Source organism: Zingiber officinale, chromosome 2A (genome assembly GCF_018446385.1).
Source record: "Zingiber officinale cultivar Zhangliang chromosome 2A, Zo_v1.1, whole genome shotgun sequence".
Classification (NCBI taxonomy): Eukaryota; Viridiplantae; Streptophyta; class Magnoliopsida; order Zingiberales; family Zingiberaceae; genus Zingiber; species Zingiber officinale.
Genome location: NC_055988.1, coordinates 92,257,664 through 92,328,579, shown reverse-complemented (window position 1 = coordinate 92,328,579; position 70,916 = coordinate 92,257,664). Strand labels below are relative to the sequence as shown.

General features: G+C 38.9%; 2 protein-coding genes across 4 annotated transcripts; one reads left to right on the top strand and one right to left on the bottom strand.

Moving 5' to 3' along the window:
* The first annotated feature begins 44,728 nt into the window (after window positions 1-44,728).
* On the top strand, window positions 44,729-46,933 carry LOC122041533 (ethylene-responsive transcription factor 1-like). Of its 3 annotated transcripts, none has more exons than XM_042601244.1 (3): window positions 44,729-45,102; window positions 45,806-46,645; window positions 46,731-46,933. In XM_042601244.1, exons 1-2 carry the CDS (start codon window positions 44,838-44,840, stop codon window positions 46,630-46,632), a joined length of 1,092 nt encoding a protein of 363 aa, XP_042457178.1. In that variant the 5' UTR covers window positions 44,729-44,837; the 3' UTR covers window positions 46,633-46,645; window positions 46,731-46,933. The 3 variants fall into 3 exon arrangements, with proteins under 3 accessions (XP_042457178.1, XP_042457177.1, XP_042457175.1); XM_042601243.1 differs by having other exon boundaries at window positions 45,806-46,652; XM_042601241.1 differs by having other exon boundaries at window positions 45,806-46,933.
* A 577-nt stretch (window positions 46,934-47,510) lies between these two features.
* Window positions 47,511-48,764, bottom strand: LOC122039798 (E3 ubiquitin-protein ligase RNF144A-like). Its single transcript, XM_042599240.1, has 3 exons — window positions 48,084-48,764; window positions 47,794-47,985; window positions 47,511-47,702 (listed from the first exon to the last, which is right to left on the bottom strand). The coding sequence occupies exons 1-3, from the start codon at window positions 48,653-48,655 to the stop codon at window positions 47,624-47,626; spliced, it is 843 nt and encodes a 280-aa protein (XP_042455174.1). The 5' UTR covers window positions 48,656-48,764; the 3' UTR covers window positions 47,511-47,623.
* Window positions 48,765-70,916: the final 22,152 nt, after the last annotated feature.

Genomic DNA, 70,916 nt, shown 5'->3' with positions numbered 1-70,916 from the left:
GTTTCCCTAACTTAAACGGGTTGCCAAACATCAAAAAAGGGGAGATTGTTGGAGCCATCTGGGTACCCTAGGTTTTGATGTTTGGGCAAAGGTTTAAGTTAGGTTTATTGTTGTATTTGATATGCATTGTGAGTGTGCAGGATATAGGTACAACAAGGAAAGTCCAAGGGTGAGTCTTGGCGGTATAAGTCCAAGCATGTAGTCTTGGCAACGTAAGTCCAAGTGTGATCTTGGCAAAGGAGGAAAGTCCAAGGATGAGTCTTGGCGGTGTAAGTCCAAGCATGTAGTCTTGGCAACGTAAGTCCAAGTGTGACTTGGCAATGGATGAAGTCTCGGAGGCGTGACCTCTTGGCAAAGGAAGACCCGACAACAATGACAAGGCCAATGGAAGCTCCAGAAGACAAGACGTGAAGGATGGGGAGGCATCCGAGGGACGCAAGGCTGATGGAGGAGGCTAGAAGGCTAGGTCTAGGTTGGTCGGGCGAGAACGAGTGCTGAGTGAATGTACTCGGGGTAAAATCCCAAAATTAGGGTTTACTGTAGTAGTACTGTAGCGTTATTGTAGCAGTCGACTGGTGGTTTCATCAGTCGACTGGTGCAGTCAACTGGGGGAGTCGACTGGTAGCGAACAGAGGGTTGGTATCAAGCCGTTGGGCTGCAACGGTCGAATTTCCACGAAGGGCAGTCGACTGCATGTTTTGGCAGTCGACTGGTAGGCGGGGTTTTTTAACTCGTGGCCTATATAACCAAGCATTGGAAGCTTGGTTGAAGTTGACGAAATTAGTGGTGGTTAACCCTAATTAGAGTCTCCAAGTGCCCAAGTGATCTAGCGTGCTTGTACGAGGTTGTGGCGAGGTTTCTCCACCCACAAGGAGCTACGCGAGCTAGCCGGAAGTTCTCCGGGGAGTCATCCACCGACGGATCGGGATCGTCCACCTTACGGATAGTCGTGGAGTAGGAGCTTTATCTCCGAACCATGTTAAATCAACGTGTTAGGTTTGCTTTCTATTGTTAGTGTTTATCTTGTATTTCCGCTGTGCACACTAACCATTGTAGGAAGCAACGATTTGGGTGAGACGCTATTCACCCCCCCTGTAGCGGACGTCAAGGTCCCAACAAAACCTCCCCCTCAAGTCTAGTCGAAGGAGGTTGCAAGTCCGACTAACTGGACCAGTAGAGTCTTTGGAGACTTCCATAGTTTCACCGTTCGGCTTCATATCGCTAGGCTAGGTCTGTAATTACCGCTCGGACCATGCTTTTCAAAGAAGATTGTGTCTTGATCGTTCGACTATGTGATAATCCCTTATCTGTGCCCGGTCGAGACGATGAGTGACAACACTTGGCGAATTTTCTCCTTTCTTTACACCTCCTTGGCTGAACGTCCTAATGTCATCCAGATTTCTTGAAGACCATGCAAATCTCTGATCATTATGGCCGAACACGCAGTCATACCTTTTAATTAAGTCTCATTAATGCCTTCCGCTATCTGAACGTCATGTGACCCACTTTATGCTGTCGCACGTTTGACGTGATAGGCGGATATCCACCAGCGATGTAATAGGTATCATTTCAAATTCAACGGCTAGATATTCTCCTAGTTTTTTCATAACACTGGATTGGATGGCTCAGGTCGATCGGTCGCGAGGCTTATAAACCCCTCGTACATCGCCGTCTTCTTCCTTTCTCACGCTTTCATCTTCAAGCTCTCTCAGTGACGCTCCGCTTCTTCTTCTTCTCCGGCGATCTTTCCTATAAGGTCCTTCACTTTTTTCATTTGAATCTGTTCGTTGTTCTTCCTCGACCCTTTTTCGATGACCAATTCCTTGTAACCCCCCGTCCTCATCCCTGGGCTCTAGTATACTTCCACCGAGTCTAGGTTCGATGGGGATGACGTTGAGAGCTAAACATATGCTTATCAATTTCCTTCTGGCTACCAAATTGGTATTCCTTCTGCCTTTGATCGGCCACATGAACTAACGTCAGGTTTTTTATGTTTCTTTAGGGATTAGTTCACCGTCGGTCTATGATTCCTTGTTCATCCATTATTCTCCGCTATTTGTAAATATTTTTATATTTCTCTTAATCAATTGGTGTTAAACTCCTTTCGGCTGCTATGCGGGGTCATAGTTTTGTTCTGCCTGCACGACATTCCTTTAACTTCTCGACTCTTCCATTACTTTTATTATCCAAGATTGTTCAAGCCGGGGAGCTTTCTGTTCTAAGCCCGAGTGAGCTTGGTCTTCTTTGATAACATGTTGTCCTCCAATAAGTATTGGAGGGACCACTACTTCTTCGTTCGCTTTCCCGAGCTGCCAGATTTCTCGACCGGTTGGCAGCTAGAAGTGACAAACCCACCACCACTCAAGAAGTACAAAAGTCGATCGGACTATCTCTAGGCAGCTTCAAGCTTGGCCGGTCAAAAGTACCATATTTATAAGTTACTGTTGGAGGGTGTCCTTTACGTATTCAGCTTGAGTTCGATCCACACGAAGCTTTCGTCCATCCTAGGTATGCTCTTTCTTTTCCCAATCTTTGAATCTAACTGATTTTTCTCCTCTTTTGTAGCTCGAATCATGTTGCGAGCACATTTGAATGGAAAGTGCAAGCTTGCAGATGTAGAGATCAACGCTACGGTCGTGGCCAAGCTGGAGAGTCGTGACCTGTTGTTAGTCCGCTCCCACGAGGATATGCTCGACGGCCAGGCGGGAATGCAAGTGCTAGGGAGCGAAGGGGGATCAAGCCAAATTACTGCTAGTGGAGTGGCAACTACAGCGGACCTTTCGCTCAAACGACCGTCGATGATTTCGATCACGGTGGCTTCGGAGTCAGCTACGTCCGGCGAACCTCTGAGACATCATAAGAGACATCGCGCGAAAGCGTCCTCCCGTTCTACCACTTCTGCATTGCAGACTCCAGCACGAGGCGGTTCATGACCACCTTTCGAGTGAGGAGAGACATCTATGTCCACTCACCCCCACCCCCACCACCCCGCCCCCCCGGCGAACAAGTAGAGGTAGTGCTCCACACCTTCCTTTCATTTGACTAGACACCGTTCTTGTCCAAGCTACCTCAAGGGACCATTTGTGCATCGTCGGTCGCCTTCATGCCACCTCCATCCTTATCGACAACCCAAGTGTCTCGCATTCGACCAGTTTCGACATCTCGGTCTTTGGCCAAGGTGAATTCAGACACCTCTGGCCTGAGTAGCCAGAGGCAAATAACTGCGATTATCCATTTACCGATTGACGAGTATCGTGATGTGGATGACCCAGTGTCCCGTACCCCTGAGCACCAGATAAGGATCCAAGGACTGTTCGCACAAATATAGGTCGATGCCAGGGCCCGTGCGGAGGTCATCTCTCCGGGGGAGCTCGCTAACAATCACACCCAGATGTGCACTGGGGTATGTATGCTGCTTTTCCATTTACTCTTTATCCGTTCGACATTTATAATTTTCCTGTTGCTGTAATTCTGGGTAGAGAGTCTGACCATGTGCCACAGGCTCGCCTATTTGGAGCACAAAGTCTAGCAGATGCAAGCTCCGAGCTGCCAATTAGTTGCTTCATAGGCGCACTTGGAGCAGATGAGCATCGAAGTAGCCCAATTAAAGGTCGACGTACATATGAGCTCCAAGCTGCTGGAGGCAGAAAAGGGCAAGAGTGTCGAGCAAGTAATGAAGCTAGCAAGGCTCAACAAGCAGGCCACATCCTTCGAAGCAAAGATCCATTCGACCAACACTAGGAAGCTCTGAGCCATCGAGGATTTAGAGATCAAGAACAAAGAAGCTCATGTCCTGGTTCAGAGCTTGAAGGAGACGGAGACCACCCTAAATGCCGAGTGGGAGGGTCGGTCAGCCGAGCGATCCGCAGTGAGGGCCCATCTCGACGCAAAGGATGAGGAGCTAGCCACTCTGATGGTGGACATAGAAGCATCTCGATCGGCCTTGGAAGTTTACCAAAGCGTGGAGTCTAGCCAGTTGGAGATGCAGAAGCAAGCTTACCTCTGCTTGGACTCCTTCAATGGCCGACTCATCAATTGGGCACTTCGCCTCTTCAACCTGACCATTGATGAGACGATCGACCAGCTGAAGGACAACGACCATATCCTTACCACTCTGAGCAACCAGGTCATCAGTCGGGATAAGCTGACCGAGTCATTGCCCGATGATGTGTTGGATTACTGATAACCATGATTTTGTTACATTATTTTGATTCATAATGCATGTTTTTAATGATATTGTTCATAGATGAAACCTATGTTTACATCATATTTCATGCATTAGATTTATTTTGGACTTAATTGCAAATTAGCTTATAATCATGATATTTGATGCTAATAGTTGATATATTCTTTGTAGGTATCAAAAGGATGATGATCCGATCAAATCAGATCAGAATTGTGATCAAATTTAGGGCTAAACGAGGCGATCAAGCTTTAAAAGCATTATGGACCGTTCATCCAAGATCGGAGCCGATCTAAGCCATCAGTTGAAGATTCGGCCCATCCAACCTAATAAAGAGCAGATCTTAGCCGTTGATGAAGATCCAAAACTTTTGATCCAGATTTGAAGTCATCAGCTGTTAGATGAAATCAGAGCATTCTCAATCGTTGATCAGATTTGAGGTTGATTTAAAAGGCTACAGTGTTCTGGGAGCTCGATTTTCTTCCTCGCGATTCTTTTTCCACTGTTCATCCTTCATCCCCAATGCTCCTTCCACAAGCCAGATCCGTGAGCAAGCTTTCTTGAGCGTCGGCGATCTCTGATCTTCCGACATTCGTTGTCCGAGGTCAGAGAGTGGCAGAGGGCATTCCCTAGTCCGTAGTTGGATCTCTATTCCCATCTGCAATCAAGATCAGTGGGCGTTCCCCATCTGTGATTTCCATCAACCAATAGAGCTCGAAGGGCGTTCCCAGAAGCTTCCGATTTCATTTCGACTTCCATTTAATTCGTTGCACCTGAATTGATCTGATTAATCGATTGAGTTCAGCGATTTCCAGAATTTAGCATTTGATCTTTGTGCGATGAGAGTGTCAGCCAGTCCGTGAGCTCGAAGGGCGTTCCCAGAAGCTGTGATTGAAAGCTGCACTAGCTGGGAGCTTGGTTCTTCGCCGGTGATTGCCCGAAGGGTGTTTCTAGAGGCAATTCTATTTCACAACAGAGATGAGAGGTTTGGTTTCGGAATTTGGGTTGTGGAATGCAATTTATTCTTGTTTTTCTTTTCATTTTTTATACATTTGCTCAGATCTTCAGATCTAATAGGTTAGATTGCAATTTAATTTCCATTTGAATTCTCTATTTCGATTTCTTCAAACTAGTGTTAAGTTTCAATTCAAAAATTTAGAAAACCCCTTTGTTTGATTCATTGGATTTGCACTGAATCTGTTGTTGCTATGATTGAGTTTAATTGTTGAATACTTAACTTGAGGTATTGCTTGTTTACCTCTGTTCATTGTTATTGTTAATGAGCTTTTAAGTTTAATTGTTGAATTAGAGTGTAATTGTGAATTGGATGACATTTCGATACCTGCAAGTTTGTTTGAACTTTTGAGTTTCCTTGTTATTGTGATTGGGAATTGAAAATGTAGCAATTGAATTATTTGATTTAATGATGCATTAGAATCCGAATTCAATTGTTGTTAACTTGATGAGGTGGAGTTTAATCATGTTTAGATGAGAATGAACCTTCTTTGATCTTATTTTTGATTGTAGAAGAATTCAATTTGCAATGTGAATCAAATGGAAAAGCACTAATTGACCTTGTTGATGTAATAATTCAATTTAAATCAATTCTAGAATTCACACACATTCATTAGTTATTCTCAGAAAAATACAACTTGGGACTCGTTACTACATCACTTATCTTAAGTTTAGTTGAGTTTCCAATCTTTATTAACTTGGAGCGCCTTGTGACATGCAAAAATGCCAACTACTAAATTTTGGCGTCGTTGCCGTGGAGCATAACTAATAGTATGTGTTTATTTTGGATTGCGCATTGATTGGTTTATTTTATTAGCATCTTTCTTGATTTGATTGCTTATCTTTTGTATTTACATATTGGCTTATTTCTGAATTGTCAAGTTCTTTAATTTTCATATATTCACGTGTTTGAAACTTTATGCTCTTGAGTCTTCTAATTTTGATTGTTAGTGTTGTAGTGTAAGAACAGGAGATTTTTTTTTGCATGGATCCAAATTGTCAAAATTTTGGAGGTGGAATGGAGAATCAGTATTTTCAGCCTGAGCATCAGTTTTACTGAACCATGGATCAACAAAATAGGTATGAGTCATTTATAATGCTTATAATGCTAATTGGGTGGATCATTCACATTTCAGGTATGGAAATGCACAAGGACAATTTATTGAGTCATATCCAACCTACCAGAATTCATATGAGTTTCAAGAGGTTTCAACATCTTCTTTGCCACATCCTTTTCAACAGAATGATCATCAATTTGGAATGTCAACATGGAAATTCAATGAGGTTATGCAACAAATGAGAGAGCATCAAGAGCAACAATTCTCAAGGATACAGAATATACAGATTCAATTAGATCAAATTGCATCATCTATCAACCAGTTACAAACACAAAACTCCAGTGGGGAGATGGAAAGTAGAGATTCTGTCAGGTCTGACCCTACTTCCATTACTTCACAAGATTTCTCTAGTTTTATTTGTGATGATGATGTAGTTGTTTAGATTTCGGATTCTACTAATATTGTTGCTTTAGATGTTGTGAATGATGCAGGAACTGAAGAATTACTTGATGAAGACAAAAGTGTAGGGGATTGATTACTGGAAACAATACCCCAAGGATCACCTAAATTTGATGATGATGATGATGAGAGTGTAGGGACTTGTGCTATGGAGGTAAGGACCCAAGAATCACTACCCGTGATTGAATTTTCACCTGAGCCATTACTTGATGAAGCGGAGGTAACAATCACAATTATAGAACCTTTAGGTACCTTTCAACACAATAAGGTTAGTATTTCATGTGATTTATCAGAAAATTTTATAGAGGTACCAGTAATTGAATTTGTAGAATGTGATGCCCATTTCTCTTTTCATGAAAGTGTTCGGAAGGTATTGTCTATCTTTGCTTTTGCAGGGCACAATAGATGTTTGAAGTGGGTACTTAAACTGAACCATCTCCGACCTCCAGAAAGAAGTTTCATGGGAAAAATGATTAATAAAAAGAATTTGAGTGCAACCAAAAGTACTCCACTACCGACGTGGATTCTTTTACTAAATCTTCTTTAACCACCCAAAATTAAGGGGAGTTTGTTCCTTATTTTTATTTTTGCTTTATACATTCCTTTAGTTTAATACTTTGCATTTGCATTTTACTTCCATAATTTGCATTCTGTTCAGTTGACATAGCATATCATTTTGAATAAATTCTCCATAGAATTGTTCTAGTAATATTTTTAAGATGGTAAAAGTTTCTTAAATTTGACCATCAAATTTTAGGTCATTTGACATGATTGGATGCTTTACTTGCATGATATTGGTTAGTGTGGTGGTGGATTCTATTTTGATCAATTGAGTTTGATTGTATAAAAATTACCTTGAGAGGGCCACTTTAAGTCTATACTCTATTATATTTTTGTGTGATATGTACTCATAGCAATTAAACTCTAGAACTTGTTTTGCTTCTTTTCAAAGTCATAATAGCATATGTATGCATGGAAATGAAGGATTTTGTCATTCTTGTTCCATCATAATTTCCAAATTCTTTCCCCACAATTTTCTTGAAACATTGTCATCTAGCATTTTAACCATTGATCATCTTTGCTTGTCATATTTCTATTAAGAGTTTTGGTTGAATTCTTGATGAGTTAGATTTTGCAAGATGGATAAAGGATAAGTGTGGGGGAGGATTGGCATATGTTTGAGGATGCTGCTGGGAATTGAATGGAGTCATGAAGCCAATGGCAAGAACTTTGTTCAAGAACAGTGGAGTAGACATAAATGTAGAGGGCTTATAAGACAATCCGAAAAACTGTGATGATTGGAGCTGTACTGGAATTCAATTGTGTGCCAATTTGCTTGGATCTGATTTCTACTATGAAGCTTAGTTTACATTTTAAAAGAATTCAAGAAATAAAAATTTGAATCTAGGTTATGTTTGCTGGAAATTCAGAGAAGATCAGGAAAGAAATAAACCCAGAAACATAACAGGGTGCGAGCCACTTACCGTTTTGCGGAAAATTTCCAAGTGTGCCTCCATGGACTATCGATCAGCGACATTATATTCATCGATCATCTTTATTTGTAGTAGGCTTAGCTTTAGAGTGGTCAATCAGCCGTTTTTCATTATAGCCTCGGGTTTAAAGTCACCACTCGACTATTGATGAAGACTGAGATTTAATGTCGCCACTCGGGTTTAAGGTGGCTCCATGGAGACACAAGCTTAAGGTCGTCGCTTGATTGTCGATGAAGACCAGGGTTTAATGTCACCGCTCGACGGTTGAAATGCGTAGACATGAGTTTAAGGTCGCCGCTCGACCATTGATAAAGATGAGAGTTTAAGGTCACCGCTCGACCGTCGATGAAGACGAGAGTTTAAAGTCACCGCTCGACCGTCGATGAAGATGAGGGTTTATGGTCACCATTCGACCGTCGATGAAGATAAGGGTTTAAGGCAAGATGAGGGTTTAAGGTCGCCGCTCGACTGTTGATATAGACGAGGATTTAAGGTCGCCGCTCATCCATTGACATAGACGAGGGTTTAAGGTCGCCGCACGACTGTTGACATAGACGAGGGTTTAAGGTCGCCGCTCGACTGTTGGTGAATACTAGGGTTTATAGTCGTCGCTCGACTTTTAACTTGGCCAATTAACTCAAGAGTCTGGAATACTTGTGATTTTATTCATATTTATCCTGCATCCAGAAGCCATACATGCACTTATATAGGTACAACTATATTTATTCACGTACCTTTCACACGACCCTATAAGGTTGGAGATGGTTCATGTGTTGGAGTGTATACTGAAAGCCTAAGCTTTTGTAAACATTTATGTTAAATAAAGAATCACATTTGGTCAATATATCTACATTTGTTTGTAGTTGTTCAATTAATTTATATTATACATAACATAGTATGTGGTGTCACATATAGAAGATGATGTTATCAGCACCTTATAAATTATAAACAGTAGCTCACGACCAAAATGGAAAGGAACAAACCATTGGAAGGTCGTAGTGTAATTAGGAATTAGTTTATCTTGACTATATAATTACACTAGTACACTTAGAGTGTATTGAGTAGGACCATTTGAGGTTGTTTCTTTTATACTGACTTTATAAAGGAACAAATATCTCAGTTATTATGGAAGTGTGTGCTCTTAATCCTAATATAATAACAAACACATATATTTGATATTTATTTCTTTAATTTATCAATGAGTGAGATTTAGTTTGATGAATCAATAAACCCGATAAGTTGGGAAATGATTTCACTTATAGTGTGTGTTGTTGATTATAGAAGGAAACTGTGTCCTAGAGATACTAGGTTGATAATGTCCCCAAGAGGAGCTCATAAGGATTGTCATGTTAAACTCTGCAGGTGGACTTAGTCCGACATGACGATAAGGTTGAGTGGTACTACTCTTGGACTAAGATATTAATTAAATGAGTTGTCAATAACTCACTTAATTAGTGGGCATTCGATATCTTAAACACAGGGAGACTAACACACTCATAATAAGAAGGAGCCCAAAAATGTAATTTGGGATTGGTGCGGTAGTTCAATAATAGTTCTCTAGTGGAATGAATTATTATTGATAAAATTAAGTTGTGTGTTCGGGGCGAACACGGGATGCTTAATTTTATCGGGAGACCAAAACCAATTCCTCCTCTCGGTCCCTATCGTAGCCTCTTATTTATAGAGTACTATACCCACCTATACCCACCTAAAGGGGGCCGGCCAAGCTAGCTTGGAATCAAGCTAGGGCCGGCCTAAGCATGGTTTAGGGTGGCCGACCCTAGCTTGAACCCAAGCTAGAGGGGGCCGGCCATAATTAAATTAAAAAGGAATTTTAATTTTAATTTTTATTATGTGGAAGATATAATTTATTAAAGAGAATTAAAATTAAAATATCTCTCTTAAAAGGATCTACAAAAGATTAAAGAAAGAGATTAGATCTCTTTCCTTATTTGTAGATTGGAAGGATATTTTATTTTCTCTTTAAAAATTATTCACATATTGAAAAATTAAAATTATAGAAATTTCTTTTTATCAACCATGAAGGGATTTTTGAAGAGAAATTTTATTTTTAAAATTTCCGAAAACAAATTAGGAAGTTTTAATTTGTTGATTGAAACTTGTCTAATTTGCATCTCTTGATGTGGCCGGCCATTATAAGATTAATTGGGAAATTTTATTTTATTTTTCTCAATTAAATCATGTCAAGGAAATTAAGGAAATTTTATTGTATTTAAATTTCCTAATTTACCAAGACTAAGGAATATAAAAGAGGGGGTTGGGGTGCCTTCATTAGACACAACCTCTATTATTTTTCTCCCTCTCTTATTCCTTGGTGTGGCCGGCCAACCTCTCTTCCCCTCTTCTTCTTTGTGGTGGCCGAACCTTTCTCTTGGCTTGGAGCTCTTGTGGTGGCCGGATACTACTTGGAGAAGAAGAAGAAGAAGGAGAGAAAGTTTGCATCCCTTGGAGCTTGGTTGGTGTTTTTTTTTCTTCATCCTTGGTAAAGCTTCCTTGTTGTGGCCGAACCTAGCTAGGAGGAGAAGAAGGTGGTTGGTGGTTTCTCATCTCGGAAGATCGTTGCCCACACAACGTCCGAGGTTAGAAGAGGAATACGGTAGAAGATCAAGAGGTCTTTCTAGAAGGTATAACTAGTAATTTTTCCTTTCCGCATCATACTAGTTATTTATGGAAATAATACCAAATACAAGAGGCTTACGATTCTAGTATTTCGAATATATTTTTTGATGTTGTGTTCTTTTGTTTTATTTTTCCTTGTGATTTGATTGTTCTTTTTGGTTAACCTAAAGTTATTTTAGGAAATTAAATATTAGCTTTCCATAAAAGGTTTTGTCTAGTCGGTGGTGGTTGCTCCCATATCCAAGAAGGCCGTGTGCCTCACCACGTCAGTACTGGGAACCAATTATGGAAATTAATATTTAATGGAATTAATAACTTAAGGTGATTTGGGTCGAACGTGTTAAGTTCCGCAGGAGACCCAAGTCAAAACCTAAAAGAACGAATAGATTAAGTTTTGGATCAAACGTGTTAAGTTCCGCAGGTGATCCAAAATTTAATTTAAAAGAACACATGGTAGCTAGGAAAAGGTTCAGACCTTTGTACAAAATTTTTGTACAGTGAAACCTCTACGTTTTCCGAGTAGCAACCAACAATTGGTATCAGAGCTAGGGTTTTGCGTCTGTGTATTTGGTATTAGTTTAATTATGCACATGTCATACATAATTTAGGCAGGATAATAGTAGGATGTGCTAACTTTGTGGATGCAGGATCCAACTATTATGACTTATAGTTTTATGTGTGTGATTGGACCCTTGGACATGTCAAGGGCATTTATATGTGTGTGCATGATTGTATTATAAAATACAGCAGGAGCTGTATTTAGTTTTATTAGGATTTTATTTTTGATCTAGATACATGTACATTCCTTTTATGGAATATAGGATCAAAATTGTAAAATTCTATTTATGTCGTGGATCGAATCTTGCAAAGCGTGGAACCTACTGAGGACCAGAGGCGCAGCGGAACAAGGAGCAAGATGGATGCGACAGCTAGACCCGGTGGCGGTGGCCAAATATGGCAACAGCTTGGGATGACAACACACGGAGGACAACCATAGATAAAAGCCATAATAGTTGAAAATTAGATTTTTCTATTTATTGCTTTTATATTATGCTGTGTGTGTATGTTAGTATACATGTTTAGTAGGCTAGCATAGTTAAAATTCCTCATTTATAAATAACTAAGTGGGAGAGGGATTTTTAAGTAAAACCCATGGTCTCCATTACTGGTTTGTAAGTGATGCAAACAAGCTTGCGCGTTGGCTCTGAGTGCCTTCCTCCATATCGGATGAGCTTGTTTGTGGATCACTAGAACAAACTTCCATTTGGGATGACTATAGGAAGTTAATTAAGAGCGTGTGATCTTCCCCATCGGAAGGGGCACAATCTTATTAATGGACTTAGTGTCAAGTAATGGTATACACTTAGGCACAACTAGTAGTATCCTCCCTATCGGTGTCACTGCTATTATTTGTGTGACCAAAGGATACCAACTATTAATTTTATTTGTCAAAAAGTTAGGTTGACAAGATAATAAAATTAATGGGTTAAAACCCTCCTTTTACAAATGTTGAATTTGTATACGTCCACACTATCGTGGCATACAAAATTCACGGTGGTTTGAGGTGTTGGTTAATTTAAAATAGTATTGTTTGAAGAATCAATATTATTCTAAATTTAGAGTTCTGACCAAAAGTTATTTGTGATTCTTAGGATGACTTTCAACCCACTGTCCATCATACTTCAACAAAATAGACTTACTGGACCTAATTACATAGATTGGAAAAGGAACCTGGGCATTGTCCTTACTGCTGAAAGCTATAAATTTGTACTGACTGAGCCTTGTCCTGAAGCACCTACTGGTGAATCTACCCAAGAGGAGATCGAATATCATAGGAAATAGGTAAAAGCAGATGAGATGGCGCGGTGTTACATTTTGGCTTCAATGTCAAATGTATTGCAATATCAGCATCAAGATTTACAAACAGCTTATGATATTATGAACAATCTCAAGGAACTCTTTGGTCATCAGGATCGGGCTTCTAGACAAGAAGCCATGAGAAAGATAATGACAGCCACCATGCAAGAGGGTACTCCTGTAAGGGATCATATCCTAAAGATGATGGCTTATCTGAACGAGATACAGATCCTTGGAGGAGAAATTGATGGGGAAACCCAGATCGATATGATCCTCCAAACACTACCTAGAAGTTTTGAGCAATTCCGCCTGAATTACAATATGAACAAAAGGGTATATTCATTGACGGAACTACTGACGGAACTTCAGGCAGCAGAAGGATTGTTTCGTCACAATTCTCATATTCACTATGCTAAAAATGGTTCTACTTCTAAACCGAAAGGAAAGAAGAAGAAGAAACAAATTGGTTCAGCAAAGAAAGTGAATAAATCTCAGAGTACGGGACCTAAAGTTGGAATGAAGAAGCCGAAGGGCAAGTGCTTCATCTGCAAGCAGTCAGAGCATTGGAAGGCGGATTGTCCTCGTAGGAATCAAAACAACAAAGGTATATCTCATACTCTAGTTGTTGAAACATGTTTAGCGGTGTTATCTACCAGCACCTGGTGTGTAGATACAGGAGCCACTGATCATGTCTGCAATTCCTTGCATGGGTTCCAGGAAACCCGACGACTAACTGAAGGAGAGATTACCGTCTATATGGGCAATGCTACTAAGGTGGTGGCTGTTGCAATGGGAGACGTCTACTTATCTTTTAGTAGAAATAAAAATTTGGTTTTAAGAAATTGTCTTCATGTACCCAGTTTTAGAAAGAATTTAATTTCAGTTTCTAAAATATTTTTAGATGGATATTCAGTTTCCTTTAGTAACGATGTAGTTATTAAGAGAAATAAAGTAATTATCTGTTCTGGTACATTAGTTGACAATTTGTATACTTTAAATCCAATTTCTCCCACAAAGCAAAACATGGAAATTTATAACTCATCTTCTAACTCAAATAAGAGAAAAGAACCTTCGGAAATGAACCAAGCATATCTTTGGCATCTAAGGCTTGATCATATTAACTTAAGTAGGATTCAGAGGCTTATAGCCGATGGACTTTTGGGTTCATTAGAGTTGGAAAATTTTCCAACTTGTGAATCTTGCTTGGAAGGTAAAATGACCAAGAGACCTTTCAAGGCCAAGGGGTATAGAGCCAAAGAAGTATTAGAATTGGTTCACTCTGATTTGTGTGGTCCTATGTCTGTCCAGACAAGAGGAGGTTTTGAATATTTTATCTCTTTCATAGACGATTATTCAAGATATGGATACATTTACCTAATGCGTCGCAAGTCCGAGTACTTTGATAAGTTCAAAGAGTACAAGGCTGATGTGGCGAAACGACTAGGTAAAAGTATCAAGACACTACGATCTGATCGTGGTGGCGAATACCTCTTAGGAGAGTTTAGGAATTACTTATCAGAGGCCGGGATTCAATCCCAACTGTCTGCACCTGGTACACCCCAACAGAATGGTGTGGCAGAACGAAGGAATATGACTCTTATGGAGATGGTTAGATCGATGATGAGTTATTCAGAATTACCAAATTCGTTTTGGGGATATGCTCTGGAAACAGCAGTATACGTTCTGAACTTAATATCTTCTAAATCAGTTTCTTCTACTCCTACAGAATTGTGGAATGGGCGAAAACCCAGTCTAAGACATATTCAGATTTGGGGTAGTCCAGCACATGTGCTGAAACCAGATGCTGATAAGTTAGAATCTCGTACAGAAGTTCGCGTGTTTGTGGGACATCCCAAAGGAACGAAATGAGGTTTATTTTATAGTCCTAAAGACCAGAAGGTCATTGTTAGCACCAATGCCCAGTTTTTAGAAGAAGACTATATAATGGATCACAAGCCCAGTAGTAAAGTTGTTTTAGAAGAACTAAGAGAGGACACGTCTACTTTAGTACTAACAGTACAAGATGAAGTATCACAAGAGACTGCAACACGTGTCACACATGATACACAACCACAGACAGTACCTCGTCGTAGTGGGAGGGTTGTAAGGCAGCCTGAGAGATTCATGTTTTTGGGAGAGTCTTCGGACTTGATCCCGGGTAAACATGAACCAGATCCCCGGACATATGACGAAGCACTCCAAGATATAGATGCAGCATCTTGGCAAAAGGCGATGAATTCTGAAATAGAGTCTATGTACTCTAATAAGGTCTGGGAGCTTGTAGAACCACCTGATGGTGTAAAAGCCGTTGGATGCAAGTGAATCTACAAAAGGAAAAGAGGGACAGACGGGAAGGTAGAAACCTTCAAAGCTAGGTTTGTTGCGAAAGGGTACACTCAGAAAGAGGGAATCGATTATGAGGAAACCTTTTCACCGGTAGCCATGCTTAAGTCTATCCGGATACTCTTATCCATTGCTGCTCATATGGATTATGAGATTTGACAAATGGATGTCAAGACAGCTTTCCTTAATGGAAGTCTTGAAGAGAACATCCATATGAAGCAACCAAAAGGGTTCATTGAAAAAGGCAAAGAGCATCTAGTGTGCAAGCTCAATCGGTCCATTTATGGACTAAAGCAAGCTTCAAGATCTTGAAATATCCGGTTTAATGAAGTAATCCAGTCATATGGATTTATTCAAAGTCCGGATGAGTCTTGTGTATATAAGAAGTATAATGGAAACGTGGTGGTATTTCTTGTACTATACGTAGATGATATTTTGTTAATTGGCAACAATGTCAAGGTATTATCAGACGTAAGGGTATGGTTGTCCAAACAATTTGATATGAAGGACTTAGGAGAGTGTGCACACATTCTTGGGATCAAAGTAATAAGGGATCGCAAGAAAAGAATGTTGTGTCTGTCCCAAGCTTCATATATAGATACAATCCTTGCTCGTTTTAGCATGCAGGATTCCAAGAAAGGTTTCTTACCTTTTAGGCATGGAATAGCTCTATCTAAAGAGATGTCTCCTAAGACATCAAAGGAGATAGAAGACATGAAAGTGGTTCCTTATGCCTCGGCTATAGGAAGCCTTATGTATGTAATGCTATGCATGAGACCTGATATTTGTTTTGCCGTGGGCATGGTCAGCAGATATCAGAGTAACCCTGGACAAGGACATTGGACTATTGTAAAGCATATATTAAAATACCTGAGAAGGACTAGAGATTATATGCTAGTTTACCAAGTAGACGATTTGCTCCCTGTGGGTTACACGGATTCAGATTTCCAATCAGATAGGGACAACAGTAAGTCTACATCAGGCTATGTGTTTACTTTAGGAGGTGGAGCCATTTCATGGAGGAGTGTTAAGCAGAAATGCGTTTCGGACTCAACCATGGAAGCTGAGTATGTAGCAGCCTCTGAGGCAGCTAAAGAAGCAGTATGGCTCAGGAACTTTCTAATGGACTTAGATATGATTCCTGGTTTGTCCAAAATCATCACAATTTATTGTGATAATAGCGGTGCAGTTGCAAACTCGAAGGAACCACGAGCTCATAAGGCAAGTAAACATATAGAGCGCAAGTACCACCTGATACGAGATATCGTAAAGCGAGGAGAAGTTGTCATCGCCAAGATTGCATCAGCGGATAACCTGGCAGATCCTTTCACTAAGGCCCTTCCGGCGAAAGCTTTCGATCGGCATGTGGAGGGAATGGAAATCAGATGTATGGTAGAAGATATGGCAGCTTAGTCATTAGTATAAGTGGGAGATTGTTGGAGTGTATACTGAAAGCCTAAGCTTTTGTAAACATTTATGTTAAATAAAGAATCACATTTGGTCAATATATCTACATTTGTTTGTAGTTGTTCAATTAATTTATATTGTACATAACATAGTATGTGGTGTCACATATAGAAGATGATGTTATCAGTACCTTATAAATTATAAACAGTAGCTCACGACCAAAATGGAAAGGAACAAACCATTGGAAGGTCGTAGTGTAATTAGGAATTAATTTATCTTGACTATATAATTACACTAGTACACTTAGAGTGTATTGAGTAGGACCATTTGAGGTCGTTTCTTTTATACTGACTTTATAAAGGAACAAATATCTCAGTTATTATGGAAGTGTGTGCTCTTAATCCTAATATAATAACAAACACATATATTTGATATTTATTTCTTTAATTTATCAATGGGTGAGATTTAGTTTGATGAATCAATAAACCCGATAAGTTGGGAAATGATATCACTTATAGTGTGTGTTGTTGATTATAGAAGGAAACTGTGTCCTAGAGATACTAGGTTGATAATGTCCCCAAGAGGAGCTCATAAGGATTGTCATGTTAAACCCTGCAGGTGGACTTAGTCCGACATGACGATAAGGTTGAGTGGTACTACTCTTGGACTAAGATATTAATTAAATGAGTTGTCAGTAACTCACTTAATTAGTGGGCATTCGATATCTTAAACACAGGGAGACTAACACACTCATAATAAGAAGGAGCCCAAAAATGTAATTTGGGATTGGTGCGGTAGTTCAATAATAGTTCTCTAGTGGAATGAATTATTATTGATAAAATTAAGTTGTGTGTTCGGGGCGAACACGGGATGCTTAATTTTATCGGGAGACCAAAACCAATTCCTCCTCTCGGTCCCTATCGTAGCCTCTTATTTATAGAGTACTATACCCACCTTCTATACCCACCTAAAGGGGGCCGGCCAAGCTAGCTTGGAATCAAGCTAGGGCCGGCCTAAGCATGGTTTAGGGTGGCCGGCCCTAGCTTGAACCCAAGCTAGAGGGGGCCGGCCATAATTAAATTAAAAAGGAATTTTAATTTTAATTTTTATTATGTGGAAGATATAATTTATTAAAGAGAATTAAAATTAAAATATCTCTCTTAAAAGGATCTACAAAATATTAAAGAAAGAGATTAGATCTCTTTCCTTATTTGTAGATTGGAAAGATATTTTATTTTCTCTTTAAAAATTATTCACATGTTGAAAAATTAAAATTATAGAAATTTCTTTTTATCAACCATGAAGGGATTTTTGAAGAGAAATTTTATTTTTAAAATTTCCAGAAACAAATTAGGAAGTTTTAATTTGTTGATTGAAACTTGTCTAATTTGCCTCTCTTGATGTGGCCGACCATTATAAGATTAATTGGGAAATTTTATTTTATTTTTCTCAATTAAATCATGTCAAGGAAATTAAGGAAATTTTATTGTAATTAAATTTCCTAATTTACCAAGACTAAGGAATATAAAAGAGGGGGTTGGGGTGCCTTCATTAGACACAACCTCTATTATTTTTCTCCCTCTCTTATTCCTTGGTGTGGCCGGCCAACCTCTCTTCCCCTCTTCTTCTTTGTGGTGGCCGAACCTTTCTCTTGGCTTGGAGCTCTTGTGGTGGCCGGATACTACTTGGAGAAGAAGAAGAAGAAGGAGAGAAAGTTTGCATCCCTTGGAGCTTGGTTGGTGTTTTTTTTTTTCTTCATCCTTGGTAAAGCTTCCTTGTTGTGGCCGAACCTAGCTAGGAGGAGAAGAAGGTGGTTGGTGATTTCTTATCTCGAAAGATCGTTGCCCACACAACGTCCGAGGTTAGAAGAGGAATACGGTAGAAGATCAAGAGGTCTTTTTAGAAGGTATAACTAGTAATTTTTCCTTTCCGCATCATACTAGTTATTTATGGAAATAATACCAAATACAAGAGGCTTACGATTCTAGTATTTTGAATATGTTTTTCGATGTTGTGTTCTTTTGTTTTATTTTTCCTTGTGATTTGATTGTTCTTTTTGGTTAACCTAAAGTTATTTTAGGAAATTAAATATTAGCTTTCCATAAAAGGTTTTGTCTAGTCGGTAGTGGTTGCTCCCATATCCAAGAAGGTCGTGTGCCTCGCCACGTCAGTACTGGGAACCAACTATGGAAATTAATATTTAATGGAATTAATAACTTAAGGTGATTTGGGTCGAACGTGTTAAGTTCCGCAGGAGACCCAAGTCAAAACCTAAAAGAACGAATAGATTAAGTTTTGGATCAAACGTGTTAAGTTCCGCAGGCGATCCAAAATTTAATTTAAAAGAACACATGATAGCTAGGAAAAGGTTCAGACCTTTGTACAAAATTTTTGTACAGTGGAACCTCTACGTTTTCCGAGTAGCAACCAACAGCCTGCTCCACGGTCGCTCGAGTTATCTTCTGTTTTCGTCCTTCAGGTAGTAGGCTCTTGAGAGGAGTTTTTGTACGACCTTGTATGGTCCCACCCCTGGGGCTACGAGTTTGGTGACGTCGCCTATCGACTTTATTCTTTTCTACACTAGATCGCCGACCTGGAAGACCTCGGGATCACCCTCCGATTGTAGTCTGCTTTATTCGCCGCTGGTACGCCATCAGCCGAACTACAGCCTTATCCCGCACCTTGTCCACTAAATCAAGCTCCATAAGTCTTCGCTCGGCGTTCCCCTCATCTTAGAGCTGCACTTGATCAGATTCTACTCGGACTTCCACCGGGGTTAACGCTTCACCGCTGTACACCAGATGAAACGATGGTCGAGCCAAGCTCATATACCTCTAACATCTCTCAGTTGGTGACTTCCGCTTGGTCGTTGCTCTGGGGGTAAGCCACTGAGGTGAAGGCTTGCTGAATGTCATAGCCTTCACACCACTCCCTGAGCCTTCGATGGGTGAACTGCCCCTCGTTATCTGAGACAAGTCGGCAGAGGATGCTGAACCGACACAAGATGTTCTGCCAGATGAATTTGATGACCATCTATTCAGTTATCTTTGCTAACGGCTTGACTTCCACCCATTTTGAAAAATAATCCACTGCAGCGAGTAATAATCTTTGCTAAGTGGTTGCCATTAGAAACGGTCCAACGATGTCTATGCTCCATTGGTTGAACAGGCAAGACACCGTGGATTCCTTCATCTCCTCAATCGGGCGGTGCAAGATATTATGTGATACTTTTGGCAGGACAAACAAGTAGCTACTGTCCGGGCGGCGTCTTCTTAAAGTGTGGACCAAAAATATTTGGCCAGAAGGATCTTCCAGGCTAGTGATCGACCACCCGGATGACTTCCACAGAAACCTTGATGTACTTCTTGGAGGATGTACTCTATGTCTTCTGATCCACCACACTTGAGCAGTGGCCAAGAGAAATCTCTCTTATAAAGTTGGTCCCCGATCAACGTAAATCGTCTAACCCTCTTTTTTCAATGGACGAGTCATTTCCTGATCAGTTGGGGTGCCGCCTGACTAAATCCTGGTCTTGGACAAACAGGATATAATTAATAAACTCTTATTTTATTATTGTCCTAACCTCATTTTGTAGGATATATTTTGTTTTTGGACTAACACATTTTACTGGACGAAAGGAGTAAAAATAGCCTCGAATGAACAGTGTCTAAGACACCTTTAAGGCGCCTCGAATCATAGGTTGAGGTGCCTTGGACAAGCCAGAGGTGCCCTCAAGAAGATAAATCTATGGATAAGGCTTCGTGACGCGAAGGTGCCCTGGAGGCGTTGGAGGCGTCTCTGAGGCACATTGGAGGCACCCTAGCGCAGATAAAAACCACAATAAGAGTAGGTTATCTTAACCGAGGTTTTTGAGATCATTTTTGCACTCGGAGGTGCCTCAGACGAGGATGGGAGGTGCCCTCAACAGCCTATAAAAGGAAGGTTTGCCCAAGCTTTCAATACAACTCCTACAAGCAAACTTTCAAGTTTCCAACTTCTCTGACTTCATCCTCCTGCTATGCTACGATGTTGCTATGCTCGATTACTATTGAGAAGCCGCCCAACATCGGACTCGATCCGATTTTCTTCAAAGTGTTGGGTAATGAAAGTTTTAATTAAAGTACTTAATTACTGCATAAAGAAAAGTGTAGGTTGTTACACTTGTTCTTGTTTTACTATTGTACTTAATTCCCTCTTCCGACAATTCTAGAAGAGGATTTTAAGTTTATTTTCCATCAATACGGTCTGAGTAATTGTGGATCTTGGAGTAGGAGTCGTCAAAGTAACTCCTCATGTACTTTTTTTTTTTAAATTTCTGCTTTATCATATTTCGTTGCATACCAACTTTTAAAAATAAAAAAAAGGTTTTTATAGCCACATGATTCATCCTCCTCTCACGTGCATAATGATCCTACAAATTCAAGAGATGAACATTAGTAGAAAATGCGACAATGAAAGTCAAAAGAAGAAATTCATAGGTGGTCCCCTATTATTCTTGATCCTTCTTCAGTAAGAAAAAAAAGGATGTGGGAAGAGGTTGAAATCATCAAAAGAGAATACAACCTCAAAGTCCTGGCTATATCATGGATGTGGTCATCGAGGTGTGTCACATGATAAACGCAACTGCCCAATTTTATAACAAGGATATGTGTCGATTAATTCTACATTTGTATTATATTTTTATAAATATGATGATATATCAATTGCCAGATCAACTATAGATAATCATTATAACATCGTCGATGACACATATGAAAAAGATTTGACATTTATAGCTAGTATTATCAAAGTTTTATTTTATTAAATTATAATGGTTGAATAAGCAATTGAAGTTAATAATTGTCTTTATTGTTGCAAGTTCTAACAACATGCGCTTGGATGAATGAAGGTTTAACAAACATTCACGACTTGTTTGAAGTTGTATTGGTTGAGTTCCCACATATTGCTCTATTATACTAAAGTCTAATTCATTTATCAGGGAGATGCCCCGAGTAGTTGTATTATGGCCAGTGCGGCTATGTTCAATTAAATATAATCTACTTGAATTAGTTCCTAGTATCAATTGTCTAAATTGTTTGGATAATCATTTATGTATTTTCTTATGCAATTAGTGTCATTTGTTTCATTGTTTGATCTTTGATGGTTCTTTTGAATATTTGTTTTGTGGTTGTAGTTTAGTATTTAAATATTTTCAGTTCGTACAAGCTGTGAATCACATTATTGTTAGGATGTATACTAAAAGCCTAGCTTTTGGTATAAACATTTATCTAGAAATAAGAATCACATTGGTCAAATGTCTACATTTACGATAAATGTAGTTGCTCAATTAATTTATATTATAGATAACATGGTGTGTGGTGTCACACGCAGAAGATCATATTATAGGTTCCTTATAAATTATAAACAGTAGCTCACGACCAAGATGGAAAGGAACAAACCATTGGAAGGTCGTAGTGTAATTAGGTATTAGTTTATCTTAACTATATAATTACACTAGTACACTTACAGTGTATTGAGTAGGACCATTTGAGGTCGTTCCTTTTATACTGACTTTATGAAGGAACAAAGACCTCAATTATTATGGAAGTGTGTGCTCTTAATCCTAATATAATAACAAGCACATATATTTGATATTTATTTCTTTAATTTATCAATGGGTGAGATTTAGTTCGATAAATCAATAAGCCCAATAAGTTGAGAAATGATATCACTTATAGTGTGTTTTATTGATTATAGAAGGAAACTGTGTCCTAGTAATCTAGGTTGAGAATGTCCCCATGAGGATCTTATAAGGATTGTCATGTTAAACCCTGCAGGTGGACTTAGTCCGACATGACGATGAGGTTGAGTGGTACTACTCTTGGACTAAGATATTAATTAAATGAGTTGTCAGTAACTCACTTAATTAGTGGGCATTCGACATCTTAAACACAGGGAGACTAACACACTCATAATAAGAAGGAGCCCAAAAATGTAATTTGGGATTGGTGCGGTAGTTCAATAATAATTCTTTAGTGGAATGAATTATTATTGATGAAGTTAAGTTGTGTGTTCGGGGCGAACACGGGATGCTTAATTTCATCGGGAGACCAAAACCAATTCCTCCTCTCGGTCCCTATCGTAGCCTCTTGTATATAGAGATTTATACCCACCACATACCCACCTTCTTACCCATCCTATAGGGGCTGGCCAAGCTAGATTGGAGACTAAGCTAGGGCCGGCCATGGTTTGGTTCATGGGTGAATTCATGTGGCTGGCCATAGCTTGAACTCAAACTTAGGTGGCCAACCCTATTAAAATAAAAAGTAATTTTAATTTAAAATTTTTTTCTTATGTGGATAACATGATTTAAAAGAGAGTTTAAAAATTTAAATCTTTCCTTTTATAAGATTCTACAAAAGATTAAGAGAAGAGCTAAATCTCTTTCCTTATTTGTAGATTAAAAGATTGATTTTAATTTTGGTAAAAACTTTCCTATTAATCATATTTATTATTTAAAAGAAAGTTTAAAAATTAAAAATTCTCTTTTATTAGTTTCTACAAAAGATTAAGAAAAGATTTAATATCTTTCTTTATTTGTAGATTAAAAGAGATTTTAATTTTTAGAGATAACTTTCTTTTTATCCACATGTTAAAAGAAAGATTTTAATTTATAAAATTTCCTTTTTATTAACCAATCATGAATGGAAAAATTATTGGAGAAATTTTTTATAAATTTCCGGAAGCAAATAAAGAAGTTTTAATTTGTGTTTAAAATTTTATTTGCTTGGAAATTTTATGGTGTGGCCGACCATTGTAAATTGAAAAGAAAAATTATTTTTTAATTAAATAAATTTTCTTTTTCAATAGAAAAAGAATTAAGGAAGTTTTTATTAAATTTTCCTTATTTGCCAAGACCAAGGATTATAAAAGAGGGGGTAGAGAAGGCTTCATGGTGAATAACTCTATTCTATTTTCTCCCTCTTTTCTTCCTTGGTGTGGCCGGCCATCCTCTCCTCCTCTCTTCTCTTTGATGGCCGAACCTTATCCTTCTTGTGGAGATTCATATGGTGGCCGGATCAAGTTTAGAGAAGAAGAAGAAGAAGGAGAGAAAGAAAGTTTTGTTTCTAGCATCCCTTGGAGCATGGTGGTGGTGGCCGAACCTCTTCATCCTAGGAGAAGTTTTGATGGCCGAAACTTGTAAGGAAGAAGAAGGTGCTTGGTGGTTCTCATCTCGGAAGATCGTTGCCCACACAACGTCCGAGGTTAGAAGAGGAATACGGTAGAAGATCAAGAGGTCTTTCTAAAAGGTATAACTAGTATTTTTCCTTTCCGCATCATACTAGTTATTTTTGAAAATAATACCAAATACAAGAGACATGCGATTCTAGTATTTCGAATTTGTTTTCGAGGTTGTGTTCTTTTATTTTTTTTCTTTCCCTTGTGATTTGATTGTTCTTTTCGGTTGACCTAAAGTTATTTAAGGAAATTAAATATTAACTTTCCTTAAAAGGCTTTGTCTAGTCGGTGGTGGTTGTTCCCATATCCAAGAAGGCCATGTGCCTCGCCACGTCAGTACTGGAAGCCAATTTTGGAAATTAATATTTAATGAAATTAATAACCTAGGTGATTTGGATCGAACGTGTTAAGTTCCGCAGGAGATCCGAGTCTAAACCTAAAAGAACAAATAGATTAAACTTTGGATCAAACGTGTTAAGTTCCGCAGGCGATCCAAGTTTAATTTAAAAGAACACATGGTAGCTAGGAAAAGGTTCAGACCATTGTACAAAATTTTTGTACAGTGGAACCATTAGGTTTTCCGAGTAGCAACCAACAATTAGTATCAAAGCTAGGGTTTTGCCTCTGTGTATTTGGTATTAGTTTAATTATGCACATGTCATACATAATTTAGGCAGGTTAATAGTAGGATGTGCTAACTTTGTGGATGCAGATCCAACTATTATGGCTTATAGTTATTATGTGTGTGATTGGACCCTTGGACATGTCAAGGACATTTTATTGTGTGTGCATGATTGTATTATAAAATACAACAGGAGCTGTATTTAGTTTTATTAGGATTTTATTTTTTGATCTAGTTACATGTATATTCCTTTTATGGAATATAGGATCGATGGATGTAAATTTTATTTTATGTTCGATCTAGTTTACATGTACATTCCTTCGAGGAATATAGGATTGAAAAATGTAAAATTCTATTTATGTCGCGGATTGAATCTTGCAAGGTGTGGAACCTTTTGAGGATCAGAGGCGCAGCGGAACAAGGAGCAAGATGGATGCGATAACTAGACCCGGTGGCGGTGGCCAAGGATGGCAGCAGCTGGGGTTGGCGACACACGGAGGACAGCAATAGATAAAAGCCATAATAGTTGAAAATTAGTTTTTCTATTTATTACTTTTTATGCTGTGTTGTGTGTGTTTGTTAGTATGCATGCTAAGTAGGCCAGCATAGTCAAAATTCCTCACTTTAAATAACTAAGTAGGAGAGGGATTTATTTTTAAATAAATTCCACGGTCTCCATTACTGGTTTATAAGTGATGCAACAAGCTTGCGCGTTGGCTCTGAGTGCCTTCCTCCATATCGGATGAGCTTGTTTGCGGATCACTAGCTTAAACTTCCATTTTGGATGACTATAGGAAGTTAATTAAGAGCGTTTGATCTTCCCCATCGGAAGGGACACAATCTCATTAACGGACTTAGTGTCAAGTAATGGTATACACTTAGGCATGTCTAATAGTATCCTCCCCATCGGAGTCACTGCTATTATTTGTGTGACCGAAGAAAACCAACTATTGATTTGTCAAATAAATAAGTTGACAAGATAATAAAATTAAAAACCCCTCTTACAAATGTTTGATTTTGTATACGTCCACACTATCGTGGCATACAAAATTCACGGTGTTTGAGGTAATTTTATTTGTCATAAAGATTTATTGACAAGATAATTAATGGGTAAACCCCTCCTCTTACAAATGTCTAATTTTGTATACGTCCACACTATCGTGGCATGCAAAATTCACGGTGTTTGAGGTGTTGGTGAATTTAAATAATATTGTTTGAGGAATCAATGTTATTTTAAAATTCAAAAGTTTTGACCAAATATTTGATTAAAGAAAGATCAACTATTAATTTTATTCATCATAAAGTAAAGATGACGAGATAATAAAATTAATGGATAAAATCTCTTCTTTGATTTTGTACACGTCCACACTATCGTGGCATACAAAATGCATGGGGATTTTAAGGAATTGATCTTGACCAAATATTTTTGTGATTCTTAGGATTTAAAATGTTCGTCAATTCCCTAGTTGTTATACTATAGAAAAGACTTAGTAGTCCCGATTGTAAAAAAAAATGGAAATAGGACTTGGAAATTAAGGTAGTTTGTCTTTTTAGAACTAAAGAACAATAAAGGTGTATTTAATTCATTAGTTGAAACATGTTTAGTGGTGTTATCTACCAGAACCTGGAGTATAGATAAGATGCCATTAATCATGTCTGCAATTCATTGCAAGGTTCCAGGAAACCCGACAACTAAAATAAAAACACCGTCCACATGGGTACTACTGTAAAAGTAGCAGCTGTTGCAGTGGGAGAGGTTTATTCTCTAATAGGAATAAAATATGGATTATTAGAAATTGTTTTTACATACTAAGTTTAGAAAGAACCTGATTTCAGTTTCTAAACTATTATAGAATAGATATTGTGTCTATTTTGATAACAAAGTCATTATCAAGAAAAATAGGGAAGTTATCTATTCTGGTATGTTGGTTGACAATTTATAATCCAATAACTCCCACGATGCAACAAATGGAAATTAGTAACACATCTTCTAACTTTAAGAGAAAGCAACCTTCGGAAATGAACCAATTATATCTTTGGCATTTAAGGCTAGGTTATATTAACTTGTAGTAGGATTCATTGGTAGCTAATGAACTTTGGGTTCATTAGTAGTGGAAATCTTTCCAACCTGTGAATCTTACTTGGAAGGAAAAATAACCAAGAAGCTTTTAAGTCTAAGGGGTATGGAGCCAAAGATATGTTGGAATTGATTCATTCTGATTTGTGTGATCCTATGACTATCCAGACAAGAGGTAGTATCGAATATTTCGTCTATTTTATAGACAACTATTCAAGATACAAATACATTTACTTAATGTGCCGCAAGACTAAGTGCTTTGATTAGTTCAAAGAGTACAAGGCTGATGCGGAGAAACGTTAAAGTAAAAGTATCAAGTCACTATGGTAAGATCATAGTGGCAAGTACCTCTTGGGACAATTTAGGAGTTACTTATCAAAAGTAGGGATTCACTCCCAACTAACTGCACCTGGTACACCCCCAACAGAATGGTGTAGTAGAAAGAAGGTATATGACTCTTATGGAAATAATTAGATTGATGATGAGTTATTCAGACAATTACCAAGTTTGTTTTAAGGGTATACTCTGAAAAAGAAAGTGAACATAGTACCTTCCAAAGTCATAACTCTCTACTCATATAGAATTGCTAAATAGGCGTAAGCCTATTTTGAAGCATATTCGGATTCGGGTAGTCCAGCACATATGCTGAAGAGAGACAATGATAAGTTGGATAGGAATTCACTTGTTTGTGGGTTATCCTAGAGAAATGAAAGTAGGTTTATAGTCTTAAAAATCAGAAGGTCATTGTTAGCATCAATGACTGATTTTTAGAAGAGGACTATTTAATGAATCACAAGCCCATAAGTAAATTTGTTCTTAAAGAAATTATAAAGGACATGTCTAATCTAGTACCAACTGTACAAGATGAAATATCATAAGAAACTGCAACACGTATCACAATTGATACACAATTATAGACAGTACATCATCGTAGTGGGAGGGTTGTCAAACAACCAAAAGGATTCATGTTTTGGGAGAGTTTTTGGACTTGATCCCAAATGAACATGAGTCTGATCCCGGAAATATGATGAAACACTCCAAAATAAAGATGCAGCATCTTGGCAAAGAGCAATGAATACAGAATTAGAATATATGTATTCTAATCAAATCTGGAAGCTTGTAGAACCACCAGATGGTGTAAAAACCATTGGGTGAAAATATGTCTACAATAGGAAAAGATGGATAGAAAGGAAGGTGGAAACTTTCAAAGCAAGGCTTGATAAAAAAGGAAACTTTTTCACTGGTAGTCATGCTTAAGTCTATCCGGATTCTTTTATCTATTTAGCAAGTGGATGTCAAGACAGCATTCCTTAATGGAAGTCTTGAAAAAAAAGCATCCATACAAAGCAACCAGAAGGGTTCATTGCAAAGGGCAAAGAGCATTTTGTGTGCAAGCTCAATCAGTCTATGGACTGAGGCAAAGCTTCAAGGTCTTGGAACATCTGGTTTATCAAAGGAATCTAGACCTATGGATTTATTTAGTAACCAGATAAGTCTTGTGTATACAAAAGGTGTGATGGAAACGTGGTGATATTTCTTGTACTATACGTAGATAACATTTTTGGTAGTTGGAAACAATATCAAAATGTTGTCAGAAGTAAGAGTATGGTTGTCCAAATAATTCGATATGAAGGACTTGGGAGAATGAATATATTCTTGGGATCAAAGTAATAAGGGATTGCAAGAAAAGAATATTATCCCAAGCTTCATATATCGGGAAAAAAAAATCCTTGCTCGTTTTAAGCATGCAAAACTCCAAGAAAGGTTTCTTACCTTTTTAGCATGGAGTAACTTTATCTAAAGAAATGTCTCCGTAGACATCAAAGGAGATAAAGGACATGAATGCAGTTCCTTATGCTTCGGCTATGAGAAGCCTAATGTATGCAATGCTGTGTACGAGACTGGATATCTATTTTGCCGTGGGCATAGTTAGTAGATATCAAAGCAACTCTGGACAAGGACATTGATCTGCGGTAAAGCATATATTGAAGTACCTTAGAGGCATTAGAGATTATATGCTAGCTTATAAGGCAGATAATTTGTTCCCTGTGGGTTGCATGGATTTTAACATCCAATCGGAAAGGGACAATAGTAAGTCAACCTCGGGGTTTTGTGTTTACTTTAGGAGGTAAAGTCATAACTATGGAAGAGTGATAAGCATAGGTGTTTTTCTGGACTCTACCATAGAAGTTTAGTATATGGTAAGCCTCTGAGGTAGCCATAAAAGCTGAATGACTCAATAACCTCAAGATAGACTTAGATATGATTTCTGGTTTATCCAAAGATTATTACAATTTATTGTAATGATATTGGTGCAGTAGCAAACTCGAAGAAACCATAAGTCTATAAGGCAAGTAAACACAATAGAGCGCAAGTACCACCCAATACGAGAAATCGTATAAACGAGGAGAAGTTGTTGCCGCCTAGATTGCATCAGGTGATGACCTATAGATCCTTTCACTAAGGTCCTTAAGGCAAGAGTTTTTGATGGGCATGTTGAAGGGTTTGGAATTAGATGTATGGTAGCAGATATGACAGCTTAGTCTTTTAGTATAAGTGGGAGATTGTTAGGATGTATACTAAAAGCCTAGCTTTTGGTATAAACATTTATCTAGAAATAAGAATCACATTGGTCAAATGTCTACATTTATGATAAATGTAGTTGCTCAATTAATTTATATTGTAGATAACATGGTGTGTGGTGTCACATACAGAAGATCATGTTATAGGTTCCTTATAAATTATAAACAGTAGCTCACGACCAAGATGGAAAGGAACAAACCATTGGAAGGTCGTAGTGTAATTAGGTATTAGTTTATCTTAACTATATAATTACACTAGTACACTTACAGTGTATTGAGTAGGACCATTTGAGGTCGTTCCTTTTATACTGACTTTATGAAGGAACAAAGACCTCAGTTATTATGGAAGTGTGTGCTCTTAATCCTAATATAATAACAAGCACATATATTTGATATTTATTTCTTTAATTTATCAATGAGTGAGATTTAGTTCGATAAATCAATAAGCCCGATAAGTTGGGAAATGATATCACTTATAGTGTGTGTTGTTGATTATAGAAGAAAACTGTGTCCTAGTAATCTAGGTTGAGAATGTCCCCAAGAGGATCTCATAAGGATTGTCATGTTAAACCCTGCAGGTGGACTTACTCCGACATGACGATGAGGTTGAGTGGTACTACTCTTGGACTAAGATATTAATTAAATGAGTTGTCAGTAACTCACTTAATTAGTGGACATTCGACATCTTAAACACAGGGAGACTAACACACTCATAATAAGAAGGAGCCCAAAAATGTAATTTGGGATTGGTGCGGTAGTTCAATAATAATTCTTTAGTGGAATGAATTATTATTGATGAAGTTAAGTTGTGTGTTCGGGGCGAACACGGGATGCTTAATTTCATCGGGAGACCAAAACCAATTCCTCCTCTCGGTCCCTATCGTAGCCTCTTGTATATAGAGATTTATACCCACCACATACCCACCTTCTTACCCATCCTATAGGGGCTAGCCAAGCTAGCTTGGAGACCAAGCTAGGGCCGACCATGGTTTGGTTCATGGGTGAATTCATGTGGCCGACCCTAGCTTGAACTCAAGCTTAGGTGGCCGGCCCTATTAAAATAAAAAGTAATTTTAATTTAAAATTTTTTTCTTATGTGGATAACATGATTTAAAAGAGAGTTTAAAAATTTAAATCTTTCCTTTTATAAGATTCTACAAAAGATTAAGAGAAGAGCTAAACCTCTTTCCTTATTTGTAGATTAAAAGGTTGATTTTAATTTTGGTAAAAACTTTCCTATTAATCATATTTATTATTTAAAAGAAAGTTTAAAAATTAAAAATTCTCTTTTATTAGTTTCTACAAAAGATTAAGAAAAGATTTAATATCTTTCCTTATTTGTAGATTAAAAGAGATTTTAATTTTTAGAGATAACTTTCTTTTTATCCACATGTTAAAAGAAAGATTTTAATTTATAAAATTTTCTTTTTATTAACCAATCATGAAGGGAAAAATTATTGGAGAAATTTTTTATAAATTTCCGGAAGCAAATAAAGAAGTTTTAATTTGTGTTTAAAATTTTATTTGCTTGGAAATTTTATGGTGTGGCCGGCCATTGTAAATTGAAAAGAAAAATTGTTTTTAAATTAAATAAATTTCCTTTTCAATGGCAAAATAATTAAGGAAATTTTTATTAAATTTTCCTTATTTGCCAAGACCAAGGATTATAAAAGAGGGGGTAGAGAAGGCTTCATGGTGAATAACTCTATTCTATTTTCTCCCTCTTTTCTTCTTTGGTGTGGCCGGCCATCCTCTCCTCCTCTCTTCTCTTTGATGGCCGAACCTTATCCTTGTGGAGATTCATATGGTGGCCGAATCAAGTTTAGAGAAGAAGAAGAAGAAGGAGAGAAAGAAAGTTTTGTTTCTAGCATCCCTTGGAGCATGGTGGTGGTGGTCGAACCTCTTCATCCTAGGAGAAGTTTTGATGGCCGAAATTTGTAAGGAAGAAGAAGGTGCTTGGTGGTTCTCATCTCGGAAGATCGTTGCCCACACAACGTCCGAGGTTAGAAGAGGAATACGGTAGAAGATCAAGAGGTCTTTCTAAAAGGTATAACTAGTATTTTTCCTTTCCGCATCATACTAGTTATTTTTGAAAATAATACCAAATACAAGAGGCATGCGATTCTAGTATTTCGAATTTATTTTCGAGGTTGTGTTCTTTTATTTTTTTTTCTTTCCCTTGTGATTTGATTGTTCTTTTCGGTTGACCTAAAGTTATTTAAGAAAATTAAATATTAACTTTCCTTAAAAGGCTTTGTCTAGTCGGTGGTGGTTGTTCCCATATCCAAGAAGGCCATGTGCCTCGCCACGTCAGTACTGGAAGCCAATTTTGGAAATTAATATTTAATAAAATTAATAACCTAGGTGATTTGGATCGAACTTGTTAAGTTCCGCAGGAGATCCGAGTCTAAACCTAAAAGAACAAATAGATTAAACTTTGGATCAAACGTGTTAAGTTCCGCAGACGATCCAAGTTTAATTTAAAAGAACACATGGTAGCTAGGAAAAGGTTCAGACCTTTGTACAAAATTTTTGTACAGTGGAACCATTAGGTTTTCCGAGTAGCAACCAACAATTATAGCAACTATGGTTTTGTAGCTATTATAACCTCAAACTTGTGTTATAGCAGCTACGGACCCGTAGCTGCTACAATGTGTCTATACAATGTTGGAAACTGTGTTATAGCAGCTATAATTTCGTACCTGCTACAATCTCAAACTTATGTTGTAGCAGCTACAGACTCGTAGTTGCTATAGCATGTTTATATAAGGCTAAGAACCATGTTGTAGTAGCTATACTTTTGTAGCTGCTACAATGTCAAACTTGTGTTATAGCAGTTACGGGTCCATTGATGCTACAATGTATTTATACAAGACTAAGAACTACGTTGTAGCAGCTACGGTTTCATAGCTGCTATAACCTTAAACTTGTGTTATAGAGCTATGAATCCATAGCTGTTATAACCTTAAACTTGTGTTATAGTGCTATGAATCCATAGCTGTTATAACCTCTTTGTACAATGCTAAGAACCACGTTGTACCAGCTACGGCTTCTTAGATGCTACAATCTCAAACTTGTATTGTAGAAGCTATGGATCAATAGCTGCAACAAGCTCTTTGTACAAATCTAAGAACCACATTATAACAACTACGAAACCATAGTTGTTACAATGTGGTTCTTAGACTTGTACAAAGAGGTTTTGCAGCTATTGATCCGTAGCTGCTACAATCTCTTTATACAAGACTAAGATGAACTTAATACATACTGTTCAACATTAAAAGTAAAAGTTCTAAGAGATACAAAAGATGACTCAAAATAATTGTTATAACATAAACCAAAAGGAAGATCAACAAAATGATCCTAAGGCCTTTCTAGTAGATTGATGGCCTCTTTTACAACTGCATTAACCTCTATCATTTACCCATTCAACTTAGCAAGTGTAGCAAGAGTCTTTTTTAGTGTTTGAAGGGTAACCTTCAACTCCCTCACCACTTGATCTAGCTAAGATTTGTTGATGTAGAAGGACTTGCTAAGTTGTTCAGAGGCATGAAGGGGAAAGAGTCTTCCCAAAACCCCATAGAAGCGTCAGAACTCAAATCATCGAGAACTATCAAGGACTAGAAGAAAGTCTTGGTTTAAGGTGATTCAAATGCCCCATGATTTGCAAAGAGTCTTACGCCGCTATATGAAGGTGAAGGGGCAACATACGCTAGAATGTAATATTTATAATAGTGTAAATCTCATCAATTCTAGAGTTATAGCCCATTAAATGCAAGAGAGGAGTTGGTGAAATTTAATTCAGGGAGTCGAAGCATAATTTCCAGAATGATAACCCATTAAATGCACGGGAGAAATTGGTTAAATTTAATTAATTAAGTTAACGTTGTAGAAGCTATGGATTCGTAACTGATATAATGTAATTGAACAAATCATGACCACATTGTAGCAGTCATAGCGTAGCTGCTACAACACAGATTTAACATTATAGCTGCTATGAACTCGTAGCTGCTACAATATGATTCAACAAATCATGACCACATTATAGAAACTATGGTTATGTAGTTGCTACAACACAAACTTAACGTTGTAGCAGCTACAGAGTCGTAGCTGCTATAACGTAATTGAACAAATCATGATCACATTGTAGCAGCTACGATTTTGTAACTGCTATAATACAAATTTAATGTTGAAGCAGCTAAGAACTAGTAGCTGTTACAATGTAATTGAACAAATCATGATAACATTGTAGTAGCTACGATTTCGTAGCTTCTATAACACAAAGTTAACATTGTAGCAGATATAGACTCCTATTGCTAAAATATGATTCAACAAATCATGAGCAACTACAGCTTCATAGCGACTACAACACAAGCTTAACATTGTAGCAATTATGGACTTGTAGCTATTGCAATGTAATTGAATAAATCATGACCACATTGTAGCAACTACAGTTCTGTAGCTGCTACAACACAAACTTAATATTATAGCAGCTAAGGACTCGTAGCTTCTACAATTTAATTGAACAAATTATGACCACATTGTAGTAGCTATGATTTCATAGCTGTTACAACACAAACTTAACGTTGTAACAGCTATGGACTCATAGTTGTTGCAACATTATTGAACAAATCATAATCATATTATAGTAGCTATGATTTCGTAGTTGCTACAACACAAATTTAACATTGTAACAATTACGAATTCGTAGCTGCTGCAACATGATTAAACACTATCAAAGGACCATATTGTAGGAGCTACGGTTCCATAGCTACTACAATACAGACTTAACATTGTAGTAACTATGGACTCATAGCTTCTACATCGTGATCATACAAATACAAACTTAAAATTTGATACAACCAAATCAATATCATGCAAACAACATCATATCATATTTTTTAAATACAATTTATAATTTAAAATTTGTCATTGATATTATATATAAAACAACATCACACTTATACCTTTCAGCTTTTGTCTATCATAATTTTATGCCCAACCCTAAATCTATAAACTTTCATTTCAGTTTGTTTGAATTCAGTTGATATCTGAAATATCAAACTCTCTACATAACGTATTATAAAAAAGTACAATCTAACCTGCAAGCTATTTTTTTTTAACTTGTAAGAATCTAATTACAATCAATAATATGATACATAAATAAATACTTACGATTTTCTTTGTGTGGAGATATTTTCTTGAATCGTTTCAAACTCCCTAATGGAAATATGTGCTAAACCTTGATGTCTTCTGTGACAGTATAACCAGTTGAGACTCTTAAAAAACTGTACTTACGCATAAATGACATTAGTAATTAATATATATTAAAAGTTTATTGTAATAGAATATAGAACTTGATACTTGCCATTTTCTTAAAGATAGAAGTGTAATTTTATGTAGCACCGAGAGAGTTATAATGAATTATTTGACCTTCATCTATGTCTATGACCATTAGATGCCAGTGATCATCTTTATTACTAAAAGGATAGAAGATATATCTGATGATCTTATTTTCATCACTTTTCACAGTTTGGTATAATGCGTCGACATGCAACATTAAAAAACATATCCTAAGTAAACAAGAACAATTTTTAGTGGACTAAATACAAAATAAATAAATAAGATTAGCTTAGGTAGTCAAAAACTTAACTCAAACCCAACCCCACAACATATGGATGGGCAGTATAGTGTCTTAGAGGTTTTGACTTCATTTGCTATAATTGTAAAATATACAATTATAGGATTGAAAGTGCTAGAGAGGGGGAGGGTAAATAACGCTCGTGGTTTTTTCACATTTTTTGTTAAAACTATCAAGGAATCATAATAGAAATAAAGAGTTTTTACTTGATTTGAAGTCTGTGATGACTTCTACTCTAAGGCCCATGATCGTCGATCGCTTTCATTAAGCAATATACTAATAATTCGAAGAATTACAAAAGAGATCTCGATTACAATGCAAATGCGAATATAAAATTTACCGACAACTAAAGATTCGTAGATTCGTGCTTTCGGTCGTCGGAGTAGCGTTATAGCATTGTCAAGTCATCTTTGGAGCAGTGCGCAAGAGAGTGAATTGTTGGAATTGTTATTCTTGAGGTGATGGTCAAACCCTCCTTTTATAGCCCTGTCCAGGTGCCTGGACTAGTCTTGGGTGCCCCCACAAGGCTGATTTAGCGTGACCTCAGTGAAACTCTATCCAACGAATTTTATCCATCTCCGGGTGCCCGAACTATGATGTATGCTGGTCAATCATCGTGCGCCACCTCAGCTCCTACTAGTTGCCCGTTCGGTACCTTCTCAGGCGCCTGGACTAACTCTGAACGCTCAGACCTTTGAGCGCCTGGACGGGTGCCTAGAGCCCCTTTTTCAACTACATGATTTCTTACATCACAAGGTTAACAAAATAAGTAATAATATGGAAATAAAATATTTGACAGTCTCTCGACTGCCCAATTTTTGTGAAATCCTAGGTCAAACCGACACCTATTATTCCTTTTACAGAGAACACGTCCTCACCTACTCTTCTCAGAAGAGTTTACCTAATGTCAAATTGGCCCTCCAGATTGTTTGAACTTTTGCTTAACATCCAAGACTTTAGGACTTTCCACTGGATGTTCGATCCCCGACCGTCCAGACTTCCGTCTAGTGTCCGTGACTTTTAGGACTTTCACCTACTATCCTCGACCCATAGGATTTTCCGCCTGATGTCCTCAACATGCTAAGACTTCTACCTAGTCCCTCGGACTAGGACTTCCTTGCCTAGCCGTAACAAGGGCTTTTCCATTTGCCTAGTATTCAATTGTTGGTTGCTACTCGGAAAACCTAGAGGTTCCACTGTACAAAAATTTTGTACAAAGGTCTGAACCTTTTCCTAGCTACCATGTGTTCTTTTAAGTTAAATTTTGGATCGCCTGCGGAACTTAACACGTTTGATCCAAAACTTAATCTATTCGTTCTTTTAGGTTTTGACTTGGGTCTCCTGCGGAACTTAACACGTTCGACCCAAATCACCTTAAGTTATTAATTCCATTAAATATTAATTTCCATAATTGGTTCCCAGTACTGACGTGGCGAGGCACATGGCCTTCTTGAATATGGGAGCAACCACCACCGACTAGACAAAACCTTTTATAGAAAGGTAATATTTAATTTCCTAAAATAACTTTAGGTTAACCGAAAAGAACAATCAAATCACAAGGAAAAGAAAAAATAAAAGAACACAACATCGAAAAACATATTCGAAATTCTAGAATCGTAAGCCTCTTGTATTGGTATTATTTCCATAAATAACTAGCATGATGCGGAAAGGAAAAATTACTAGTTATACCTTCTAAAAGACCTCTTGATCTTCTACCGTATTCCTCTTCTAACCTCGGACGTTGTGTGGACAACGATCTTCCGAGATGAGAACCACCAAGCACCTTCTTCTTCCTTACAAGTTTCGGCCACCACAATTCTCCAAGAGAAGTAGAGGTCCGGCCACCACCACCAAGCTCCAAGGGATGCAAGAAACAAAACCACCTTTCTCTCCTTCTTCTCCTAGCTAGAGCCGGCCACCATCAAGAGCTCCAAGAGAGGTTGCCGCCGGCCATAAGAAGAAGAGAAGAGGAAGAAGCTAGGGTCGGCCACCAAGGAGGAAAAGAGAGGAGAAGAATAATAGAGTTGATCACCCATGAAGGCACCTCTACCCCCTCTTTTATAATCCTTGGTCTTGGCAAATAAGGAAATTTAATTAAAAACTTCCTTAATTCTTTTTCCATGAAAAAGAAAAATTTATTTAACAATTTTCCTATTCTCAATTTACATGGCTGGCCACCATCAAGTTATAAACAAGGAGAGTTTTAATTAATTAAAACTTCCTAATTTGTCTCCAGAAATTTATAAAAAATTTCTCCAATAATTTTCCCTTCATGGTGGTTAATAAAAAGGAAATTTTATAAATTAAAATTCTTCTTTTAAACATGTGGATAATTTTCAAAAGGAAAGTTATCTCTTAAAAATTAAAATCTCTTTTCAATCTACAAATAAGGAAAGATATCAAATCTTTTCTTAATCTTTGTAGAAACTAGTAAAAGAGAATATTTAATTTTAAAACTTCTCTTTTAAATTATTATCATGGTTAAAAAGGAAAGTTTTTCTTAAAAATAAAATCTTCTTTCAATCTACAAATAAGGAAAGATTTCAAATCTTTTCTTAATCTTTTATAGAAAGCTTTTAAAGGAAAGATTTAATTTTAAACTCTCTTTTAAAACTATGATATCCACATAAGAAATAATTTTAATAAAAATCCTTTTAATATGATGTGGCGGCCACCTAAGCTTGGGCTCCAAGCTATTGGCCGACCACCTTAAGGCCAACCTTTAGCTTGGCCGGCCCTAAGCTTGAGCTTCAAGCTTAGCTTGGCCGGCCCCTATTGGTTGGGTAAGAAGGTGGTATGTGGTGGGTATAAATCTCTATATACAAGAGGCTACGATAGGGACCGAGAGGAGGAATTGGTTTTGGTCTCCGATAAAATTAAGCATCCTGCCCCGGACACATAACTTAATTTTATCAATAATAATTCATTCCACTAGAGAACTATTATTGAACTACCGCACCAATCCCAAATTACATTTTGGGCTCCTTCTTATCATGAGTGTGTTAGTCTCCCTGTGTTTAAGATATCAAATGTCCACTAATTAAGTGAGTTACTGACAACTCATTTAATTAATATCTTAGTCCAAGAGTAGTACCACTCAACCTTATCATCATGTCGGACTAGGTCCACCTGCAGGGTTTAACATGATAATCCTTATGAGCTCCTCTTGAGGACATTATCAACCTAGTATCTCTAGGACACAGTTTCCTTCTATAATCAACAACACACACTATAAGTGATACCATTTCCCAACTTATCGGGCTTATTGATTCATCGAACTAAATCTCACCCATTGATAAATTAAAGAAATAAATATCAAATATATGTTCTTGTTATTATATTAGGATTAAGAGCACACACTTCCATAATAACCGAGGTCTTTGTTTCTTTATAAAATCAGTATAAAAGAAACGACCTCAAATGGTCCTACTCAATACACTCTAAGTGTACTAGTGTAATTATACAGTCAAGATAAATTGATACCTAATTACACTACGACCTTCTAATGGTTTGTTCCTTTCTATTTTGATCGTGAGCTACTGTTTATAATTTATAAGGTACTGATAACATGATCCTCTGTGTGTGACACCACACACCATGTTATCTACAATATAAATTAATTGAACAACTACATTTATCATAAATGTAGACATTTGATCAATGTGATTCTTATTACTAGATAAATGTTTATACCAAAAGCTAGGCTTTTAGTATACACCCTAACAATTAGGACTTTTACCTTGCCTAAACTCACTTAGGGCTTTCCACTCAATCAAACTTATTAGAGCTATAATAATCCTTAACTTTGAACCCTTTGCCATTTTCAAAATTTGGGTTTCATCATTTAGTGCTTCCTGCACCAACAATATTTATGCAATCGCCATCGGTGTACTCAGTCCAATCAAATAGGGCATACTAAAAGCACCATAAGTCTACATAAATAGATAAAAAAATATAATAATAAATTATCACTATTATTATAATTAAATAATATTCAAAGCTACTATAATCGCAGCCGCTATGAAAAATTATATTAAAATGTTATCAGTGTTGATAGTGAATTTTAACATTCAACTATTTTCAGTATCGATAGTGAAATTTAACATTCAATTGTATTATTATACAACATGAAAAATATGAAAATAATATTATTCTTGTTTTAATATACAGTTATTGAGACTTCAACAAATTAATCATCGTTATTTTATATATTTATATAACTACACAATCAAATTACTCACTTTATTTGACTGAGCTTTAATAATGCATCTACTACCATGACATCTTTATTCTTTTTAAAACATGTCTTCGCTTCTTGAATAAATACATAAACAAACATATCATTGAGGATTAATAATAACAAGAATTAACTACAATCAACCCTACCTTTAATATTTTGGTTTTGAGATTATAAGTCTTAGCAAGTTTGATTTGTTGATTTAATGAAACTGTGGCTTCACTTTTTGATGGGACAGGGGCTTCCGGATTTTCATGCTGAATAATCTCTTTGTCTTTCTCTTTCCCCTTATTTATTTATTTTCTATCAGTTCTCTTCTTTTTTAGGGCTTGTTCAAATTTTGTGGATAGTGGTCCAATATTCTTTCTGGCACACCTCTTTGTTCTTGTATGTGTTGGCGCATTAGGTTCTATGACCTCTTCATCAAGGGTAGGGCCATTGGTTACTCTTCTGATACCTTGCTTTGCAACAGTCTTTGGAGCTCTATGATTTTATTTTCTTATTCAGCTATGATTGTGTTTTTTACAGCTAAAATTCTATCCTTTTCACCTATAGTCTTGTCCTTCTCAACACTGCTAATGTTAGCATTAATTGCACTCATTTCCAGTAAATCTTGGAGTTTCCTTATTTTTGTATCCTTTGGTTCAATATCCTTGCTCAACTTAGCATCCAAAGTATTGGATCGTGAAAGTCGATAGGGGAGGGGAGGGGGGGGGTGAATATCGATCAAAAAATTTCGTAGAGAGTACGCAGCGGAAACGAAAGAGAACAATGCTAACATGAACCAATTTACTTGGTTCGGTGCCTTGGTCGACTCCTACTCCGCACTCGTCGAGTGCTTTCGTTGGGTAATCACTTCCCTCCAGTGACTTACCTGGTAGACGTCTGGTCACCTCGTCGACCCGTCTGGACTTCGTGCCAGCTATCAGGTCAGTCCGTCGACCTAGCTAGACTTCGTGCCAGACATCCGGTTAGCCCGTCGACCAGTCTGGGCTTTGTGCCAACTATCAGTTCACCCGTTGACCTAGCTGGACTTCATACCAGACATCCGGTCAGCCCGTCAACCAGTCTGGGCTTCTCCTGTACACTTAGTTAAGGTGTTAGATCACAATGAAACTAACTTAACCTACTTTGTCATTCATCAAAATCTGGGTTATACCGTTAGTGCTAACCGCACCAACACAAAGTTCGTACCTCAGCATGTTGATCATCTTTTACTTTGCAACATTGACATTCAACTTGCTTCTAAACATCCTTTGTAGCTTGAACTTAAACATCGTCTGCTACATGCTCCTCCTGAACATCTTCTTCTTACTCAGGAAATGACACATTGGCAAAGTTCCATACAATTTGATCATTAATTTGCTCTTCCACATCTTTTAGGAAATCAATTGATTGCGTATTTTCCTCTAAATATGATAGAACTAAAGTTGCTATTATTTTTTATGAAGGTAACTGGTCAATCATCATCTTTATTGTACTACACTTGAGATTGTTCAGTTCTATTGGCATATTCTTCGAAGGCAAAGTTCTTGTATGTCTCTATTATTCTAACATGTTTACATATACAAACCTGTAATATAATAAGTACGGTGATAATTTTAAATCAATGAAATTACAATAAAATTTAACAACTTATAGCAAGCAGGTGTGCAAATTATTTCATCATTGAAATTTGATTTCCCTAAAGACCCAGTGGCTTGGGCCTCAGTGAGAGCATCACACCAATTTCCTCCATTTGTAAGGTGATATAGTCATATACAGGCTTATACCAATTATATCTACTTAAAATTTTAAAGTCATCTATACAATCAAGTAGTGAATTTATTAGAAGTAAATAACATGCATATAAAAAATATATAAAATAACAAGTTGACAAAACAATAGATCAGATTAATGAGATGATTGTTTGCTGATGTTAATCAGCTTATCCTCTACATTCTTTCTGAGTCTATGAAATGTTGAAGGTAGAGTAGGTGGAGGTGACATTCAAATGCAAAGGGACTTCATCACCATGATTTGAAAATCCTAGAATTAGTGCAACATCTTTTCTTGTGAATATGATCTTTTGATTTTGAAAGATAAAACACTTAGCATGATAATCCTAATTGTCAAATATATTTTGTACAAGAACTATGATATTTGCATTTTGTGGTATGTCTAGGGCCCAGGCAAATAAACTTATACTTATCAACTTCATCTATTGCTCATTTGGTTCTAGTGATAATATAAACAACTTAAACTGGGGATGTTACTTTTCCATTATAATTTTTTTTATGATATACACTAGAAGTAGAGCTTTTGTGGGAGGTTGAAACACTAGATGTCATTTAATTATGTAAACAAATACTTAATATCTTAGTGATACACTACAATGTTAGGTTTGAATAATAAAATGAGATTAATGTGTCGGTCTGGTCTAACCATGTTGTAGCAACTACAATACCATAGCTGCTACAATGTGCTAGTCTAAGAACATTATAGCAACTACGAAATCGTAGTTGCAATAATGCGGTAGGACCACAAATATGAACATTGTAGTAGCTATGGTTCCGTAGCTACTACAATGTTGTATAAACCCTAAAATTGTAGCATTTGGATGGAGGAGAAAGATGTTTAAGGCATGTACATGGGGTATCAGCTCTGCAGATGAACAACGACAGGCAAGCTTGACGAGATAACGCAACACTGAGGGAGTTGATCTACAAAGACGGTGATCGACGGCTCTACGAAGCGAGGTGGTACTGAGGAAAATGAGGGAGTTTGAAGACATGTTAGAAATGTTTGAGTTGTTGAAAGGAATAGGCAGACGAAGAGTTTAGGATTTGTTTTTTTTAACCTAACGGGCTATTGCTATAATAGAAAAAAAAATGGTGATGGGGAACTGCTACAGTGAAAATTGGGCACAATTACATAGCGAGAGTCAAGGTGCATATCAACTCTCTTTCTATATACACACACCCCGTGAATGCCAAAAATATTTTGTTGGTTTGAATTTTTTTTAGACTTAATATTGTAACATAACCCCTAAACCCTAGAGACAATACCCTAAATGGCATAACCGCAAGTTAAAAAAAAATTGCACACCCGTGGTTGCGCACTACGTGATATATATATAGTTTCGTTATCCTGAGCGATACCCCGTGTGTGTCACTCATAGACGACTGAGTGTCTGAAGCATCCGAAAGTGATCCAACGGATCTATATATATATATATATATATATATATATATAATTAAATTAGAAGTAGACTCTAATTTTTTTTATATTATATAATTTTTATCATTAGGAGTAGATTTGGAATTTATTTATTTTTAAAAATCTTTTTAGGAGTATATATATGATCTTTTGACGAATATAAATATGAGGATGAATATTTGATCTCCGGATAATGTGATGAGTATTAGAATGAAAATGGATATGATAAATAGGAATAAGGACAAAGAATATGAAATATCTAAATCCGGGGAATTAGATTTCAGTTTCACAAATTAAATAGCACATAGAAATATTTAAAGCTTAACAAATTGCAAAAGACGAGAACAAAAAATGTAGTGGCATCTTTAGGAGAAAATGTTTTTTTTATCATTGATTTCTTATTTTTACTATTTTTAAAATATTTTTTTTAAAAGAAAACTTAATTAACTTTTGTTTTTTACTCACAATGGTACTCAAAAAGATGTCTTAGAGTGCGTGCCAAAACTGAATCCGTGTGCCAAAACCGCCAAAACCGAATCCGTGTGCTAAAACCGAATCCTAGGGTGTTGGGGGACAGAGATTAAAGAGACAATTTAAAAAAAAAATATTGAAACGGCATCTCTATAATTACTGATGGCAATTTTTTTGAATTTTATTTATTGTTTTTTTTTGTAAGAGGTAAATTTTTATAGTAATTTTTTTTATAAACACAAGTCTATATTTGGATTTTATAAAACTTGAATTTATGAATTTTAGTGTTGGATCATTGAAAATTTTCATTGTTCATTAGGATAAAATAAGAAATACATACGATGACTAACTTAGAAAGTTAGCATCCTTTGATTGCATCCTCCCATTTAGAGAAAAATATCCTGTAAATATATTATAGCTGGGATCGAGCCACAGGTACTTGAGTAACAACTTGAATATCCTACTGCGATACCAAAGTCTCGAGTTTAAAATAAATTAAGGTAGGATAAACTTTATAAGAGGACTCGAACACGGTACCTCTGATAAAATTATGTAAATATTACATTTTTATTTATTACTAAGAGGTAAACCCGAGATCTCAGATAATATGATACCAACATATAGTCACTAGGACAAAGCAATGTCAATTTAATGTTATTGATTCAAAAAAAAAAATTGATTAATCAGGTTGACTAATGTTGAGCTTGGGATGATTGGTCCGATCTCATAGAAGTTTTCCACCGGCCACCAGGATAAATCGGGAAGCGCTCGCAGAGGACAACCTAAGAACCAAACATCCTTGAGTTGCGTGTTCCATTTGGAAGAAATCACAGGTATCTAAATGATAATTTAAATACCCTACTGTTGCACCATAATTTCAAGAACAATACGTTAGATTAAAATTTCTTAGAAAATGAGAAAAATAAGTTATTAGTCCATGCAAATTTCTACTCTAACCAACTGGCTAATAAGCAAGTACATGTTATTGATTCATAGCCCGTATAATTGTTGTAAACATTTTATAAATCTATTTTTTTTATGAGACAATTTTGTAAACTCCCAAATTTAGTTTTATACCATCTGAATTTTAATTCTGTAAAATTAAAAGTTAATTTAATACAATAATTTTGTATAGAATCCAAATTCACTAAAATCATGATATAGAGATTTTCTGAAATTTTTATTTAAAAAATATTTTTATTAAAATCTAAATGTTTTAAGAATTAATGAGCCTCAAATATTATTATTATTTAGAGCAAAAGCAGTATTAAGCAGTATTTAACCAGTAAATCTCGATGGCTAAAATACGATCACTTAGAAAATAAATATAGAATTTTCTATTTGATATATATCAACCTAATTAATGGATGTCAATAAAAAAAAATGAATATAAATTAGTTGGTCAAATTCTGACCTTCAATATTGTCCTTTCACAAGTTCTTCGTTATGGTACGGTAATAAATACATTTTCACACTTGACCCAAGATTCTCTGGACCACATCCTGGTCCAAGAGCTTGGATCTAATAATAAAAGCTGTATTTAACAAAAGTATAGTTCATATTATTTGTCCTCAAATTTTTCTGTCCTTATGTCACCTGTCGATCGGACGGATCAGATTACATTTTAAGGCATCATGACATCTTTAAGATGCGTACAATATCCTCGTGATGTACAAAATATCTTTGAGATGTAATCTGGTCCGTTCGATTAACAAGAGGACATAAGGATAGAAAAATTTGAGGACAAAAATCCGAACTCATGAAAGTAAATAACTCTTTTGATATTATTTTGAAGTAATTAATCATTTTCCCCATTTGTTGTTTTTAAAAATAGCTTCTAATCTTTATATTTCCTATAAATTATCAATAATTTAATTTTTTGCCCATCAAAATCAAGAAAAAACTTTCTTCTTTTTAATTTTTTTAAAAAATTAATTCATTAATTATCAACACACTAATAAATTGTTGACACCAACTTGTAAGATTAAAAAAAAAATCTTAATTGCATAATAACAGACATTTTTAGAGACTTTAATATGTGAAAAATATCTAAGATATATGAATTTTAAAATTAAAATATATTATTTGGAAATGAGAGAAAAATAGTTTTCTTGTAAATGTAAAAAAGAAAGGAGTTTCTCATTGATAAATTAAAAATATATATTATTTGGAAATTAGTCTATATAATTTCACAAATTGCGACAAATTAAACTTTTGGCCGATATAAAGGCACAGCCTCTTCTTCCATCTCATCTCTCTTTCAAAGGTGGAGTCTTTGGCTTCCACACTACTCTGAAGTGTTCTGTTCTCGAGGAGGAGGAGAAGAGTCGAGATCGGACGATGTGTGGCGGAGCGATCATCGCCGATTTCATCCCCACCGCGCGGTGGGTCACCTCAGACTACCTGTGGCCGGATTTGAAGAAAGGGGGAGGCAATGGGGCCAGGAAGAAGAAGATTGGGGACCGCCGGGCTGCGTCGGAGATCGCGGAGGATGATTTCGAGGATGAATTCCCGGAGTTCGACGGCGAGTTGATGGAGTTCGGCTTGGAGGACGAGGTGGAAATCGTCGAAGCCAGTCCCAAGCCCCTCGCTTTCAACACGAAATGTATCAGTTTTACTCCTCTTTCTTACTTTCCCCTCCTTTCTGATAAATAAACGGATTTTTTTCATTCGCAAAAAACTGGATCTTTTTCACTCTCTCTCTTCTATTCCATATATGAATTCATGTAGTTTGGATTATACTTCGTGCATGATGGATCATCGATCCGTCGTCTTGGTATTTTTTTTTTAGCTTGATGTTCTCAAATTAGGTATTGAGTTTTTTTTTCGCAAATTTTAACTTTACTTCAAGTATCTTTTTTTATTCGGGGGAATTTTTGTCACAAGATTTTATTTTGCACTTTTTCTTCGTTAGTTCGAGCAATTTTTCAACAATTCCTAGTTTTATTTATTATATTTGTGTTCTTCCAGCCTTAGATGTAGATTCCTTTGTATCCACTGCTCAGTTATTTGATTATATTGCGCTTTGTATATTTCATTTAGTTCTAGTTTTTGCTCTGTATGTATATCTGTTCATCATGCTTTTACTCTGTCGTTTATAAGTTTGATTTGTTCTCCTTTTGATCAAATCATTTACTAGTTATCTTCTCATCATAATTTGTTTTGGGATCTTTGTTTTCTAACTATAGATCTTGAATCACTAGAATCGTAGTCAGATTTTCTCTTACAGAACTTTCAATGTTGCTAAGCATAAAAAGGTCTGCTTTGAGAACATGTACTAATTCATCAATTACTTTCTCATATTGTAGTAGATGGGCCACTCGCTTGCAACAACGTAGGATTTAATGGACCTGCGGCAAGGTCTGCAAAAAAGAACAGGAAGAATCGATACCGAGGAATCCGACAGCGTCCTTGGGGCAAATGGGCAGCTGAAATTAGAGATCCTCGGAAAGGTGTTCGAGTCTGGCTTGGAACCTACAACACTGCTGAAGAAGCTGCCCGAGCATATGATTCAGAGGCTCGACGAATCCGTGGCAAAAAGGCCAAGGTGAATTTCCCTGATGAGGCGCCACCAAGTATTCAAAACATTTCACCGAGTTTGAATGCCCCCAAAATTTCATCAGAGAAGCTCAATTTTAACCAGAATGTGAACTACTTGAATGCACCACCCTATCAGGATACATGTTCTGTTTTCGACTTTATGGATGATAAGGAACCAGTCAAGCAATCCATAAACACGAACTCCTTTACCGAGAAGAAGCGAAAATCTCCTGATTATGATTGCACAAATGACATTCATTCTGATGGAAGATGCAACTCTTTTGATAGTTCTGAATACATTTGGGAAAGTGAGGCTGAGACACCCCCCGAGATCACGTCGATTATTGCTGGAGCAAATGGTGGCGATGTAGCAGCAACATACCTAGGAGTTTCTGTCGAGAACTCATCGGAAAATTTGTCTAAGGAATTGTCTGTTCTTGAGTCATACATGAAATTTCTGCAAGAACCATATCTGGAGGGGAGCCCAGATGTATTGCCTGAAAGCCTTCTTATTAGTGATATGATTCAGGAGGTGAACGACGAGGATCTTTGGAACTTCAATGACCTTATGCCAATGCCAGTGAATGGTTACTGAGGGATCTCATTCTGTAAATAGTATGCAAGTGTATAATTTTTAAGTGCATAATCTGTTTTCACTTTCTGAAAGAACTCGTCTCTTCAATTTTGTTTCAGGAATCGCGTTGGAGGCCTGGTGAAATAGGCACATCAGCTTATATATGGTTATGCGATGTTGCCTTGTAATTCTCTATTTGAGTACTGAACTCCGGTGTGTGTTGTAGCGAACTGTTTGCTATTGTGTAGAACCTCATATTTCCGTATGATGGTACTCTATGTTTATTGATAAATAATGCTACTTGTTTGTGCTTGTCTAGCCACATTTGTGTGTCTATAACTCATTACTGCATCTGAATTGTTCTTTTGATGTTAGTTTGCAACTTCTCCGTGTCGTGATTGCCTTCAGGACCATATGGTCATAGGCTTTCTCTTCTCAACGAGTGAAAGATTTAGCCTCTGATCTACCTTGAAACAACATGAAGTTTCATCATATCGAATTGTTTGTGACTTGATTAAGAGTGTTTTTGCTGATCTTTTGTCGCTTCATTTGATTGATGTAATGATGTTTAGACTACATCCACGAACTTGATTACTAGGTGCACCGCGATGAGTTAGAAATCTTATTTATCGTCTTGAATCATCCATTGCCATAGGATTACTATGATTCAACTCAAGTCTACATGTATATATATATATACCAAAGCAAAAGTACTCAAGAAATGGGCAAAATTTTACTCCAGGTTTCAAAAGCACTCTCAAATCACAATCTCTTTGGATATCGATGGACAATGTCATCATATTGATACTCTTTGAACAAAGAAACAATTAATATATTCAAAATCAACAATATTTTCTAGAGAATTAGTCATTAGCAGACTGGATATCAACAAGAACATAGCACAATCTGCAAAACACTAGTATTTGTTACATCAATCCATGGATCAACAACAAGTAATAGATTGTCACAGAGCTCTCTCTCAGTTTTCAGACTGAACAATGTCATAATTTAATTAATCCTTACAGTTGTAGCAATATTGATCCTCCTGAGACATTGGAGATGCACAAATGTAGCAGAAACAGCAGTCACACCTTCAAAGAAACAAAAAAAATAAAATTGTGTTTGTGCTATAAGAAAGAACTAAACATAAAACATTAGTGAATTTTTTCTTACACAACTTACCTGCATTTCATAAACCTGCAACCTTCAATCCTCTCTACCATGATCCTGCATTGTGGGCATCTCTGCCACTTGAGCTTCGCCGCTAACTCCCTCAGCAACACATCCTTCTCCTCCTCCTCGATCGCCTCTTGTGAATCCCCACACACCCTTCCTTGGTGCCATGGTACTCTACATCGAGTGCAAAACATTCTTCTGCAAAAAAAAAAAAAATGTAACTATAATGATATGATCTATTTATGATACAATTAACACGATACGATACCGAAACGATATTAATTGGGAGACGGTACCTGCAATGCCCGCATTCTGCCTCTCTCAAGGCCTCATGGCCATCAGCTTCCATCATCCCTGAACAATCAGTGTAAGGGCAGTAAACCTTGGCCTTCACCATGGAGAGGCATAGGATGCTGCACCACCTCTCAAACGTGCTGCCGTGGAGCCACCACTGGCAGCTGAGGGGCTCTAGAGCCCCCTCCCTGCAACCTGGCTCAGGGCACCTGATCATGGCCGTGTTCTCATCGAGCTTCGACTCGACATAGCGGTTGATGCAGGAGAGGCAGAAGCTGTGGTGGCAGGAGCTGATCTCCATGAACTGGTGCAGTGGCTTTGAGTCCATGCAGATGGTGCATGAGATCAAGAACTGTGGATGGCAGTTTTCTTGAAAGAGGATCTCTTGCAGCTGCAACTCCTCTGCTAGTATCTCATCGAGATCTTCTACTTCTCCTTCTCCTTCTCCTTCATCGTCATAGTCGCTTGAGATCGCAGAGAAGTACACTTCTTCCTCGTCTTCCTCTTGTTCTTCTTCTTGTTGTTGATGATTGTAGTAGCAATCATGATCAAAGATGGATGGAGACAAGCCCATTTTTTCCCCTTGGAACAATTTTTCTTTTATTCTTTGGATTTGGTTTTTCGTTTGGAAAATATATAGAGAAGAGGGAATATGAATTGGATTGCTTGAGAGAGACAATTACTTGCTGATCAGTGTGTTTGTGAATTTCTTATGAAATTCCTTGAAATTTATATCTGAAGAGGTGAAGATGGAAGGGTTCAAAGTATAGAGTTTATTTAGACTATTTCAAAAACAATGAAATTGTTCATCTTTAATTTCACCCCATATTCCTTTGCTTTCTCTAGGATGCAATCATAAGTAAACAATTCAATTGGCTGTCTTTTTTCATCAGTTCCTTCACAAATTGGTAAACAAAACAGAAGGGACTTGTTCAATCATCTCATAAAACAAGGAACAAATCTTGTTCGAGCATGATTAATATATATCTTCGAATTATTTGTTTAATTTAAACTAACAATATCTTGCCAACTACCTTTTAATATCTTTGCCAATCATCACATCAATTTATAGTAACTTTTTTTTATATATAAAGAGTAATTTGAATTCAAATAATAGATATATTTTACAATAATTTAAATCTTCAATGTCATAAAATTCTAATTTCCATAATCAAAATCTCATTTTACAAAATAAATAAATAATAATGACAAAGACTTAGAAAAATTAATTTAAATCCAAGGACTTAGAAACTTAATGATGAAGTCTTACAATTAATTATCCTCATCTTGGTAAAATATATATAGTTAATCTATATAGTCAAGAATTTGACCAGCTAAAAAATTAATTAAATATTATTAATAATATTTATATATAACAAATTACTAATTAGTCCTTAATTAAAATATTAATTATTCTCATCTTTTTTTTTTGGTAGAACTTAAAACTAGTTGAAATTTTTTTTGAGAACTTAAAACCAGTTAGAAAATTTATTAGGAACTGTTAATAACATTTACCCATAAAAAATTAATAATTAGTTTTTAATTATACTATTTTTTTTAATTAGTTCATAAATAAAACTGGTCTTAAAATTGAAAATCACAACATCAATTCTATTCTTCTTCTTCTATAAAATTGAAAAAAAAAATATATTTTATGCTATGATCCCTCTCGGATTATTTATTTGAAAATTGAGTTTATAAGGCAAATATATCCAAAGCTAATATTCAGCTCAAAACGAACAATCAAATCAGTCTTATCCAATCAGTACTTGGAATTATTATATATGAGAAAGATATTGTCAGTACGAATTTTATATTGGCTCAGATCAAAAATAAGGGTAAAGGTAAGAAAACAATGGAGGTAACCCTATCAAATGCTCAAACAGTCAAATTGTAATAAATTTAACACGATAGAACATTGAGAATCAGACTATGAGATAACACTACAACAAATTTATTAAAAGACAACACTATAAAGACAACGATTTTTGAGGGAACTGTTGTTAATTTGACAAAAGACAACGATTTTTGACAAAACCGTTGTCTTTTAGCTCTAAAGAAAAAGAAAAGACAACGATTTTTGTAAAAACCGTTGTCGTTGAGCGAATTGTTTTATAATCAACAACGCATTTTACAACGGTTTTCTAAAATCGTTGTTTTTAAGCGCATTTTTTAGAGGATACACATTTTACAACAGTTTTTAAACCGTTGTAAACCTAATTCTTTTGTTCCATTGCCCTGGTTTAATGTCTTCCCCTCTCCGAAATATATTTTGGCGCGTGTTTTCCCTCCCCTTAGTCTTCGGGAACCCTAGGCAACTGTGTCTTTCTCCTCTCCTCATCCCGCGATCTCTTCACGTTCCCTCTCCTCACACAATCTCCTCTTCCCGATCTCCTCACACAATCTTCTCCACTCCTCACACGTTTTTGCCTTCCACCCCTTTGCACGAACCCCTCTCCTCAAAACTCCTCTCTAGCTAAACCTCTCTCGCTGAACATCTCCGACGAACCCCTCTCCTTGAACCTCTCCTTCGAACTCCTCTCAGACTAACCCTCTTCTGCTGAACATCTGAACAAGCCGCCTTCGTTCCCTTTTCAAATGGGGTGAATCCACAGTTACACTGATATAACTCAGGTATGGCTCGAAAAACTCTTCCATCTTTTTAGAAGGGTTTACAGTATTTTTTCATCTTCTTAGAAGGGTTTAGAAAAAGACCATTGTGATGCATTGTTATATGGAGTTTGTAAACAACATACCAAAAAGGTTTTTTTTCCCTACTTTGGTAAAGTATATCATAGTAGTTGTTTCACTTATGTGAATTGAACAAATTATCTTGATACCAATCAATGGAGATGGACCTTGTAAAGTCTCCATGAATGTCTTCAGAATTTTATAGGCAAGTCTGCATTTTCAGTTTCAGGGGCAGATCAGGAACTCATGTGAGTCCCTTGATTTGGTTAGCTGTGGACCATGTGCAGCAACTAAAATAAGGAGACATCTGGTACCTGTAGTGATAATGGAAATTAAAAGCTAAAAAACACAATTTGGAAATCAAAATATATCAGAAACATCATGCTACCAGGAGCAATATTTGAACACAAGTTATTTTTTTTAAAACAAGAGAAGCTCAACTAAAAAGGAGATGAGGAAAACGAATATACTAGCGATGCATTTAAACACGCTACTTCTGGTTTTAAATTTCCCAATTTAAAACAAGAGCTTGCACTACTTCTTGTTCAAGTTTTCCTTAGGTAAGAAGTTGTCCGACAATTATTAAGAAATCACAATACGTTTGATATGATGCCAATAAAGAAGGAAAACATGGTTCCATATAACTTGTCAATCCATACAAGCATGATCTGCAACTAGAAGTTTTTTTTTGCTAAATCATGTTATCCTGGCCTCTTCTTTACAATTCTTCTAGCTTGTCTCTCTTCAAAGTATACTTCTCTTATCTCTACTACATGCTTAATGTTTAAAATAATTGATTCATAGTTGTCACATTTAATATTAATTTAGCTGTATTTACCTTAATAATTAAATGAAATTTAATATATATATTCCAGCATAATTCACTAGATTAATTTTGTGTTGTTTGTAGCATTGCTAATTTAATGTTATTCTTACAATTGTTTTGAAGGATTTGACTCATTATTAGTTGCTTAGTTGTACGAGTAATGGATAAAGATTGGATGTCAAAGAATAGGCTATCACATGAATATGAGGTTGGGGTAGAGTCTTTCTTTCACTTTGCAACGCAAAACGCTATAGATCTAAATGCAATACCTTGCCCATGTGCAAGATGTGGTAATCTAAAGACGAAAGATGTTGACACTATAAGAGCACATTTGTGTTGTAATGGTATGGATTTAACATATCATACATGGATTTGGCATGGGGAGAAATCTAAGATCGGGAACTCAATGAATGATCGAGTAGGCCAAGATGAACACAAATCTTTTGCCGAGGAACCTATTGATATGGTACATGCTGCATATGATAGTTATGCTGAGAATCCAAAACAATTCCATAAGCTACTTGAAGATGCTGAGAAACCTTTATATCCAGGATGTACTAAATTTACAAAGTTATCTTCACTTGTCAAATTATATAACTTGAAGGCAAAATATAGTTGGAGTGATAAAAGTTTCACTGACATACTTAGTTTGATCAGGGAAATGCTTCCAGATAACAATGAATTACCTTTATCTTTGTATGATGCAAAGAAAAGCTTATCTGCATTAGGGATGGATTACGTGAAAATTCATGCTTGCCCTAATGATTGTATCTTATACCGAAAGGAGTATGAGGATTTTACCAGTTGCCCTATTTGCGGGATGTCAAGGTGGAAGTTGGGAAAAAAACATACAATAAATGAAGGAGTTCCAGCAAAAGTCCTTTGGTACTTCCCACCTATTCCAAGATTTCAAAGATGGTTTAAGAACAAAGAGATATCTAAGGAGTTAACTTGGCATGCTGATAAAAGAATTCGTGATGGATACTTGCGTCATCCGGCTGATTCACCCTCTTGGAAATTGGTGGATCACAACTGGCCTGATTTTGCTTCTGAGCCAAGAAATCTAAGATTGGCCATATCAGCAGATGGGATTAATCCCCATAGTATGATGAGTTCTGCATATAGTTGTTGGCCAATTGTTATGATCACTTACAACTTTCCTCCAATTTTATGTATGAAGAGAAAATTTATGATGCTCACTATGATGATTTCTGGTCCCAAACAACCGGGGAATGATATTGATGTCTACTTAGCACCTTTAATTGATGACCTAAAATGCTTATGGGATATAGGTGTTGATACATATGATGCATATCGAGAGAAAAATTTCTTGCTTAGAGCTGTTTTACTATGGACAATCAATGATTTTCCTGCATATGGGAACATGTCAGGTTGTGTTGTGAAAGGATATCATGCATGTCCAATATACGGTGAAGAAACATATTCAACAAGGTTAAAGCATAGTAAAAAAATGTCATATACTGGCCATAGAAAGTTTCTTCCTAGAAGTCATCCTTATCGAAGGCAAAAGAAAGCATTTAACGGGAATCAAGAGTTTAACCTTGCACCAAAACCATTAACTGGCCATGAAGTATTAAAAAGAGTTGAAAGTATTAATTATTGTTTGGGAAAAATGAGTGAGAAGCTTCAGTTAAAGGATGTTGATGAAAAATCATGCTGGAAAAAGAAATCTATATTCTTTGAACTTGAGTATTGGAAACATCTACATGTTTGACATGTTCTTGATGTGATGCACATTGAAAAAAATATTTGTGAAAGTCTCATTGGTACGTTACTTGACATTCCAGGAAAAACAAAGGATGGAGTAGCAGCAAGACTAGACCTTATGGAGATGAATGTGAGAACTGATTTGACACCAAAGATGGGGGAGAATAAAACATATTTGCCAGCAGTGTGTTTTACACTAAGTAAGGCTGAGAATTTTTTTTTTGCAATTCTTTGTTAGGAATAAAGGTCCCAACAGGTTGTTGGTGCAATATCCTTTAGATCAAGGTTGACTGAGTTGACCAAGCTTGGGTCTTGGTCATAGTTTCGATGTTTGACAATACATGTAGACACATGGACAATGCAGGTGCAGCTGTTCATGTGGGGAGATTCTGATCAGGGATTGATCAGTGTGATTGAAGGAGAGTCAAGTAGGTCAAGAGTGACCGGATACCTGACTAGGAAGTCCTAACTGGTATGTTAGGCAGAAGAAGTGAAAGTCCTGGTGAGTGAAGCCAGGCAAAAGGAAAGCCCTAGTGAGTGAAGCTAGGCAGATTGGAAATCCTGGTGAGTGAAGTCAGGTGAAAGTCCTAGTGAGTGAAGCTAGGCAGATTGGAAAGCCCTAGTGAGTGAAGCTAGGCAGGGGAAAGCCCTAGTGATTGAAGCTAGGCAGGTGAAAGTCCTGGTGAGTGAAGCCAGGTGAAAGTCCTAGTGAGTGAAGCTAGGCAGATTGGAAATCCTGGTGAGTGAAGCCAGGTGAAAGTCCTAGTGAGTGAAGTTAGGCAGAAGGAAATCCTGGTGAGTGAAGCCAGGCAAGGGAAAATCCAGATGGATCAAGGATGATCAGACATCTGGTGGAAGTCCAAGTAGGACAAGAGAGTGACCGGATACTTGGCACGACGAGTAAAGTCCAAGTGGGTCAAAGGGATTGACCAGACACTTGGTGGGAAGTCCTAGCAGGTCAAAGGAGTGACCAGATGCTAGGCATGATGTATCAACAGGTCAAGGTTGACCGGATGTTGGTTTGAGAGGCTTGGGACTTGGTTTTGGGCAAAAAAAACCAAGTGCTGGATCGATCAGTGGACCTCTTGGACCGATTAGGATGGAGCCTGATCGGTCCAGGTCTAGCCGTTGAGACACAACGGCTAGATTTCTCTCTGTGTCTTCTTTGTCTTCTTCGCAGGTTCATATAAGAGGGTTTCTACAGGGAAAGGTTCTGAGCTCTGGCTGCCTCTCTTTTCTTTCTGATCTTACTGCAATCAGAGCTTTGCTGAGCTCTCATTTTCCTGAAGCTTCGTGGAAGCTTCCTTCGGCTGGTTCCTGCTGTTGTAGGTGTTTCGTGAAGTTGCTGCTTCATCCAGTCGACGAGAAAGCAAGCTGTGTTTTTACATTCTTACTGCCTTTGTATTGTGCTGTATCTTTGTACTCCTATCTTGCTGTTGCAAGAAGTTTGTGGCGAGGTTTCTCCACCCAGAAGGAGTTTCTATTAGCCGGTTTTCCGGGGTCTCATCCACCGACGGATTGATAGGCTTCGTCCACCTTACGGACACGCCGAGGAGTAGGAGTTTCATCTCCAAACCTCGTTACATCATCGAGTTTAATGTTTGCTATTCTTTGTTTCATTTCTACATTGTATTTCCGCTGCGCTAACTAAAATTTTAGGAAGAAACGCGAATTTGGGGTCGGCTATTCACACCCCCCTCTCTAGCCTCGACCGTCGATCCTAACATATTAGACATTTACAATTTGTTTTTAACATAGGGTCCTCGCCAACCAGATGCGAAACAGTGTGGTTTTTATGTGATGAGATATATGAGAGATATTATTGAAGAATTGGCAACTATCGAGAGAGATTCACGTTGATCAATAGTAATATTTGACATTCAATTCTCAATCTTCTCAAATATTTGTGTGTTTATCATTTTACACTTATCTTCTTTTGATTGTTTTTTACTAATCTAATCTATGTCTTTGTTCACAGTTCATCAAACCCCAGTACTCTAGAGAAGAAATTGATGAAGTGTGTTCCGAGTGGGCAGAATGCATACAAGACTATATTTATGACTAGGTATTTAAAATCATACAATGACTTGATCTATTCGGAAAGTATTTGCATATAATGCAAATTACATAATCTGATCCTAACAGATATGCCCCTGGAAACATCATGATTATTAAAACTTTAGTGTGTAGGACATCCCGGTAGAACATCTCTATTTTATTATTATTCTTATACTGGAATGCATGAAATGTTTTTCAACATCTTAAGATTTTGAGATGTTCAAACATATATATCATTTGCTGGTAAACACATTTCTGTAGGACTAACACACTTGTCAGATTATGATGAACTGATTAACTTTGAGCATCATGAATTGTTTCCTTTCTTAATGGACAGTTTTCTACATACTAGAATTTACACGTAAAGGAGGTGAGCTAGATAAATATTTTGAGCAGTTACCTGATTTATGAACATGATAATACATGGGGAAAATGCAGGAGCAAGACCAATTTAATTAATAGTATTGAGATTCTTGTTTTCTTTGGGAATGAAAATGGTTTCTCAATCAAACAAAATTGAAAATATTTGGAATTTGCAATTTGTTGGACATGATGAATGGTCGGAATGGATTAAAGTTGGATGGAAATAACTTACACTTTGTTGAGAATCACAATGACCAAGTTCATTCACATAGTTGTTTCGACTTACTTATGGCAAACCAAACCAAACCAATTTAGCAATCACTATATGCAAGATACACCAACTATCTAGACTTACCTAGAGTTGCTCTGATCTGACTGCTTTTTTCTTCCCAATGTATTCTGCCCTCCTTTATTTGTTGTTACTAGCTACAGGGATTGTTGGTTTATTCCGTGTAAGACTTCACCTTGACTTAAGCAGGGTGGTGTTATCATATTAGATTATGTATAGCTCATGCGTACTTGGTATGTGTTGGATTCAACTTCATCTGCTTGCTAAAACGTTTTTGCCAATCCTGGTTTCAGTCCTTGTCCACTGCACACTTTTGCTCTATTTCATGCACAGGACGATTTAATTCAATTACCTTATTTCTTTAACTTATCTGCTGTACTATTTGTCCAACTTTGTACAATTAGCCTTGAACTAACAAAAGAAATGAATTTGAAGGGTTGGAACAGCCATATGAACCAGTTTCATAAACTTTTTTCGTGCTCACTTGCTTCACTACTCATGAAATTGTGAAGCGGCAACGTTTCTCGTGTTTATTTGGCCATTCTTTTTTTCTATGGCTTTAACTATATTTTATTTTCATAACAGGGAGAAATTGCTGGGTTTGCAAGCTGGGTATGCAGAAAAAGAACCAGTATGTGAAGAATATTGTTGCACATCCGATCCTGACTTGATTTATTCAGAAAAAGGACAAATTAATTTGTATGGTTGTGGTCTTATAAACTTAATTTTGTGGTTTCTGTTAGGATCTTTCGTACGGCTAGAGAGGGGGGTGTGAATAGCCGCCCCAAATTCTCGCGTTTCTTCCTACGATTAGGGTTAGCGCAGCGGAAAATACAATGTAGAAACGACAAAGAAAGAGATCAAACCTCAACGCATCGATGTAACGAGGTTCGGAGATGAAACTCCTACTCCTCGGCGTGTCCGTAAGGTGGACGAGCCCTATCAATCCGTCGGTGGATGAGTCCCCGGAAAACCGGCTAAATCAAACACTCCTTACGGGTGGAGAAACCAAAGTCTCTAAAGTTCTAACAGAGCCAATGGATAGTGACAAGTGGAATACAAGCAAAGAAAAAAGAACAAAAGAGATGGAAACGAGTTGAGAAGTGGAACTTACTAAGGGAGTAAGGAGTTTGAACGATCGTCAGTGATGGCAAGTAGAGGGCAAAGAAGAAGAAGAAGAAGATGGAAATAAGATGCGAAAACTATAAAGTGTTGTTGAAGCATAAACCTTAAAAACCCTAATGAGGATTTTTTTAGAGTTGTTCGATCAAGGGCATAAAAAAGGGAGATTTAATTTCGATCGTTGAATTTGAATCAGCAGCATTCACATCAAAATCTCAACAAACATCTATCAAATTAGATATTCTTGTCACCTACGTTCGACACGTGACAGCAAACTATAAGTAGCATTTATGAGGGATGGGAGGTAATAATCAAGCTTATGATGAAACGACATGCTCCTCCTGTTCGGTACTCACGATCGGTCACGGACCCCATTTCTCAGCTATCACAGTGATATGCTCGATGTATTCGATCGGTCACCACCGCACCGATCGAATATTCATGATATCCACGGATCGATCACCGATCGATCCACTCATGGTTTTCGCCCAAACCAAGTTCAAACCAACATCCGGTCAATCTTGACTGTTGGTACATCATGCTAGCATCCGGTCAGTCCCTTGACCTGCTAAGACTCTCCACCAAGTGTCCGGTCAATCCCTTTGACCCACTTGGACTTTCCTCTTCGTGCCAAGTATCCGATCACCCTTGATCTACTTGGACTTCCCAACACCGGATGTCCGATCACCCTTGATCCATCCGGATTTTCCTTCCGCTTCACTCACGGGACTTTCACCTAGCTTCACTCACTAGGGTTTTCACCGCTTCACTCACCAGATTTCCAATCTGCCGCTTCACTCACCGGGACTTCAACCGCCTCTGGCTTCACTCACGGGACTTTCCAACACAGCTTCACTCACCAGGACTTCCACTTTCACCTAGCTTCACTCACTAGGATTTTCACAGCTTCACTCACCAGATTTTCACCTGACTCACGTTTCCTTCTACTTAGCTTCACTCACCAGGGACTTTCCATCTGCCTGGCTTCACTCACCAGGACTTCTCCATGCTGGCCTCACTCACCGGGACTTTCCACACACCTAACATCCAGTTAGGACTTTCCCTTTCGCCTCCTCACTGGGACTTCTCATTGCCTGGCTTCACTCACTGGACTTTCCACCGCCTAACATCCAGTTAGGACTTTCCCCTGGCTTCACTCACGGGACTTTCCCTCGTGCCAAGCTCCTGCTTGGACTTCTCGAGCAAGTCTCCATACTTGGACTTTTCCGCCAAGTCTCCATACTTGGACTTTTCCGTGCCAAGTCTCCATACTTGGACTTTTCATGCCAAGCTCCTGCTTGGACCTTTCCAGTGCCAAGTCTCCATACTTGGACTTTTCAGTCAACCAGTCAACCTTGACCTACGGTTACACCAATAATCTCCCAAACATCTATTCTTGTCCCATAACAAGAATAGAACTCCCTCACAAGTGTCAAACATCAACATGCAACTCAACTAGGTCAACCTTGACCTAAAGTTGCATCAACAATCTTCCCAAGTCAAACATCAAAATACAACTCGAGTCAAGTCAACTTGAGTCGGGTCAACCAGGTCAACCTTGACCTAAGGTTGCACCAACAATCTCCCCCTTTTTGATGTTTGACAAAATCATAATCAAGTTAGGTTAACCCGATAACCTAACTTAGGTTTTCCAACCATCTTCCAATGTCCAATGTTCTTTCCTTGAACATTCTCTGGACATTCTCCCCTTAGGTTAACCCGATAACCTAACTTGGGTTCTCCAATAATTCTCCCCCTTTTTGACACACATCAAAAAGAATTCCAATGTTCTTCCTCGAACATTCCTTGACATTCTTCCCCTAGCTTAGGTTAAACCGATAACCTAACTTGGGTTCTCCAATAACTCTCCAATGAGCACTCTCCCCTTTTTGACACATCAAAAAGAGGAATATCAAGGTCAAGAGTTTCTTCCTAATGAAAGTCCCATACCTTTCATTGAAACTCTTAATTTCCCCTTGATACTAAACTCAACAATCAACTTAGTGATAATCCCATATCACTAATCCTTAAAAATCTTAAGGAGTAAAAACTCCCCCTAAAAGCCAACTCCCCCTTGACCATTGCACCAACAATGTCTTTGGGAGTTCCAAACCTTTAGAAATCTACAAAACCCAACTTCCACCTGAAATTTCAGACCAACTGAAATCGAACCTGACGATCGGTCGATCGAAACCATGGATCGGTCCCGGACCGATCAGGCCTTCACCGGATCGCACCTGCTCTGAGTATTTGGATCGGTCTGCGGACCGATCCATCAGAGGCTGGATCGGTCCAGCGACCGATCCAGACTCTGATCAAGGGATTTCAGAATTTTCCTTCCGAAATTCAGAAACTCCTAGAAAATTCAGAAAATTCGAAAAATGTGAAATTCTGAGGATACATTCCTCATAACATATACTACCATGGAAAATAGTTTTCTATGAAAGTAGTTTCCATTTTTCAATCTTGATACAAAGTTCAAAAACTTTGAAAAGTTCAAGTTTAACTCAACTTTGTATCACAATGTTCAATGATGAATGCTATCACTAGGAAAGCTTCATCAAGGTTTTTCAAATCAATTTTAAAATGCTTTTAAAACCATTTGAATTTAGGACCATAATCTTAGGGCTATATGCACATGACTTGTACACAAGCTTTCCCTATGATCCTCCATATCTTGAATTAGGCTCATCTAGGTACAAGAACTATGCACCTTGATCCTAATTCATGATCCTAATATCTCACACACATCTAAAGTGTATCAAGCACATCCATGTCAATTTTGATGTGAGATATGGGTTTAGGTATCTTAGGCTAAGGTCTCATGCATTTTCTAAACACAAATTTGATCTCAATATCAAAATATGTTTTCATCCTTAAATCAATTCAATTGATTATTAATGCAAGAGATGATGACATGGCATAAAATGGTATCATAAATGAGAACATGTGCCAATGTCATGATGTCATGGCATAAAGTTTGAAACTAAACTAACACATGACATATAAACTAGCCTAAGTATTATCATGACATTTCAAATGATAATAAAATAAATATGATGTCATGGCATGGCATATGGCAACCAATCATGGCAAGTTAGCTCAAATAAAATACCTAAATCCGTATCTAAGTATCCTTAGCCTTAGCTAACTTAAAATCTAACCCTAGATTGCCCATATATCCCTAAGAAAACCAAAATCCCAATTATGGTATTTCTCTAGGTTTTCCTCAAATTGTGCCAATTAAAATCATTCTTTTCCATAATGGCACATTTTACTCTTTAAGGAGTAAATAATAATTCTTTTCATTTCCAAAGGTTATCAAGACCTTGAAAATGCTCCTTGAGTGTCAATTTCCTCAAAGTTGGGTTAACTACCCTTCTAATTGGAGTTGACACTCTCTAACCCATCTATGGGGTAGAGAAGATGCTCCTAGGAACCCAATACCTATTAGAGCTCATTGGGTTCACTAAATATTCACTAGGGATGACTTCCTAGCAACTCTCCTAATGACCCTCTTAGGCTTTAAAGCCTTGGTCATTTGGGACTCATCAAGATCAACTCTAGGGGTGACTCCTTGTGACCTTGGTGGTGGTCTTCCTAGCCCTAGGTTTTGTTCCATAATTGAATGGAACATTATGATAAGTGGGCTTGACCACTTGGGACTTAGGTTTGTGACCCAAACCCTTTTTGTCCTTGGACATTGGTTTTGACCCTTAAACCCTAGAGATGACTTCTCCAAGTTCTTAAGAGCCTTTTCCAAAGTATCAAGTCTTGACCTCAAGACTTGATTCTCCTTCTCTAATACCTCAATTTTGATTTGTCATTTTCTTTGAGGCATTCCTAGGCATGTGTCTAGTTGATTTGGGATTCCTACCTAGGTTCTCCTTAACCTTAGATGAGGTAATTCTAGGGTTGGCTTTCCTAGGGTTATCCTTATCTAGGCTCACATGTTTGGCACCTAAGCATGTGTATTGATTTCTAATGTTATCATGCTTATCATTATTGACTAGTGCAATAAAATTTCTAGCATGTATCTTACTAGTATTGCACGAATGAGACTTAAATGATACCTTAGGGTTTGCCTTAGCTCCCCCTATAGAAGTGCTCGGTCTCTTGCCCTTGTGAGGTTGCCTCCCCCTCGGACAATGACTCCGATAATGTCCCCTTCGCTTGCATTGGAAGCACACCACGTGCTCCTTGCCCTTACGTGTCGGGACTCCGGCTACCTTGACCTTTGGCGCCGGTGGAGTCTTCCTTACCCTCTTTGGACACTTACTCTTGTAGTGCCCAAATTCCCTACACTCAAAGCATATTATATGTAACTTATTTGAAATTGAAATGCTTGAGTTACCTAGGTTTGGGGATGGGTGTGAGCTCTCTTCCTCATCCCTTCCGGAGGTAGATGTCTCTTCTTCTTGCTCCGAACTTGAACAAGAGGAACTCTCCTCCTCTTCTTCCTTGGATGTTGAGTAGCCCTCAACTCCCCATTCGCTCCCTCCATGATGTGAGCTACTTGGCTCACTAGGCTCCTCTTCATGGCTTGAAGTGGAACTCTCCTCATGGTACTTGGCCAAGTTATCCCACAACTCCTTGGCATTGTTGTATTCACCTATCTTACGCAAAATATTAGTAGGTAATGAAAATTCAATTGTTTTAGTTACCTCATTGTTGATCGTGGATTGATGGACTTGTTCCTTTGTCCACTTGTTCTTCTCTAGAGGCTCTCCTTCTTTATCCATTGGAGGAGTAAACCCTTCTTGTACACAAAACCAGTTCCACATATTAGTCCTAAGAAAATACATCATCCTTACCTTCCAATATGCGAAGTTGTCATTGTAGAAGGGTGGAATGGTGATGTCTTCTCCGAATTGATCCATCTCTAGCTTTGCTCCCACGGGTGTTAATCCGATGAAGAGCGACCTCGCTCTGATACCACTTGTTAGGATCTTTAGACCGGCTAGAGAGGGGGGTGTGAATAGCCGCCCCAAATTCTCGCGTTTCTTCCTACGATTAGGGTTAGCGCAGCGGAAAATACAATGTAGAAACGACAAAGAAAGAGATCAAACCTCAACGCATCGATGTAACGAGGTTCGGAGATGAAACTCCTACTCCTCGGCGTGTCCGTAAGGTGGACGAGCCCTATCAATCCGTCGGTGGATGAGTCCCCGGAAAACCGGCTAATCAAACACTCCTTCCGGGTGGAGAAACCTGCACAAAGTCTCTTGCAACAGCAAGATAAGTGTACAAGAAATACAACAAGAAGCAAGAACAATAAGAATGTAAAAACACACACTATCTTGCCTTCGATGGTTTCCGTTGATGTGAAGGCCAAAGTTACGGCTGCCGGTGGGTCTATACGGCAAGAGCTCACCAAGGCCGAGATCCAAGCTCCTGCAAAGGGCAAAGAAGAAGAAGAAGAAGTTCAAGGTAGCTTCTCAACCTCTTTTATAACTGCGAAGAAGGCGGAAGAAACTAGCGTTGCGTGGCAGCTAGAACCTGATCGATGCGTGGACCGATCGGGAAAAACCTTTACATTGGTCACGATTGGTCCACGGCCGTCAGAACTTCTGATCGGTGCGGGGACCGATCGAAGCTTTATTTTCCGTCCCGATCGGTCCATGGACCGATCGGGAACCTCTGATCGGTCCATAGACCGATCGAGAACTCTGATCGATGCGGGGACCGATCGAGGCCTTGATCGGTCCCGACCGATCAGCCCCTCGCGCCTCGCTCTGTTCCCGATCGACTCACGATCGGTCACGGACCTATCGTTATCACCTGATATACTGCGATGTATTCGATCGGTCACCGCCGTCGAGAATATTCACAGATCCTGGATCGATCACGGATCGATCCAGACTGGTTTTCGCCCAAACCAAGTTCAAACCAACATCCGGTCAATCTTGACTGTTGGTACATCATGCTTAGCATCCGGTCCCTTGACCTGCTAAGACTCTCCACCAAGTGTCGGTCAATCCCTTTGACCCACTTGGACTTTCCTCTTCGTGCAAGTATCGATCACTCCCTTGATCTACTTGGACTTCCCAACACCGGATGTCCGATCACCCTTGATCCATCTGGATTTTCCTGCACGCTTCACTCACGGGACTTTCACCTAGCTTCACTCACTAGGGTTTTCACAGCTTCCTGGCTTCAATCTGCTCGGCTTCACTCACGGGACTTCACTGCCAGCTTCACTCACGGGACTTTCACCTATGGCTTCACTCACCGGACTTCCACTTTCACCTAGCTTCACTCACTAGGATTTTCACCGCCAGCTTCACTCATTTCCCTAACTGCCCACTGGACTTCTCCACTGCCTGGCTTCACTCACCGGGACTTTCCATTGCCCAGCTTCACTCACTGGACTTCTCTGCCTGGCTTCACCAGGACTTTCCACACCGCCTAACATCCAGTTAGGACTTTCCCTTCTGGCTTCACTCACGGGACTTCTCCTTGCCTGGCTTCACTCACCGGGACTTTCCACACCGCCTAACATCCAGTTAGGACTTTCCCTTTGGCTTCACTCACGGGACTTTCCCTCGTGCCAGCCCTCTTCGACTTCTCGTGCCAAGTCTCCATACTTGGACTTTTCCAGTGCCAAGTCTCCATACTTGGACTTTTCCCGTGCCAAGTCTCCATACTTGGACTTTTCGCATGCCAAGCTCCCTGCTTGGACCTTTCCAGTGCCAAGTCTCCATACTTGGACTTTTCAGGTCAACCAGGTCAACCTTGACCTACGGTTACACCAATAATCTCCCAAACATCTATTCTTGTCCCATAACAAGAATAGAACTCCCTCACAAGTGTCAAACATCAACATGCAACTCAACTAGGTCAACCTTGACCTAAAGTTGCATCAACAATCTTCCCAAGTCAAACATCAAAATACAACTCGAGTCAAGTCAACTTGAGTCGGGTCAACCAGGTCAACCTTGACCTAAGGTTGCACCAACAGTTTCATCTTTTGTGGTTGTCATGATTGGATACTACTTGTGGTCATGTTTGGATAGCTTGTAGTAATTGTATAGAATTGTTTATAAACTTAAGTGAATGTACACATGTACCGGTTTTTGGTTGAGACAAGATGTATATATAAATTAAAGACAACTGATCGAATGTATATATGTTGAAAACTATTTTTGTGAATGTATAAATGTTACGTTGTACGCCAGTTTGTGTGCAATGGTCATGGTTTTAACCGTTATGAAAAGTACATATATATAGACATGCAACTGAATGTACAAAGACAACGATTTTTTAACCGTTGTGAAAAGTATTCTAAGATAATGGTTTTAAACTAAATTTTGAAGAAAGACAACAGTGTATATGTTGTTAAAAGTATATCTGCGATCAAATTTTTACAAAATTGGCAATTACAACGGTTTTATACTGTTGCAGAACTGTTGTCTTTGGTATTAAAAGACAACACTTTAAATCCGTTGCATGACTGTTGTCTAATGTGGTCAAAGACAACGGTTTTAAACCGTTGTCTTTTATTGCACATTTAACAACAATGTCAATTACAACGAATTTAAAGGGCCTATGATAATGATTTTTAACCGTTATCTTTTAATATTTTTATTGTTGTGTAATGAACTTTTTAGAATCACTATATCCAAGATGAATTTCTTTATCACAGTATTATCTCTCGTGCCTTTGGTTTGTCATTGCAAACCCAATTGAGATTCTTCATTTTCAATCCATTATAAGGGTTCAGATTAATAAAAGATTTAATCAATGGATATCATCTTGGAAATATAATTAATTATTAATATAAAGAGATAATTTTAAAAAACTAAATATTAAAATAAATAGGAAAGAATATAATTCACTTATAAAATATTATATTATCTATCTTTAATAATGACCCTAAAATTACTAAAAAGTTGATTCTAACTTACTAGATTTTAACGTACTGTCCAAATATATATTAGTTTGAATGCTTCAAGTAAATTCCCTTGCTGCGTTTGATGAAAGGATCTTCTGAAATTCTGCTAATTAAAATAACGGAAATTCAATGTCCTTGAAAATTGTATTTTAGTCACTAACTTTTCAACCTTGCTTTCAGTCTATGAACGTTCCCAATCAGATAATTATTATTATTTTGCATGAATACTAATTTGTACTGTCTTGTTTGATTATAAAATTTTCAGGATTGAACTGCAACGAAAAATTAATATTTTGTTTAGCACTTTAGAAGGTTTGAATACCGAGGGGATATATTTTATTTTTATTATAAACTAAATTTTCTCTAGTATTTCCAAAAATTATCATCTAAATTATTTATTTATAATTACAAATACAAAATAAAATAGGAAACCGAGATTTACGCAAGTAGAATAATTAAATCAATAATATAAATTTATGTTGTACCAGCTGAAGAACGGTAGTTGTTATAATATGGTCATGATTTATTAAATCATATTGTAGCAACTACGAGTTCATATATGTTACAATATTAAATATATGTTGTAGTAGCTACGAAACCGTGACTGTTATAACGTGGTCATGATTTGTTCAATTACATTATAGCAGTTACAAATCCATAGCTTCTACAACGTTAACTTAATTAATTAAATTTAACCAATTTCTCCCTTGCATTATGATCCTGTCGGGAAGCTGAGAAGATGAACCTGCCGGTGTGACGTACTTGGAATGTTGACCGCATCCCCATGACCCAGAAGATGAGTTGTCTCTTGTGTTGACCAAGTCACCCGGAATCCTCTGGTCAACAACACCTGCAACCAGTGATTGGGTTGCCCCGATCCCTGGTACCTCGATGCTCGAGGTGGGTCCCGCGAACATATAAGCAGTCGAATAAATAGTAGCACAATGAAATAAATAACGAGTACGAGAACGTACCCTGGCCCCGGGGGGCGCTCTCGGATGGATGGATGAGCTAATCGGGATACTGACTGAGTCGTCACGGCCCTGAATCGTAGATAAATGTCCGCCTGGTGAGTAGCTAGTTCAAGTGGCTCGGAGCCGGACGCGATATTGATTCGTAGGATGACACACTGTCCGACTACAACCTCAGCTCGCAGGCCGGAATACAACAGCGGCACGAAGGCCGAACACTCTATCGGCTCGTAGGCCGGGATACAAGAACGGCACGAAGGCCTAACACACTCTCGGCTCGTAGGCCGGAATATATGCATAATGCGATACCTGAGCCCTCAGACGACGGATGCTCGGAGTGTGACGACTACTGCCAGGAGTTGTCGGCGACTGCGGCAGTGGACGTCGGAGGCGCTGGCCGCCAAAGACGGTTGTGGCAGTGGTCGCCCGAGACGACGGCGCTGGTGGCCGGAGACGACTGCGGCAGTGGTCGCAGCGGGAGATGCTGGTGGCGGCAGCCTCTGGAGGTTGATGTCGGCGGCTGCTGGAGGTGTCGGTGGTAGTATCCGCAGCCGCTGGAGGCGGTAGTAGCAGCGGGGAGCACCGGCAGCAGTCGGAGGAGCACCGGCAGCCGTTGGAGGAGACCTTGGCGCTCGCCGGGGGCGGCTACACCTGCTGGACGCGGCGGCGGGAGGCGACGGTAGCGGCGGGAGGCGCTGGCAGCCTCTGGAGGAAGCCTTGGCGTCCGCCGGAGGCGGCTGCGCCCGTTGGACGCGAAGTCGGTGACGCCTGCTAACTACGATGTCCACCGAAAGTGGTTGTAGCTTGTGGAGATGGCGACAGGGGGCCCGCTGGCGGCAGAGGCGACGCCACGTGGAGGTTGTGCGTGAGATGGGAAGCGGCGGCCGAAGATCTCTGCAGGCGAGAGGAGAGGAGAGGAGAAGCGGCCAAACTTCCTCCTATGCTTGGCGGCGAAGAGAAGAATGATCCTTCTCCCTTGTGCTCGGTGGCGGCGCCCCCCTACTTGAGGATGAACAGTGATTCCTTTAAAACAAAAACCCTTCCTATGCCAAAAGACCAAACTACCCTCCTTCTTCCCCCTTATTCCTTTTCTACCCTCAAGCAATATCTGCATCACAAGCCTCCCCTTCAAGTCTAGTCGAAGGAGGCGCTAGTCCGACTGACTGGACAGTCTATCGCAAAGGGCTGAACCGCTCTCGATGTTAAAGTCAAATCGCTGAACTCATTGTATACTGGTACGCGAGCAATTGCTGAGCGCGCGATCGCGAAGAGGCCGATCAGGCGATCGGAAGGATGTCGATCAGCTGAATAGATGTCGGGTGGACGATGCCGATCGTGCGATCGCGGAGATGCCAACCGGGCGATCGGAAGAATATTGATCGGGTGAATAGAAGTCGGGCGGACGATGCCGAACGTGCGACCGAGAAGATGCCGACCGGGCGATCGAAAGAGTATCGATCGGGTGAATAGATGGCGGGCGGACGATGTCGAACGGACGCCTCACCCGTGAACTGAACGGAAGCGTAGCCCGAGAAATAAAGGCGCACGGACGTGAAAGTCGTTAGCCGAGCGGGCATAGAGCCCGTGAGATATCCTGGTCCGAAACCAGCGGAGATTCTCTCGTTTGCGACCATTGGAGATAGTTCGACCCCGAATAGGGGAGATAAGCTGCTCTGATGCACCGTGACCAATGAAGACATCTCTACCCGGATGGGTGAGATATGAGACCCGATATGCTGGTCCGAGACCAGCGAAGACTGCTCAACCCCGAACGGAGGAGATAAATGTTCGTGAAGACTGCTCGACTCCGAACGGGGGAGATAGATGTTCGCCAAGAATGCTCGACCCCCAACGGGAGAAATAAATGCTCGCGAAGACTGCTCGACCCCGAACGGGGGAGATAGATGCTCGCCAAGACTGCTCGACCCTAAACAGGGGAGATAGATTCTCGACCTCGAACGGGAGAGATGAAGTAACTGAAGCTGGTCCGAGACCAGTGAAGCCCACTCAACCCCGAACGGGGGAGATAAAATATCTGAAGCTGGTCCGAGACCAGTGACGACCGCTCGACCCCGAACGGGGGAGATAAAATATCTGAAGCTGGTCCGAGACCAGTGATGATCACTCAACCCCGAATCGGGGGAGATAGGAAATCTGATAACCTCGACCCCAAACAGGGGAGATAGATGCTCTGATAAGCTCGACCCCGAATGGGGGAGAAAGAATATCCGAAGCTGGTCCGAGACTAGTGATGATCACTCAAGCTCGAATCAGGGGAGATAGGAGATCCGATAACCTCGACCCCAAACAGGGGAGATAGATGCTCTGATAAGCTCGACCTCGAACGGGGGAGAAAGAATATCCGAAGCTGGTCCGAGACCAGTGATGATCACTCAAGCCCGAGTCAGGGGAGATAGGAGATCCGATAACCTCGACCCCAAACAGGGGAGATAGATGCTCTGATAAGCTCGACCCCGAACGGGGGAGAAAGAATATCCGAAGCTGGTCCGAGACCAGTGATGATCACTCAAGCCCGAATCAGGGGAGATAGGAGATCCGATAACCTCGACCCCAAACAGGGGAGATAGATGCTCTGATAAGCTCGTCCCCGAACGGGGGAGAAAGAATATCCGAAGCTGGTCTGAGACTAGTAATAATCTCTCGACCCCGAACGGGGGAGATGAAATAACTGATAAGCTGGTCCGATAACAATGCTAATCACTCGACCCCGAACGGGGGAGATAAAATATCTGATAAGTCAATCACTCAACCCCGAACGGGGGAGATACACGCTCTGATAATCTCGACCCCGAACGGGGGAGAAAGAACATCCGAGGAATTGGTCCACGAAGTGGTCTTCAAACCGGGGTTTTTATAGTCGCCGGTTCGACTCTAGGGTTTAACGTCACCGCTCGACGATCTTCAAGCCGGGGTTTTTATAGTCGCCGGTTTGACTCTAAAGTTTAACTTCGCCGCTCGACGGTCTTCAAGCCGGGATTTTTATAGTCGCCGGTTCGATTCTAAAGTTTAACGTCGCCGCTCGACGGTCTTCAAGTCGGGGTTTTTATAGTCGCCGGTTCGACTCTAGAGTTTAACGTCGCCGCTCGACGGTCTTCAGGCCGGGGGGTTTATAGTCACCAGTTCGACTCTAGAGTTTAACGCCGTCGCTCGACGGTCTTCGATCCGGGGGGTTTATAGTCGCCGGTTCGACTCTAGAGTTTAACGTCGCCGCTCGACGGTCTTCGATCCGGGGGGTTTATAGTCGCCGGTTCGACTCTAGAGTTTAACGTCGCCGCTCGACGGTCTTCAGGCCGGGGGGTTTATAGTCGCCGGTCCGACTCTAGAGTTTAACGTCGCCGCTCGACGGTCTTCAAGCCGGGGGGTTTATAGTCGCCGGTCCGACTCTAGAGTTTAACGTCGCCGCTCGACGGTCTTCGAGTCGGGGGGTTTATAGTCGCCGGTCCGACTCTAGAGTTTAACGTCGCCGCTCGACGGTTTTCGGGTCGGGGGATTTATAGTCGCCGGTTCGACTCTAGAGTTTAACGTCGCCGCTCGACGGACTTTGGGCCGGGGGGTTTATAGTCGCCGGTTCGACTCTAGAGTTTAACGTCGCCGCTCGACGGTCTTCGAGCTGGGGGGTTTATAGTCGCCGGTTCGATTCTAGAATTTAACGTCGCCGCTCGACGGCCCCGGGGGGGCGCCCTTGGATGGATGGATAAGCTGATCGGGATACTGACCGAGTCGTCGTGGCCCTGAATCGTAGATAAATGTCCGCCTGGTGAGTAGCTAGTTCCAGTGGCTCGGAGCCGGACACGATATGGATCCGTAAGATGACGCACTGTCCGACTACAACCTCGGCTCGCAGGCCGGAATACAACAGCGGCATGAAGGCCGAATACTCCATCGACTCGTAGGTCGGGATACAAGAGCGGCACGAAGGCCTAACACACTCTCGGCTCGCAGGCCGGAATATATGCATAATACGATACCTGAGCCCTCAGACGACGGATGCTCGGAGTGTGACGACTGCTGCTAGGAGTTGTCGGCGACTGCGGCAGTGGACGCCGGAGGCGATGGCACTGGACGCTGGAGGCGCTGGACGCCGGAGGCGATGGCACTGGACGCCGGAGGCGCTGGACGCCAAAGACGGTTGTGCCAGTGGTCGCCCGAGACGACAACGCTGGTGGCCGGAGACGGCTGCGGCAGTGGCCGCAGCGGGAGATGTCGGTGGCGGCAGCCTCTGGAGGGCGATGTTGATGGCTGCTGGAGGTGTCGGTGGCAGTATCCGTAGCCGCTGGAGGTGGTAGTAGCAGCAGGGAGCACCGGCAGCAGTCGGAGGAGCACCGGTAGCTGTTGGAGGAGACCTTGGCGCTCACCGGGGGCGGCTACACCCACTAGAGGCGACGACGGGAGGCGACGGTAGTGGCTGGAGGTGCTGGCAGCCTCTAGAGGAAGCTTTGGCGTCCGCCGGAGGCGACTGCGCCCGCTGGACGCGAAGTTAGCGACGCCTGCTAACTACGGCATCCGCTGGAAGTGGTTGTAGCGTGTGGAGATGGCGACAGGGGGCCCGCTGGTGGCGGAGGCGACGTCACGTGGAGGTTGTGCGTGAGATGGGAAGCGGCGGCCGAAGATCTCTGCAGGAGAGAGGAGAGGAGAGGAGAAGCGGCCAGACTTCCTCCTATGCTTGGCGCCGAAGAGAAGAACGCTCCTTCTCCCTTGTACTGGGTGGCGGACTTGAGGATGAACCGTGATCCCTTTAAAACAAAAAGCCTTCCTATGCCAAAAGACCAAACTACCCTCCTTCTTCCCCCTTATTCCTTTTCTACCCTCAAGCAATATCTGCATCACATTAATAGGTTATAACTCTGGAAATGATGTTTCGACTCCCTTAAT

What these genes read in the sequence shown, in the direction of transcription:
- LOC122041533 (XM_042601244.1), top strand. Translation starts at nt 44,838, where the DNA reads ATGTGTGGCGGAGCGATCATCGCCGATTTCATCCCCACCGCGCGGTGG. An exon ending in CCTCGCTTTCAACACGAAAT is followed by an intron (nt 45,103 to 45,805) that starts GTATCAGTTTTA and finishes CTCATATTGTAG; the next exon opens with TAGATGGGCCACTCGCTTGC.
- LOC122039798 (XM_042599240.1), bottom strand. Translation starts at nt 48,655, where the DNA reads ATGGGCTTGTCTCCATCCATCTTTGATCATGATTGCTACTACAATCAT. An exon ending in GCAGAATGCGGGCATTGCAG is followed by an intron (nt 47,986 to 48,083) that starts GTACCGTCTCCC and finishes TTTTTTTTGCAG; the next exon opens with AAGAATGTTTTGCACTCGAT. An exon ending in TGCAGGTTTATGAAATGCAG is followed by an intron (nt 47,703 to 47,793) that starts GTAAGTTGTGTA and finishes GTTTCTTTGAAG; the next exon opens with GTGTGACTGCTGTTTCTGCT.